The sequence below is a fragment of the Myxine glutinosa genome, chromosome 11, assembly GCF_964187855.1.
Source record: "Myxine glutinosa chromosome 11, kmMyxGlut1.1, whole genome shotgun sequence".
Lineage (NCBI taxonomy): Eukaryota > Metazoa > Chordata > Myxini > Myxiniformes > Myxinidae > Myxine > Myxine glutinosa.
In genome coordinates this window covers 53,512,618-53,584,706 of record NC_136271.1, presented here as the reverse complement: position 1 = coordinate 53,584,706, position 72,089 = coordinate 53,512,618, and the positions used below count along the sequence as shown (strand labels likewise).

At 46.0% G+C, this 72,089-nt stretch overlaps 1 long non-coding RNA gene across 1 annotated transcript; it reads left to right on the top strand.

Moving 5' to 3' along the window:
• Positions 1-37,054: 37,054 nt before the first annotated feature.
• Positions 37,055-55,382, top strand: LOC137436664 (uncharacterized). The gene is made up of 4 exons (XR_010986337.2): positions 37,055-37,301; positions 39,115-39,214; positions 52,590-52,726; positions 54,693-55,382. It is a non-coding gene; the product is annotated as an uncharacterized LOC137436664 (long non-coding RNA).
• The last annotated feature ends 16,707 nt before the right edge of the window (positions 55,383-72,089 follow it).

The window sequence follows — 72,089 nt, the reverse complement described above, 5'->3', positions numbered from 1 at the left end:
TTGCATTGCGGGAGATAGAATGTCTCGACATTTAAAATGGTTGCACAGAAGTACAATACTGTACTGTGTCCTTGGAAGTTTTTAGTGCGATATTTAAATTCTCAACCCTGTTCTGTTGTCAACACACTATTCTGAAAGTTTCCCCAAAACATCCTTTTCTTGTTAGAAACTTTTAGCGATGTTATAAATCGAGGAGGGTGAAGCTGGCAAAATGGCTTACACTCCTGTAGGTATGCACACTCGCCCGGAGCTGCCCAACCTGGGTTTGTATCCTGACCCAGCTATGAACTGTCATCCCGGTGTTTCACAGGCAGATTGATTCATGATCGTGTGTTCCATCCCTCGAATTGACGTTAGACTGGGCGTCTCGCGTCTGCAGCTCTCAGTTGGTGGATGTTAAAGATCCCACGGTGAACTTCGCGAAGAGTAGGTGAGCCATCACCGGCACCCTGAGCAAATAACAAATTCCTGCCCTAACTACTGTACTTCGTCGACTGTGAGGCCTGGCCAGCCGGTTCGTGAAGCACTTGGTTCAAAAACTTTGTGCAGCCAATCCCACAAAAACGCGGGAATAATTGTGGCCGTAAGTGAAGAAGAAGAAGCGATGCTATAAATTGGTGAAAAGACCACTTGTGTAATCAATGCATTGGCAGTACAGTATGTGTGTTTTGAGAAGACAACAAGACACAAACTATGGGCTCAAAGGAGACAGTCAGTATTGCGCAGTTGCCCTGTTGTATCTACGGTAGGTTGAATACTCCACTCGGTGGAGCGCAATCTGTCCATTCGAGGAAAATGTTCACGAGCTACCAATCATGGCGAAACGATCTTGGGAAGAATGTGCTTAGCAAATCATTGATTGCATTGCTTATTGCAACCTTGGGGGGAATTATTGCTCATGCTTGGGGCATCACCACGTTCGCTGCAAAATGAGACGAAAGTTGTCGATAAAAGCCTCGGGGACAGTTGCCTGGACCGTTGCTCGTATTCCGGTGAATAACCATTGGAACTGGATTGTTGGTGTTCGTCGACGGGAGTAGCCATGACTGCAAGCACTGCACTGTGTGAGTCCAGTAGATGGCACTCTTGCCCAGTATAATACAAAAAACGTTAAAATAATGGACAATCGAATTTTTCATCCTTAGACTTTATGAGACATTTGCACTAAAAAATTCTCGACCAACTGATTCATGCTGATACAATATGTTCAATATGTGAATAGTTAATCCACTTGTGGAAGCGAATGATATGTGACGACTATTTCATGCTTTTTCCAAAAAGAAAAAAATTCCTTCAATTTATCTTTGTCCCTTCCTTTCATTTCCCATTTCTGCAACCCTATTTGTTTCTCTTCAAGATTGATGATCATGGAAGAGCAAGTTGATCGAAGGTGTGAACTTGCGGAAGGGCGGCGGGCAACTCGTGGGCCTCAGAGAAGGCATGAATGAATGGGGGGGGGGGGGAAGGAAGGAAGAAATCTGCAACTTTCCGGTAAGAAGTTTGGGTTAGGAAGGGTTAATGGGGAGTAATAAAGATTGTGTGTAATAGTGGGGGATTACATGAGATGGAAATGCATTGCGTAATTAAATTCCTGGAGGGAAGAGTGAGGCAGAACTGCCTCCGCAAGGTGGTTCCATATGTGGGAGAAGCGAAGTCCAAAAGGGTTGAGGTGTGCTGTGAACCTGTATTTTGGAAGTTTAACCAGGAGGGGGTTACTGGAAGAACATTTGCATCCTGGTGTTATTTGGGAGAGAGACGATTGGAAGGCTGCAAGATAACTGCTTTTTTAGGCCATGGCTGCATGGGCTGCCCTTGCGAGATCTCACACGATCCCAACCCCGCTTGAGTCACAAGACGTTATTTTACAAAACATGGAACCAACTCACGCGCACACACACACACACACACACACACACACACACACACACACACACACACACACACACACACACACATCTCGTTTTTTCATTGTTGTTCCTCAATTCTGTCTCTCTCATATTCACAGACACACACACACACACACACACACACATATATATATATGCACATATATACACATATATACATCCACACACACACATGCACACACATATATATATATATATATATATATATATATTATATATATATATATATACACACATATATACACATATACACATATATACGTACATCCACACACACAAACATACACACACACACACACACACACACACACACATATATGCACATACATACACATATACACATATATACATCCACATACACACACACACACACACACACACACACACACACACATCTGGTTTTTTCCTTTTTGTTCCTCACAATTCTGTCTCTCTCTTATTCACAGACACACATACACATGCATCCACACACACACACACACACACACACACACACACACACACACACACACACACACACACACACACACATATATATGCACAAATATGCACATATACACATATATACATGCACACACACACACACACACACACACATATATACACATATACACATATATACACACACACACACACACACACACACACACACACATGCACGGACACATATACACATACACACACATGGAGCAGGAATTCTATTACATTACATCTCCTCTCCTTCAGAATGAAAATCAATTTAAAGATTAAGTTTCAAAATATTAATCAACAGAATGAAAATCAATTTAAAGATACAAACATGAAACAGCTCATAGCATCACATTACATCTCCTATCCTTCAGAATGAAAATCAAATCAAAGATTAAGTTTGGCCGGAAGTTTTACAACACGACCTGAGCGAGTCGCTCGAGCGAGCGTGGCAACAGGCTCGTGGAACTGTTCATCAAACACCACAGTGGGGGAGCAATGGAGAAACATGATGGTGAACATCATCGGTGGCAAGAGAAGGGGAGGATGCAGCGTGGTGATCATCATAGTCCGAGCTTCCAATGTCTGGTTCGCAGAGCTGCAGGAACACACCCAACAGGAGTTGAGACCAGTTGGACATGATCCCACTTCTGACACCATGACATAACTGACAACTATTTATTTATATATTTATGTGCGGTCGGACCCCGCTATTCACGGTTCCTGGGTTTCGTGTATTCACGGGTGATGAATTGCGGCCTGTTTCTCTATTCGTGGAAAAGTGCCCCGCGAAATCGCGTTTTTTTCCTATTCGCGGCCATGTTCTGTGAATTCCCGGTTTTTCAGGGGCATTGAAACAATGCTGCGGCATACATTCGCAGGATTTTCATCGACCTTCACCGATTTATCGTCGACATTCTCTGGATTTGCCCCACCATTCGCTGATTTTGCCTCGCCATTCGTGGTTTTGTCCTCTCCATTCGTGGATTTTCGTGACTCAGGAACCTATCCCCCCTTTTTTCATTGAAACGATGCCCCGCTATTCGCAGTTTCGCTATTCTCGGATTTTCCAGGAGCGTATCCCCCACGAATAGCGGGGTCCCTGCCGAGGATATTTATATATATACTGTATATTGTTACGGTTTCCACGCGACCCTCCTGCCCTTACCAAGTGGAGATTAAGTCCCTTGTTCTTTTTTGGTCATTGCAACCGAGAGACTTGAATCGCCCCTCCCGGGCAGACGCAGGGTAGGGTTCTGGGACAATTCTCGCACGTACCTACGCCGCCGTGGAAGCGGGGATCAAGCCTCGCATGAACCACGCGTAATTTGAGTACGTCCGAGCGGATGGCGTACCATGTGATCCGTGCAGTTATCTGGTATTGGAACCCGATTCGAGCGGTTTTATTCGTACCACGCTTAGTCAATAGATGGAAATGACGGGAACGGTCGAATAGAGGAAAGAACACAGGTTTAATTATTATTATTTACACAAGGATTGGTAGAAGCAGAAGGGACACAGGGCAGAACTTAAATAGTCTTAGCTAAATCCCAGACACGGGCCCATTCACACTCACAGGGGGAAATGAAGAAAGGAAATGTTCAGGCGCTGAACGCGCCAGCTTGGTCGTCCAGGAACAGCTTCGCCCGGCGTGGCCTGCCCCTGTCACAGCACGTCCCTCGATGAAGGCAAGCAGACGGTGGGAGGGATCCTTGCAGCACATCTCTCGAACAAAGGAAGAGCAGGCAGGTGGGAAAATATACGCGTCTCTCGCACGGCTCGGTGGTTCCTCACAGCGCTATTAATCAGCGGCGCGCTTTCACTCACGTAACTCAATAGAGAGTATCTGCCTCGAGCTCAACCGAGCAATTAACTTGTTCAAACGCCTCTTCCTTCAAAACTCGTTTGGCTTCTATCAGCGCACCTCTCCTCAGAACTTGTTCACTTGTCAAGCGCCTCTCCCATAAATCGTGACTCTCAAGCGCCTCTCTCCTCAGAACTAAGGTGGGGGCTTTTCGCAAAGGGTTATATTGCCCCGCCCTTAGTCCGCATCGAATGTTCCAAACCACGCCTTTGCCACAGTCGTAAGCCACTCCCCTCGAGCCCTGATTGGCGGCTCATGCTTACCGTCACTCCTTCCCCGCCTTACTTCGCCCTTGATCGACGTGTCCAGGCCTACCTCGTGGCATTTCGCGCCAAAGCCAAAGTATCGAGGCGGCATAAAGCATTGGAGGGAAACCTAACTCTCATTATTCCACTCAACGCAAAACGAACACAGGAAAAGGACTATGCTTACATTTACGAAGAAATAACTGAACTATCGCGAGGCTACGTGTTGTAGTGTGACTAAACTATGAGGGGGAAAATTAACCTTTATTTGTAAAAACAAAAAACCGCAACAATATATATATATATATATATATATATATATATATATATATATATATATATATATATATAGTTGCGGATATGAGATTGGCCTCCATCCATATCCGCTTGTAAATATTCCCCTATTTCCCCAATACTTCCCAACTATCCCCAATCCCCCATTCCCTAGTCCCATTTTCTGTAAACAACACTCTGTAGCCCCGACCTTCCCCTATTTCCCCCCTTAAATGTCGCATCCAGGTCCACCGCATCTCACGTAGACAACTATAGGACATCTTGCTAGTTATTCTTAGTCTATGTCAGTTAAGGACTCGTTTCCATTAATTCTGACTCTTCGTTGCACCAGAATGTGATTGTATGGCACCGTTAGAAAGTTTAGGACCTCCCAATACCTCCCCGCAGCTCTTCCTCATGGTACAACAACAACAACAACAACAGCGGCGGCGGCGCGGGGAGTGTGCGTCCTCACTCCGGCTTGGTTAGCCGCCATTGAACATGTGCTCCGACGGGGTTACCATGCAGGGGCTCGCTGTCAGCTCCTCGTCAAGGGCGGAGCCCGGTAACCCCCCGCACCCAATAGAAGCGGCGGACCGATTCCATCTGGGGCGGAGCCAACGAGCCGAGGGCGTGTCACTCCCCACTGAGCATGCGCAGGAAGAGGGAGGTGACGTCAGATGCGCCCTCAGCTTGGAGAGAGAAGACGCCACCTCCGAGCGCTGAAATACCTCCCCGCATCTCTGGACCGGACCGCGTTTGATTCTGCCCCTGAGCCAAGGTGCACCTTGTGCTATCGACTGCCTGTCCTTCCCTGCCATCAATCCCTGTGCAAGTCAGTCTTGTCCCGTTTGTCTGTGGTCTGTCGGGGATAAGATAAGACTGTGTCTAAGTGCCCATCTTTTCTGTGCTTTACCTCTTACCGTGTAATCTACCCCTTTTCTGCATCACCAATTATATCCTCCTCCGGAGGTCTTGAGAACTGTACCCCTTGTGTCGTTGCATTTATCCCAGCCGTTGTGTCCTTTCCTTCATTGATTTAGCATAGCGCGATTTGGCCAACGTTCGAGTGGAATTGGGCGGGATCGGGTTCTAATCGGGGAGTAACTGTTCGGACGCGGTAATACCAAACCGCTCGGTAAACTAACATCTAAAACCGCGTCTGTAACAATTGGTTGTCAGGAGTTGGATTCGGACCTGGGACTAAATTCATTTAGCCCAAATTTTGGAACACCAATTGTACTATTAGAGTAACAATTGGTGTCGAGGAGTGAGATCGGACCCGAAGCGCGCTTCACGCGTTCGAAATTATTAACGGCGAAATTTGATTTTGTTTTACAAAAATAAAAACCTGAATTTTGAAAGTCGCGCTATGGCAGATCAAGACGGCTGGGTTCCGGTAGAGGAGAGTGAGGCAGGGTCGATCCAGGACCAAATTGAGGGACATGAGGAGAGCGAAGCAGTGAGGGTGGCAGGGTCGCAAAATGGCGTCCTCGCGCACGAGGGTGCGGGCGCGCAAAATGGCGCCTTGCACATGGCTGCGGCGGCCGCACCCGCTGCACAAGTGGGAGGGATGACCCAAATGCAGGCCCTCATGGAGCAATTTATGGTACAAATGCAGGCGTCCCTCAACCTGCAGAGTGAGCAAATGAGGGCTCAGAGTGAGCAAATGGGGGTAATGGGGAACCGGATGGATGCTCAGGGTGAGCGATTGGAGGGCCAAATGGGGGTAATGGGAAACCAAATGGGGGTAATTAGGGACGAAGCGAGGGGTACCGGTGAGGCGTTAGACAATGGGATAAAAGAGGTAAAGAATGGGTTAATGGGGGTAGAAAACAGAATGGCCGCTCAAGAGAATCAAATGGAAGGGATGCAAAAGGGGTTAGAGGGGTTAGAAAACAGTATGGAAGGCAAATTGAGGGACATGAGGGACCAAGCGGAAAGGGAAGTTAATCAAATGGGGCAGCAGATAGAGGGGGTCAGAATGGGGGTAGAAACTAAATTGGATGCTCACAGGGAGGAAATGGAGCAGATGAGGGTGGCATCTGGGCAGGAGATGCAAGTGATGGGAGAAGAGATCAGAAGAGGGGTGAGTGAGGAGGTCGGAGGAGTGCGCGAGGAGGTGAGGCACTGTAAGGAGCACATGGAGAAGGAGGTGAGAAAGGGGACTGTAAAATTGCAAGGTGGTATAGAGGAGTTGACGCTGGGAGTAGAACAACTGACAGTGGGACAAAAGGAGTTGGGGGACCAGGTAAAGAAGAACACAGCGGTAATAGAGGGTTTAAAATCGACACAGAAGGAGATGAAAAAGGACGTAGGGGTAATTAAAAAAGAGTGTCAGACGGTACATGAGGACCTGACGAGGAAAATGAACAAAGTGGTAGAGGTGATGGAGGTTAAAGAGCGGGAGGTGCGGGAGCACATAGAAAAAAATAAGGTGGAGTTAGAGGAAGAACTTAAGGGGGCGCACGAGGAGATGAAGGAGGTGAAGCAGAAATTAGAAGAAGTGGAAGAAGGGGTGAGCGAAATTAAGAAGCGACGGAGAGAGGATAAGAAAGAGATAAAGGAGGAAGTAAAAGAATTGGTCCAAAGTCTGTGTTCGGATCGTGATGATGTGCTCATTAACCGGATGAGGGATTCGCAGGTGATGGAGGAGAAGCGAAGAGAAAGAGGACCCGGTGTAAGTGGTGACCAATATGGTCGTGCGTATGATGCACCAGGTGATTTAATAAGCTTGGGGGTCGAGATGGACCCGGATGTTCGTGAGAGGCCAAGAGTGAGGTGTATGGCTGGTCCGGAGGGTATGGAACGAGGGTGCGAGCGAGAGGGTCCGGTGATGGAAGAGGTGCGAGGTGTGAGTGAGCAAGGTTGTGGTGGTGTGGAATGGGTAGCGGGTTGCGGAAGTGTGACCCATGCATCGACACCAACAGGGGTAGTTTTTAGAGGGACAGGGGGGGCACGAGAGCCCCTTGGGGGTAATGTACTGTGGGGGCCCGGCCGGTTCGGCCCCGCGCTGACCCCGCAAGGGGCGACGCACGGGGTCCGGCAGGCGGGCAACGACTCACATACGAGGTGGTCCCACAAGGTCCCACTCGCGCCGTATGACGGTGGGTAAGGGTGGCATCCCTGCCACCCTTCCCATGAGTGGGGCAAATGCGCTATAGTTTATGGGGTGTATGGCAGTGAAAACTAGCCCGGGTGGGTTAGGATATTGTGTGTAGGGATCTAGCGAAGATGACATTAGGTAACGTTAAGGTTAGTTAGTGACAAGGATACCTGTAGTGGGGACGCAGGTAGATTAGTGTGGATTATAATGACGAGGGAGCGCAATAGTTTAAAGGGACGACTGGGAAGCACAAGTTTCAGAGGGGAGTAGTTAGCTGAGATGATGCCGTGTGTGTGAGGATTGAACAGGTGTGATTGAACAGGTGTGATTGCACAGGTGTGCAACTGAACAGATGTGTGGAGCAGTGTATGAGGGAGTAGTGGTGATTGCGTGTTGTGATGACCAAATGGTCCAGGAAGAAAGGAGGGTGCAGGTGGCACCAGGTGTGAGGGCACAGGTGTGCAACGACAGGTGAATGGAGGACAGGTGTATGGAATAAATGGTATGGAGTATTGGAATGGATGGTCGTGGAGTGAGTATGGTGGAAATTGTGGAGTGGAGTGGATGGTGCGAAGGTGTGAATGGGGGAAGAGTGGACCCCATTATGGATACCCGGGGCGGGTAGTGTAAGTGTTAGGTAGAGGGTACAGGTAAATTGTGGTTGGATATTGGCATCTGTGGTGCGGGTGAAAGAATGGTCTTTGGATGGGTGCATTAGTGTTGTGGAAATGGCTGGGCGTGTAGCCTGTTAGTGTGTGTAGTTGGTTTGGGCACTCCACCACTGTGAGGATGTCGGCCAGGTGAGGCCGCAGGTGGGCTCTGGGAGCCGGTAGTTGTGGATGGGGCCCGAGGATCTGGAGGACGGACCCGGGTAGCCCAGTGCCAGAGGGCACCAAGGGGTGACAGAGCCAGGAGAGGGCCTTCCCCAGTTAGTTAGGTTAGGGTGAGGAGCAGGTAAGCTCGGGTGGCAACTACAGTGGTGGAGGTGTGCAGGTGGGTAGACCTGCTGGGAGAGCTACACGTCACAGCCCAGAAATTGTGCGAGGGCACCGAGTGTTGAATCGGGGGAGTGAGACCCCAAATTGAGAAGCACCACAGTTTGGTCAATGGGAATTGGTTTTTAGAACCCATAGTGTAAGTTGGCCAATGGATTGGCAGGGAAAGACCCCGGGTAATGTAAAGTTGTTAAAGTCATTTAGGAAATAGTTAGGATTGATGAACCTGTCGCACCATATGCAGCCACTTACCTGAGGTGATGATGACTCCACACCTGTGTTTCCTTTGTCCTGTGTTGCAGGAAATGAGAATTGCTGTTGGATTTGTGAGATGCATCACGACGTGGATGAGACATTGGGGTGATTCCATCTCTCCCTCCCTAGGAGGGACTGATGATGAATTGGTGATGGCAAATTTGATGTTGAGTTGGAAATGGCAAATTTGATTGGTTAGGAGGGAGAGAAGACGAATTTGGTTTATGGGAGGAACGGGGAAGACAGTAGGGACGTTCGTTGATGTGTAAAGTAGATGTTTATGGGTAGTGTTGTGTTTTGTGGATACAGTAAGGGGTAAGGGAGGGGCACTGTAGGTTACCTGGTGGTGGGGGGGTGTACGGTAGGAACGTACCTGTCTCACCTGGTTCCCATGTGCCCCCAGTGTGCATTACCTTATACTGCGTGCACTTTTGCGCCCTTACCACCTTACTCAATTGTCTTCTTTTGTCTCCCACCTCCGAGGATCTGGCTTTGGGGCAGAGAGAGAGGAGAGAGAGGTGCTGGCTCCGCAGTTGTGGGCCTGTACTTTCGCTGCTTGCTGCCTGGATCGATACACCATATGGACCGCAATTTTTGTGGCCGCCCACCATGGACCGCAGTTCTTTAGCGGGCAAGCACCACCCATTGATGGACCTATGGGTCAACGTGGCACCTATGCCATAAAGGTGAACCACTTATAGTTGGCCCCCCTGACGGCCACAACTTAGAAATGGATGCGGTTGGCGCCTTTCTTTATTTTTGAAAGAAGCCAGAAGGCCAAGTGCACTTCAGGAAGGCAAGACCAGCGGCAGAACATCGGCCGGCTGCGACACCACCGGTGACTATGAACACTTTATTGGTGCACCGGATGGTGCTGACTGTGTGTATGGGGTGGTGCTTTTGGTGCTTGGATGGGGTGCTCTGCACATTATTAAAGGCCGTAGGGCCACAGGGCACTCGTGGGTTGGTGCATCGATGCTGGTATGCGTGCTCTCTCTCTATGCATAACATCTGCATGTGTTCCTCAAAGAACAGGTCCTGGATCGTAGTGTAAATATCAGTCTTGTATAAATGATGCTCCCTGCCGGCTGTATGTTTAGTTTGAGGATTCTTTCCGTGATTCGGTTATCCTGTGGGTGTGTTTCTGTGAGGAGAAGGGTGCAACTTCGCAGGGGGACATATTTACTCATTTGTGAACATCTGTAAAACTGTCGCACTCAGGGTTGAGTTAATAGTAGAGGGAACTACATCTGAGTGCCCCACTAAAGTAAGTAAAAATTTATCGGGTCGGGACGCCCCGAGGTAGAGAAGGGTGCAATGTTGCGGATATGAGATTGGCCTCCATCCATATCCGCTTGTAAATATTCCCCTATTTCCCCAATACTTCCCAACTATCCCCAATCCCCCATTCCCTAGTCCCATTTTCTGTAAACAACACTCTGTAGCCCCGACCTTCCCCTATTTCCCCCCTTAAATGTCGCATCCAGGTCCACCGCATCTCACGTAGACAACTATAGGACATCTTGCTACTTATTCTTAGTCTATGTCAGTTAAGGACTCGTTTCCATTAATTCTGACTCTTCGTTGCACCAGAATGTGATTGTATGGCACCGTTAGAAAGTTTAGGACCTCCCAATACCTCCCCGCAGCTCTTCCTCATGGTACAACAACAACAACAACAACAACAACAGCGGCGGCGGCGCGGGGAGTGTGCGTCCTCACTCCGGCTTGGTTAGCCACCATTGAACATGTGCTCCGACGGGGTTACCACGCAGGGGCTCGCTGTCAGCTCCTTGTCAAGGGCGGAGCCCGGTAACCCCCCGCACCCAATAGAAGCGGCGGACCGATTCCATCTGGGGCGGAGCCAACGAGCCGAGGGCGTGTCACTCCCCGCTGAGCATGCGCAGGAAGAGGGAGGTGACGTCAGATGCGCCCTCAGCTTGGAGGGAGAAGACGCCACCTCCGAGCGCTGAAATACCTCCCCGCATCTCTGGACCGGACCGCGTTTGATTCTGCCCCTGAGCCAAGGTGCACCTTGTGCTATCGACTGCCTGTCCTTCCCTGCCATCAATCCCTGTGTAAGTCAGTCTTGTCCCGTTTGTCTGTGGTCTGTCGGGGATAAGATAAGACTGTGTCTAAGTGCCCATCTTTTCTGTGCTTTACCTCTTACCGTGTAATCTACCCCTTTTCTGCATCACCAATTATATCCTCCTCCGGAGGTCTTGAGAACTGTACCCCTTGTGTCGTTGCATTTATCCCAGCCGTTGTGTCCTTTCCTTCATTGATTTAGCATAGCGCGATTTGGCCAACGTTCGAGTGGAATCGGGCAGGGTCGGGTTCTAATCGGGGAGTAACTGTTCGGACGCGGTAATACCAAACCGCTCGGTAAACTAACATCTAAAACCGCGTCTGTAACAATATATATATATATATATATATATATATAATTATATATATATATATATATATATATATATATATATATATCTATATATATATATATATATATATATATATATATATACATACATACAGTATACACAGTGCATTCATAAAGTATTCAGACCCCTTCACGTTTTTCACAATTTGTTATGTTGCAGCCTTATGCTGAAATCGTTTATCTTCATTTTTTCCCTCATCAATCTACACTCAATAGTCAATACCCCATAATGACAAAGAGAAAACAGGATTTTAGAAAGTTTTGCAAATTTATTAAAAAGAAAAAACTGAAATATTACATTTGCATAAGTATTCAGACCCTTTGCTATAACACTGGAAATTTAGCTCAGGTGCCTCCCATTTCTCTTGATCATCTTTGAGATGTTTCTACACCTTGATTGGAGTCCACCTGTGGTAAATTCAAGTGATTGGACATGATTTTGAAAGGCACACACCTGTCTATATAAGGTCTCACAGCTGACAATGCATATCAGAGCAAAAACCAAGCCATGAGGTCGAAGGAAGTGCCTGCAGAGCTCAGAGACAGGATTGTGTTGAGCCACAGATCTGGGGAAGCCTACAAAAAAATCTCTGCTGCACTGAAGGTTCCCAAGAGCACAGTGGGTTCCATAATTCCTAAATGGAAGAAGTTTGGAACAACCAGGACTCTTCCTAGAGCTGGCTGCCCGGCCAAACTGAGCAATTGGGGGAGAAGGGCCTTGGTAAGAGGTGACCAAGAACCCGATAGTCACTCTGGTTGAGCTCCAGAGATCCTGTGTGGAGATGGGAGAAACTTCCAGAAGGACAACCATCACTGCAACACTCCACCGATCTGGGCTTTATGGCAGAGTGGCTTGACGGAAGCCTCTCCTCAGTGAAAGACACATGAAAGCCCGCTTGGAGTTTGCAAAAAAGCACCTAAAAGGACTCTCAGACTGTGAGAAACAAGAATCTGTGGGTTTTTAAAATCCTATTTAAAAGGCTTTTTTCAATTGCCTCTTCAATTCATGCCACTTCTAAAAAAAAAAATTCAATATATTACAGTTCATCCTCCCTACATTCTCCAAACTCACCTTCATTCCACCCCTCCTCTATCGTTTTTAAACGGATCTCTGATTGGAAAATCACAATAAACCCAGTATGTAATAAATGTTCATTTATCATTAATCATCCACTTTCCAAACTCCCTCCTCACACCTCCCCTACTAAACTCCCCCTCACCCCTCCCTTTCAATTCTCCCCCCTCGCTCCTCCCCTCCAAATCTCCCCCTTGCTCCTCCCCTCCAAATCTCCCCCCTTGCCCCTCCCCTTCAAATCTCCCCCCTTGCCCCTCCCCTTCAAAACTCCCCCCTCTCCCCCTCTCCTTCAAAACTCCACCTCACCCCTCCCCTTCAAACCCCCCCCCAACCCTCCTCTTCAAATCTCCCCCCCCCCCCCCCCCGACCATCTTTCTCCAATTATCCCCCCTCCCCTCCTCCTCAAAGCTTCCTCCTCCTCACTTCATCTCCCTTCTATCTCATACCTCCACCTCCTCCAACCTTTGACTTTGCCCTGCCCCCCCCTCAAACCACCCCTCACTGTGCCTCTTCCCATCACCATCAAACCATTTATCCTCCTCATCCTTCCCTTTCTCCTAACCCTTCTGCAATCTCCGACACACTATCAACAGTTCTCCCTACCTCCCACACTCACCCCTCATCTTACCCTACCCCTCCCCTCCCCTGTCTTGCACCTGATGCTCCCCCTCCCTCTTCCTTAACGGTATGGATCTCAAACACTCCGAGCCTTCGCTCAAACCTGATTGATCTCTCCATACAGGTTGCTTCTGACAAAACCACATGTGATCTGCTTAACAGAAACTTTCCTCCTTCAAGATGTCTCTGATTCCTTAATATCTCTTCCTGGTTACTCCCTCCTCCGGTATGATAGACCTGAGCCTTGTCCTGGTGTGGGGTTGCTATCTTTATCAAAAACTCTCTTTCTCACTATACTTGCACTGCCCTCTCCACACCTCACCCTCAGGAGTACCTCTGGCTACGACTTCCGCTCCGCTCCCACCTTTTGTTCATTTGTGTTTTGTACCGTCCTCCAAACAGTGATGACTCCATTTACATTTCGCTGTCTGACAACATGGACCAACTTCTATCCACTCATCCCAACTCTCTCTCTTCCTCATATGTCGCGACTTCAACTGTCATCATGCCAGCTGGCTGGATGTGGGTACCTCTCTCACCAGCCATGGCATCTCAGCAAAGGACTTCTGTGACTCATTGGGAATGACACAATCTGTCAATTTCCCGACCTGGATCTCAGTCAATGGAGTATCTTCTCTTCTAGACTTGAAATGACAAACCTCCCAACAAATGTCTGCTGCTCTTATTCTGCTCCAATCAGTTAATCTGATCATGTGCTTGTTAAAGTGCATCTCTCTCTGGGCATTCTCAGAGAGCCTCCTCAGTGTCGACGAGTCTGGCATTTCACTCAGGCTGACTGGCACAGTCTTGAGGCAGTCATCAATCATCTGGACTGGTCTCCCATCTCCACTGCCTCTGACATCAACTCTTCCTGGGAATTCTTCCAAAGTAAACTGCTCTCTCTCATTCACAGATTTATCCCATCTTGTCTTCAGTTGTCATACCCTTCCTCCCGTCCATGGTACACTGAATCTTGTGGTGAGGCAGTTGCCCTGAAACAACTTGCCTTTGCCTCTTGGAAGGCTAATCCAACTGAAGGCAATCTCAGTTCCTTCCACCAAGCTCTGAACAAGTGTGTGTCTACCCTCAGGAGAGCCAGGAAACAATATCTCTTTACTCTCAAGATTGAACTCTCAAACCCGTCTCCTTCCTCCAAATCCTGGTGGTGTCTGGTCAAGTCTGTTTCTGGTGTTTGTTCCCCCTCCATCCCCTCCCTTACCTCAAATGGCTACACAGTTGACACCACACATGACAAAGCTTATGCCACAACTCTGTGTTTGCCTCAATATCTTGATACATTCTGGCACCCCGCTCTGCTCAACAAACTCTCCTCGTATGGTATCCATGGAAATCTCCACGCATGGCTTGCAGACTTCCTCTCTGGTCGTAGTCAACGTGTGGCCCTGAATGGATGTCTCTCATCTCCCCTTCCTGTTCAGGCTGGAGTTCCCCAATGCAGTGTTCTGAGCCCTGTGCTTTTTCTGGTCTTCATCAATTATCTCTCTGACTCTCTGGAAAATCCTCTCTATCTCTTTGCTGATGACTCCACACTCTGCCACCCCATTCCTCATCCCTCAGATCGGCAGTCTGCAGCCTCCTCACTCTCTGCAGACCTGAACAAAATCACAGACTGGTCAAACAATGTCCTTCAATCCAGACAAATCTCACACTCTTACGATGTCTCTCCGAAAAGACCACTGGACAACCCTCCCATGTACTTTCTGAACAATCCTCTCCAAGAAGTTCTGTCACTCAAGCTTTTGGGTCTCACTATCTGCCATGATCTTTCCTTGGAAAACCACATGCTGGCCTCCAAAATCATTCGCCGATTGGGCACCCTCCGTCGTGTGAAGTCCTTCCTTGGCACACTTGAGCTCCTCACCACATACAAGGCTTTCATCTGCAGCTCAATGGAATACTGCTCTCCCCTCCTCCTGGCTCGTGATCCTGCCTCACACCTAGCTCGGCTTCACGCTGTTGAAACCAACGCTTTCAGAATCATTGGAAGCTCCCTTGATGAAGCTGATTGTGAGGGCTTTTTCACTCACTCACCGCAGGCAGGTAGGTGGTCTTTCTGTCTTATTCCGACTCCTATCTGGCCTAGCTCCCCCAGCTCTATCTTTGCTCTGTCCCACAAATATTCTTACAGGTCGCACAAGATCTGCCAGCAACCCTCTCCCTCTTCTGGTAAAATTGCCAAAATTAAGACTCTCTGCTCACCTTCACTCCTTCATGCCTCTTTACTCCCACCTCTGGAACAAACTCCCTCAGTCTCTTCAATTCCACTCCTCCATCCAGGTCTTTAAAACAGCTGTTCACCACCATCTCTTATCTTCCCCCATCCAAAACCTTGATCTTTTCTACCCCTGTTAATTCACCCCAGATCCACTTTTTTGAAATACCGACTTCTTTCCTGGAAGTTCTAGCAGTGTCCATGTGTTTCATACCTCTCCCACTCCCCGCCCGCCCTATTCCCATGCGCCCCCCCCCCAAGCCCTCTCCCTACCACAGATCTCCCGATGTACCTGTTCTCTGCTGTTGTACTTGTGTGCTACCCTCTCTCTCCCCATCTTGTCTCCCGCTCCCTTTATTGTATGTTTTGTGTCGGTTTTTTTATTTTTTATTTTTTTTGTGATTGATGTTGGATCTTACATGAGCCTCGATCTTGTATACAAAAAAAAAGAAGCAATGCTGCAGGTCCCACACGATCCCGCTCAAGTCACAAGGCATATGGTATTTCCCAAAACATGGAAACAACACACACACACACACACACACACACACACACACACACACAGAGCAGGAATTGCATTACATTACAAGGGCTGAGAGAGCAGAAGGAGCTAAACCAGAGGAGTGGCCCTTTCCATTTATGAGTTTGATCACGAGGGGCATGGGACAGTACACCTCAGGGCATACACCCTATTATCGACCCGTAGAGAGTGCCTCTGCCACGGGCAGTTTCTGAGTGCCTCAATGTGGTGGCTGTCAGCAATATTGGAGCCTCGAGGGAGCTGGCAGTTTGGGTATATTATGGGTATGAGTGGAGAGAATAGTCCCCCTGAGTTCTCCAGTTTAACCCTCCATGGCGTTGCATGAGCTTTCCCCTCCTGCCCTGAGTGACAGAGCAATCAGGCAGGATCTGTTAATTTACACCCTTATCCTTGTTCCAGCACATTCATTTGCTCCTTTGCTTTCGTCCTGTGATCCCTGACAAACTCCTTCATTTGTACGGATCGATGGCTATGGAGTAGTTTTAGAAAGTTTATAAGTGCATGTTTTAAGTGTCTGTTGGACTCCATCGTGATCCTTAGTATTTATCGTGCTGTCGTCTGTATTACTACAACTATTACTGCCTTTGTGATTACCATTAAATTACTATTGTGTGTGAAGCTGCTGTGTTTATATTTGTGGGAAAGCCTGCTAGCTGGCAGACCTGCGAGAGGGCAATGACTCGGATCACGTGACTGTGTTTACGTTTCAAAAACGGCCTAATACAAGATGCTCGGTAATCCCAATGAGCCTGCGGTCATTTTAAATAACCAGCTCATTGCAGTATAAACTAGTTGGTATTCATAGAATACTTACCCTGCGCAGTCAACTTAGTGTGAGCCAACTCTTCTGTTTTTCAACGTTTCTTTTTTTTTGATCCAATATGGCTGCCAGACAACATGAGCGATGACATCATAAATTTATATTCTCTATTATAATTGTTGCATAGATTACGCTCAAAAATTTCAAACTGATCAGACTAAGCGTTGTCCCTGTCAAATTATGACGTCATAATTATGGCACAAATGATGTCATCGTTAACAACACCTATTCCCCATATGGAGTTCTTTACATTGAGCCACGTTTCAATTTTTTCCACAGAGCAGTTTTGGAGATATAAAGGTGCAACGCTTTTCGGTTTTTCCAAGATGGCGCCTGTAACACATGGCCTATGACGTCATGATTATCATTAAAATATTCTAAAGGAGGAGGCGCTCCTGTGGTGAAAATTTCGTGTCCATCAGATTAGCAGTTGCTGAATTTTTTTAAATAATGATCAGATAAGTGTGGTACTTGTCGAATTATGACGTCATAACGAAGGCACCGGTGACATCATCATTAACATATCTTATTTCCCATGGGGAGTTGGTGACAATGAGCCAGGTCTCAATTTTTTCCATGGAGTGGTTTCAGAGATATATAAGTGCGAAGTTTTTCAAAGATGATGCCTGTACCACATGACTTATGATGTCATAATAATCATTAAAATATTCTCCCGGAGGAGGCCCTCCTATGGTGAAAATTTCGTGTCAATCAGAACAATAATTGTAGAGAAAAAAATTCATACTGATTGAATCAAGCGTTGTACTTGTCGAATTATGACGTCATAATTAAGGTGCTGATGACGTCATCATTAACGTATCTTATTCCCCAAGAAGAGTATTTGACAATGAGCCATGTTTCAATTTTTTTCCATGGAGCGGTTTCAGAGATATAGAGGTGCAACTTTTTTTCGATTTTTCCAAGATAGATGGTGCCTGTACCATGTGACTCATGACGTCATAATTATCATTTTAAAAATTCCACAGGAGGAGCCGCTCATATTCTGAAAATTTCATGCCAATCAATGACTAACAGTTGCAGAGGAATTTCTTTTTTTCATTCTGATCAGATCAAGCGTTGTACTTGTCGAATTATGACGTCATAATTAAGGCACCGATGACATCATCATCAACATATCTTATTTCCCATGGGGAGTACATGACAAGGAGCCATGTTTCCATTTGTTCCATTGAGCGGTTTGGGAAATATAGAGGTGTAACGTTTTTCCAAGATGGCGTCCGTACCACGTGACCTATGACGTCATAATTATGAATGACAAAATTATACAGGCAAAGGCGCTCCTATTGTAAAATTTCGTGTCAATTCGGACCAACGGTTGCCGAGAAAATGCATTTTTTAAATGCAGACATGGCACACATACGGCAGACGTACGGCAGACGTACGGCACACGTACAGCACACGTACGGCACACATATTTAGCCGAATGCTTAACCCCGCTTTTCGCTTCGTGAGCGCAGGGTAGCTAGAAAGCATCTGAAAATGCAAATCCCGTCCGTGTCCGTTTGTATTCAGATTTCCTCTTCTTCCATATGCTCAAAATAACGAAAACAGTTTTTTTTAAATACAAATTTAAAATTGCTGATTTTATGCAGCCTTGACTTTTGACCTTTTGGTCTAAAAAAATATCAGCTTCTATCTTTTGATTGGTGAACCAATAATTATGACCCAATATGCAAATTCTTAAAATTTCAGGTCAATTGGATGATAATTGATGATTTTATTCAACCGTGACCTTTAACCTTTTGACCTTTTAACCATATTAGGAATTTGCCTTCTCCATATTGTCATAAACTAGTGGGGTCACCGGTGGGAATCTCACGGGCATGGGGGTGTATCGTTGCGATCGGTGCAGCCGTTTTTGCGGTACCCGGTGCAATAACGTTAGGCGGGAGTCCAAACCTGAAAATGCTGGAGACCAAAGCTGAAATTGGAAAAACAATATAGAATATTTTACTCCTGGGGGTCCCAGGATTACCCACCCAAAATATCGTTGCGATCGGTTCAGCCGTTTTTGCGGTACCTTCGAACAGACGGACAGACAGACATACAGACGGACAGACAGACATACAGACAGACGGATGGGCATTTGGTGAATTATAGTAAGATAAAGCTTTCGTGAAAATTTGATGGCAAACCTCAAATAATAAATTGAAATTTCATGTCAATTGGATGAAAATTGATGATTTTATGTGATGCTGACCTTTGACGTTTTGACAATATTATTAATTTGCCTTCTCCCGATTGTCATAGTAACGCTAAGGTGAAAATTTGATGGCATAAGTTTGGTGAGAATATCCATAACTTTTTTAGATATCCTGCTCACAGATAGACAGACAGTCAGGGATGATATCACATCCTCTGTCCACATTCGGTAGCACAGGTAATGAGGATGACTGATGGGGAAGGTGACACTATTCCCTATTCATAGTTAATTTTGTCAAGCTCAATAAGAAATAAAAGTTAAACCTCCAGTTGCAGTGTCTTTATGATTGCACATGCATTTCCCAACTCAATAAGAACCTATTCAAAAGGGAAGTTTAATGTACCAGATCTGTCTTGTCTAGATAGTTTCACTTATTTCTGTACTGTTCATTGTTTTGTGAATTCTTCCCTCTGTCTTCTCCACAATTATTTGGTCCTATTGTATTGGTTCCACGTTCGTGTTTGTCTACGCCTCTGCTCGGGCCGAGCACTGTGTTTGTCTCTCTTTCTTTCTCTGCTTTGTTTCCTCCCATTAGATTAGACTGATCTTTGTCCTCCATTTTCAACTCAACATCTCAAAAACCTGATTTAATAAATATGGAAAAGCCTCTGTAAATTTCCCCCAACAAAATCATTCATTTTTCATTCAACCTTCTGTCTGGTGCCTTCATTACCTCCACCCCTGAAGGTGGATGGAGGTTATGTTTTCATCCCTGTCTGTCTGTCTGTGACCAGGATATATCAAAAGGTTATGGACTAATTTCAATGGAACTTGTTGGACAGTTTGGGTGTGTGACAAGGACGCAGTGATTGAATGGTGAAGATCAGGATCCAGATCCAGCCTATCAGTGGGATATAAAACATAAACTGTTCCGCCTGGAGGAGATATGCGCTCGACTCTGAGTCAGGAAAACAGTTAATGAAAGACTACAGGAGGAGCAAGCAAGATTTCACCCTGGTAGATCAGACGAAAAGGAACCACTCCTTTAGCATCTTCAGACACCTATGGTTGTCAAGGCAGTTTTACATTTGCTCGGGGGCACCAATCCTGAATGGGTCGCCACTTCGACACGGGGTACTCGAATGGGTCGCCACTTCAACACGGGGTACTCAAATGGGTTGCCACTTCGACATGGGATACTTGAATAGGTCGCCACTTCAACACGGGGTACTCAAATGGGTCGCCACTTCGACATGGAATACTCAAATGGGTTGCCACTTCGACATGGGATACTTGAATAGGTCACCACTTCAACACGGGGTACTCAAATGGGTTGCCACTTCGACATGGGATACTTGAATAGGTCGCCACTTCAACACGGGGTACTCAAATGGGTTGCCACTTCGACATGGGATACTTGAATAGGTCACCACTTCAACACGGGGTACTCAAATGGATCACCACTTCAACACGGGGTACTCAAATGGGTTGCCACTTCGACATGGGATACTTGAATAGGTCACCACTTCAACACGGGGTACTCAAATGGATCACCACTTCAACACGGGGTACTCAAATGGGTCACCACTTCAACACGGGGTACTCAAATGGGTCACCACTTCAACACGGGGTACTCAAATGGGTTGCCACTTCGACATGGGATACTTGAATAGGTCACCACTTCAACACGGGGTACTCAAATGGATCACCACTTCAACACGGGGTACTCAAATGGATCACCACTTCAACACGGGGTACTCAAATGGGTCACCACTTCAACACGGGGTACTCAAATGGGTCACCACTTCAACACGGGGTACTCAAATGGATCACCACTTCAACACGAGGTACTCAAATGGGTTGCCACTTCGACATGGGATACTTGAATAGGTCACCACTTCAACACGGGGTACTCAAATGGGTCGCCACTTCGACATGGGATACTCAAATGGGTCGCCACTTTGACAAGGGGTACTTGAATGGCTCATTCTTCCCAGTAGGCTGGTACTCATTTTGCCGACCTTAGAAGTATGACAGGCTGAGTCATCCCACCTGGTGTTATTTAAAGGCAAGACAGCAGCTCAAAGTCAGGATCCTAATATCTTAAGCCAGCGAGCCACTTAGACCAATAAGCAAACACCAGGCTTTGGCAGATGTCAAATATCATGCATTGGCCAAATATTTACTCTCTGAAGTTCATCATAGAGCAAAGTACGGAATGGCAAACTCTGGTTGTTAATTTCCTAGTCCTTCGAAAAACATTTTAAGAAACATACATAAAACACTTCAACAGATTGTGACTCACCATAGATTATATAGTATATAGTATAGAAGATACTGCAGACGTATTTTATTTTATTTTTAAACAGGATCTATGGCTCGTAGTGGGGCTGTTACACACATCTCACATACACATGGAAATAAAGAAAAATACATGAGACAACACAGGCCACTTAGATTAGACAAACACTGCCACTGAGCTTGGGGGAAGTGACGTCACCTCCCAGGGCATTCTGGGTACCAGCAGGCCATCGCTTTTCTCAACGCACACAGTGGGCATTTCCTAAGGAATAAATTCATCCTCCCCATGGATGCCAACCGATGGGGATTGCACATACCATTTTTAAAGTCTTTTCTATGTCTCGGCCGGGGTTTGAACTGCTCAAACAACATGACTACATAAATTACATAAATTACTAACATAAATTGTTTACATGAAATGTAAATATCAATTTACATTATATTATCGCTTTGCATAAAAAAGGTTCCAAAAACAGATCCTTGCAACCACAGACCAATCAGCCTGCTTCAAATCATCAGCAAGGTCATGGAATCAGTCATTGCTTCTGACATTAAATCCATCCTCTTCCCCAATGGCTGATCTCAGATCATCAATTTGGATTCAGACCAGGTCATTCTACTCTGGACATGCTACTTCTGCTGTCTCAACATGGATGGAGGCCCTCAACGCCAAAACAGGAAATCAGAGCCGTCTCCCTTGACATATCTCGTGCCTTCAATACGGTTTGGCAGCCAGCTCTGCTCACCAAACTCTCCTCGTATGGTATCCATGGAAACATCCACGCATGGCTTGCAGACTTTCTCCATGGTCTCAGTCAACGTGTGGCCCTGAATGGAATTCTCTCATCTCCCCCTTCCTGTGCAGGCTGGAGTCCCCAAGGCAGTGTCCTGGGCCTTGTGCTTTTTTTGGTCTTCATCAATGATCTTTCTGACTCTCTGGAAAATCCTCTGTCTCTTTGCTGATGACTACACTCTCTGCCGCTCCATATCTCAGCCCTCAGATCGACAGGCAGCAGCCTCTTCACTCTCTGCAGACCTGGACAAAATCACAAACTGGTCAAACAAGTGGAACATGTCTTTCAATCCTGACAAATCTCACATTCTTACTATGTCTCTCCGAAAAGACCGACTGGAAAACCCTCCCATCTACTTTCTGAACAATCCTCTTGAAAACGTTCTGTCACTCAAGCTTTTGGGCCTCACTTGCAGCCATGATCTTTCCTGGGAAAACCACATTTCCAAGCTGGCCTCCAAAGTCAGTTGCTGGCTGAGCATCCTCAGTCGTGCGAAGTCCTTCCTTGGCACCTCTGAGCTCCTCACCACATACAAAGCTTTAATCCGCAGTAACACCGCTCTCCCCTCTCGGCTGGTGCTCCTGCCTCACACCTAGCTCGGCTAACGCTGCAGAAACCAAAGCTTTCAGAATCATTGGAATCTCCCGCGATGAAGCTGATTCTGAGGGCCTTTCACTCTCTCACCACAGGCAGGTTGGTGGTCTTTCTCTCTTCTACCGACTCCTCTCTGGCCTAGCTCCCCCAGCTCTGTCTGTGCTGTGCCCCCCATATATTCCTGCAGGATGCACAAAAACTGCCAGCAATCCTCTTCTGGTGAAACTGCCAAAAACAAGACTCTCTGCTCACCTTCACTCTTTTATTCCTATTTTTTCCCGCCTCTGGAAAAAAAAAACTCCCACACTCTCTTCAATCCCACTCCTCACTCCAGGTCTTTAAAACAGCTGTTCACCACTATCTGTTATCTTCCCCCATCCAAAACCTTAATCTTTTCCATCCCCTGTTAATACACACCAAATCCACCTCTTTCAATGTCCGACTTCATTCCTGAAATTATTAGTAGTGTCAATTTGTTTTATACCGTGTACCCTACCCCTCCCCCTCCCCCCTTATCCCCCCTCCTCCCCAACCCTCTCCCTTTCACAGATCTCCCCATGTCCCTGCTCTCAAATGTTGTGCTTGTGTGCTTTCCTCTCTCTCCCCATCTTGTCTCCCCCTCCCTTTATTGTTTTATGTGTCCGTTTATGTTTTTGTGTTTTATGTGCTAATGTGTGTTGAATGTGTTATTTCTTACACAAGCCTCGATCTTGTATACAAAAAAAACAACAAAAAAAACAATTGCACTATAGAGATATCACCACACCACAGAATTACACCACAGAGTCCGAGCTTTCCATAACGAATCGGTAACATCATCAGATCTCTTTACCAGAATTCCAAGTGCTCCATAAAGTTGGCCAAGATGCAACAGACATTTTTGGTGTCACTACTGGCAGGGATGCGTCTCATCTCCTGTGCTCCTCCTCGGGGTGGCAATTTATTTTTATGCGGCATATGGAGTTCATCACATTGGGAATTCGGTGGACCAACAGGAAAGTGTGAGTTCTTGAATTTACTGACATTTGCCTCAGATTATAATGTCAGGGAGGTGCAAGATAAAACAGTCGACTTGGCAGAAACACCGAGTAAGATATGACTGAATTAACAAGTCAAAGATTGAGATATTGAGGAACAATAACTGAAATGAGAAACTGAACAATGTGATAAGTTTTACATACTTAGGCAGCAGCATACAGACAGATGGAGACTGTTTTTTAGATATTAAAATGAGAATGGGCAAAAGCAAATTGTGCCTTTCAAAAGTTGAGAATTGCATGGAAATCTCAGATCTTCAGGGTGCAGACAAAACTGAGATTATTCAACGAGAATGTTATCTCAGCGTTGCTGTATCTGTGTGGAGTGGAGACCTGGAAGAGGAACAATCAGATTGAACAAAAACTGGTAAGCTTCCAGTGTAGATGCCTGCAGCGACTACTAACACACATCAAGTGGCTCAATCGCATTTCAAACGAAAACGGCACGAGGTAGGCAGGTGAACAGTTTTAATTTTGTATCCCACTGATAGGCCTGATCTGTATCCGAACATTAACCAAAATTGAATTAATTGGCTTGTTATTGTCACCAAACCCATCCAAAAGTATCATCCAAATCAATCCACATCCTTTCGAAATATCATCCAAAATAGAGTTTTTGGCTATATCTCTCAGTGATGAAGAATCACTTTAAAAAATTTTTTAAATTGTAGTATCTGGATCCAGATCCTCATGACAGCATATTAAATTGGTCCTTGTCACTCACCCAACCTGTCTACCGAGTTTCGTCCGAATCCGTCCACAACTCTTTGATATATTGTGCCAGATATCGGTTTTTAGCCCAAATCACTCAATGTTGAAGAATCACTTTAAAAAATTCTCTGATCCGGATCCAGATTTTAATCTTCACCAAAATTGAATCAATTCTCCCTTGTCACACACCCAACATATCCACCACTTTCCGTCCGAATCTGTCCACAACTTTTTGAGTTATCCTGTTCACAGACCAACAGACAGACCAACAGACAAAATATGACCTCCATCCACCTTCAGTGTCGGATGCAATAAAATAGACCTGGAAAAAGCAAATTCCCAACTACTGACCATCATCATGATAGGGAGGAGACGTACCTATTAGGGCGATGTACTCAGAATGTCTGACAAGAGACTTTAAAAACCAACCTGGAAATGGACCCCAAGGGGGAAAAGGAAGAAAGGCAGACTCAAGGGTACTTTAAAAAGACCCATCTCACCCGAGGCACCATACTTCGCACTTAGGATGGAAGACCTGAAAAGACTGGCCCAGAATAGAGGTGAATGGCATTGTCTTCTCTGCGTATTTTGCACCGAATGTCTGTGCGGGTTCCTTCGTATGGATTTACATCGTTGATTCATGTGAAAAACTCAAAATGCATTAACTGTACTCTTCCACTCCAAGGACCTTTTAAGATTTTTTTTTAGTGGAAGCACCACTGTGCCACTGATGCAGTGCCCCCTGTTTCCAATAAGCTGATACTCATGTTGCCGACCTCAGAAGGAGTCAACACCTGATGTTAATTCAGCGGCCAGGCAGGGGCTCAAACTCAGGACCCTAAGATCTTAAGCCAGCCACGTTAACCGTTAAGCCAACACCTGGTTTATTTTAACCCTCAAATCCTAGCTGCAATGTAACGCTGCATGCAGTGCAGAGTCCAGTGACATAAACCTGTCGATATGAAAAGACTTTTCCATAATATCCATCGTTTGAGTTTATAGTCATGACCTTTCATCGCAATGATGTTCACACTTTCACCCAGAAGTTAATGGAGTATTGAAAACAAAGGGTGGGCTGTAGATTAGCGAGGTGTAGTCAGCAGGGGGAATAGTCCGGCAAGATGGTGTAGAGCTAGTACAACATGCCTTTTGAGCTGTCCAGTCTGTGTATGATTCCAGACTTGACTCGATAAACCGTCGGATGGCTTTTCAGGCCAGGTGTTGCAGCACAAAGGCTGCCATCCCTCCGATGGGTGTAAAACTGGCATCCCATCTGCTAGCATTAGCCACACCAGCATTTTCCGCAAGGGTCCTCACCAATAGGGGGCACCTGCAATGCATCCATTATAAAATTTTGAAAACTATATGGGTTTGTCTGAGTGCGACCTGGAAGGCTGGCAGGATATCCTCGAGGTACGTCCAGTCGCCTCTAATCTCTCTCACTTGGGTTTCAATCTCGACCCGACTATGAACTGTCATAGTGGTGTTCCACATGCAGTGTGAGTGCCATTTCTCAGATGGACATTGAACTGGCTGTCCTGGCTGCAGGCATTCGTTGGTGGACATGTTGTCCTTTGTGAAGAGTTGGCGAGTTATCACCAGTACACTGAACAAATTACAAATTTCTGTCCTGACTGACTGTGGGGAAGTAACAGCAAACCGCCAATTACAATTACCAACATTGGTTCGACCATCCCTTGAATGTTAACCCTTATGTTAGTGTTTAAGACACTGTAACAAGGGGGAACATAAGCTACGCTATACATCTCAAAATCCAGTAGTCCAGTAAAACAAAGAATAACTAAACCAGCCGGCACAAGCAAACCACTTAGCACAAGCGAACCACCCGACGCAAGCAAACCACCCCACAAAACAAAACACCCTTCACAAGCAAATCACTTAGCACAAGCAAACCACCCGGCACAAGCAAATCACTTGGCACGAGCAAACTACCCCACAAAACAAACCAAACAGCACAGGCAAATCACCCGGCACAAGAAAATCACCGTGGAAAGCAAACCACCCAGCACAAACACACCACCTTGCAAAGCAAACCACCGGGCACAAGCAAACCACCTGGCACAAGTAAACCAACTGGCACAAGCAAACCAACTGGCACAAGCAAGCCACCTGGCACAAGCAAACCACCTGGCACAGGCAAACCACCTAGCACAAGCAAACCACTTATGTTACGGATTCTTCAATTCAGTTGTGGTGGTTTTCATCCACTGTAAACATTTTTGAATCCATGTACTATTACTGTTTTCAAAAGGTTTATTGTTTATGAACTATTTTCCAAAGGTGAAAAGGTTAGAGTTAAAAGAAACCGGAAACCAGATCAGGAACCGGTCGACGAGGAGGAAGAAGAGGGAAAGAAGGCGGAGCGAGTGGAGTCAGACAAGAAGCATAGTTGCTTGGCGGTCTGGAGCGAACGTTGGCGAACGACAGTCACTAGCGAACTTTCGGGTTTCCCGGGAAAGGGATTCCTGCGACAGAGTTGTATTGCTGTGACAGATGAACCTGCGTGTCAGGTTTTGCGGTCGATTCCGAAGAGAATCGTTGGACTGCCGTTACGTCTCGAGTACGGCCGTCGGCCATTTTGACTCGTGCGCTTTGCATGTCGAGCAAGGTTTCTTTGCTTCGCTTCAGCCTTTGTGCGTCGCGCAAGGTTTTTCTTTGCTTGACTTCAGCCATTTTCACCGCATTCAGACGTATCTGGTGTGTGTGTGTGCAACGCGGATTTTGAAGGTAAATCTGAGGTTCGCCGACTGTGAGCCTTGGAACGTCCATGCCTGAGGGTGTGATTTCCCAGTCGCCTGGAGGGCGCCTTTGGATTTCCCAGTCGCCTGGAGGGCACCTTTGCACAGCTTTGGCAGCAGGACTGTAACTGCCAACCCAACGGGATTCTGGTCTCGATTGGACATTGATCTGACGATCGCTGGAGTGAACAACTTTGGCCTGAAGCCGGTAATAGACATTGGGAATCTTCTGCTTTTCGCTCACTTGGAGCACATTGAGTTATATTGTACGAACCTGATGGTACCATCAAAGGAATGATCTACTATTTGTTGTACAATTGATCGCTATTGTTTTTTTACTGTTATTCTTGTGTGATCTTAATACAATATTTGATTGTTGGTAACAATTGGTGTGGCTTCACCATTGATCTTTGACATACAGAATAACACATTTTTCTGCCGTGACTCCTCTCGGGGCTCGGAGGTACACCGTGACCAGGGGGTTGGGGAGGAGCATGTAACACTTAGCACAAGCAAACCACCTAGCACAAGCAAACCACCCCATAAAGCAAACCACCTAGCACAAACAAACCACCCCACAAAGCAAACCACCTAGCACAGGCAAACCACCCCACAAAGCAAACCACCTAGCACAAACAAACCACCCCACAAAGCAAACCACCAAGCACAGGCAAACCACCCCACAAAGCAAACCACCTAGCACAAACAAACCACCCCACAAAGCAAACCACCTAGCACAGGCAAACCACCCCACAAAGCAAACCACCGAGCACAGGCAAACCACCCCACAAAGCAAACCACCTAGCACAAACAAACCACCCCACAAAGCAAACCACCTAGCACAAACAAACCACCCCACAAAGCAAACCACCTAGCACAAACAAACCACCCCACAAAGCAAACCACCGAGCACAGGCAAACCACCCCACAAAGCAAACCACCTAGCACAAACAAACCACCCCACAAAGCAAACCACCTAGCACAGGCAAACCACCTAGCACAAGAAAACCACCTGGCACAAGCAAACCAACTGACACAAGCAAACCACCCTGCAAAGCAAACCACCCAGCACAAGCAAACCACCCCACAAAGCAAACCAATTGGCACAAGCAAACCACCCCGCAAAGTAAACCAACTGGCACAAGCAAACCACCCTGCAAAGCAAACCACCGGGCACAAGCAAACCACCCCGCATAACCCTTGCCCAGAAACCCATTCAGCATAACTGAAACGACACTCTATAACGAGTATGGTACATTGATGATGATTATGATGTGTGTACAAGTTTGTATATACAGAGTGGTCCAGAAACCCTGGGCACATTTTTAAGAACGATACCTGCAACAAACAACGAAGTTTATTATTGTTATTTGGTGCAAAACAAAACATATTACCGTCATAACAGCGTGATATGGGCAGCAGACAACCCACGATCTACTGTTGAGCACAACGTCCAGTATCAAGCTAGTGTGTCCGTCTGGGCAGGCATTTATTCTGGAGGCATTGTTGGACCAATATTTTTCGAAGAAAATGTGAATGCTGCAAATTACCTTCTAATGTTGGAGCAGCATGTATTTCCAGTCAATGATGGCCAAATGTGGTTCATACATGATGGTGCGCCTGCTCATTATGCTGCCAGTGTATGCCAGGCCCTTGATTTGAACTTTACAGACAAATGGATTGGCCATCGTGGTCCGGTTGAATGGCCGCCGTGGTCTTGTGATTTAACAACACCCTGTGATTTCTTCCTTTGGGGTTTCCTCAAACACAATGTGTATGCGAGGAATCCTACGGCCCTTAGAGACTTGAAACAATTCATCCGTCATGAGACTGCTGTTTTTACGGCTGAAACATGCAGAACTGCGTGTCAGAGTGTGTCAGAGAGCACTTTGAACATTTGAACTGATCTGTTTCATGTATATTAGACTGATTAGACTGTTTAACGAGTAATCATGTTTTGTTTTGCACCAAAGAACAATAATAAAATTTGTTGTTTGTTGCAGGTATCGTTCTTCAAATGTGCCCAGGGTTTCTGCATATGCATACACCTATATTTGCACATGTGTATGCTTGATGTTTGCACATTAGTGGATAATGATTCTGCAACATCTATGCTGTTGATGGGATGCTCATTATGCCATCTCACAAACAGCCAGAGAAGGGCATGCTCACATCATAAGCAAATGGTAGCCATTTGAAAACCTGCTCCATTCCCAACATCTGCCTCATCATTGAAAATATCTAAATTGTTTTTGTGTTATTGCATCTCTCCCCAACAACATGCTGACTAGCTGCTAATATAAACGGAAATGTATACATACTCATGGACATTGAAGATTCCATGGTGCACTCCAACAAGAGGAGGGCTTTAGGCTAATGCAAACCGTGATCCAATTCTAAATTCCTGCATGTGGGTCTGGGTGAAATTGAACCCCTCGATTGGAAACAATTTGGATATACCTGATGGCACTGCTGGAGGTGTGCAACAAGCACCTTTAAAAAAATTTTTTGTATACAAGATCGAGGCTCGTGAAAGAGCTAACATTAATCACACAAAATAAGGGGAGCGGTAGACAAGATGGGGAGAGAGGGGGCAGGAGCAGGACACAAACACAACATTTGAGAGCAGGGACATCGAGATAAATTTTGGAGGGGGAGGGCTTGGGGGGAGGTGGGAGAGGAATAAAACATATGGACACTGCAAGAACTTCCAGGAAAGAAGTTGGAATTTCAAAAAAGTGTATCTGGGATGAATTAGCGGGGGTAGAAAAGATCAAGGTTTTGGATGGGGGACGATATGAGATGGTGGTGAACAGATGTTATAAAGACCTGGAGGGAAGAGTGGGATTGAAGGGAGTGGGGGAGTTTGTTCCAGAGGCGGGAGAAAAGGTGAATGAAAGAGTGAAGGTGAGCAGAAAGCCTAGATTTTGGCAGTTTAACCATAAGAGGGTTGCTGGGAGATCTTATGCGACCTGTAGGAATATTATGGGGACAGAGCACAGAGAGAGCTGGGGGAGCAAGGCCGGAGAGGAGTCGGTAGAAGACAGAAAGACCACCAACCAGCCTGCGGTGAGTGAGTGAAAGGCCCTCGGATTTAGCTTCATCGCAGGAGATTCCAATGATTCTGAAAGCTTTGGTTTCAACAGCATGAAGCCGAGCTAGATGTCAGGCAGGAGCACCGGCCCAGAGGGGGGAACAGTATTCCATTGAGCTGCGGATGAAAGCCTTGTATGTGGTGAGGAGCTCAGGTGTGCCAAGGAAGGACTTCGCATGACGGAGGATGCCTAGTCGGCGACTGGCTTTGGAGGCCAGCTTGGAAATGTGCTTTTCCCAAGAAAGATCATGGCAGATAGTGAGACCCAAAAGCTTTAGCGACAAAACTTCTTGGAGAGGATTGTTGAGAAAGTAGATGGGAGGGCTTTCCAGTCGGTCTTTTCGGAGAGACATAGTAAGAGAGTGAGATTTGTCAGGATTGAAAGACATGTTCCACTTGTTTGACCAGTCTGTGATTTTGTCCAGGTCTGCAGAGAGTGAGGAGGCTGCAGACTGCCGATCTGAGGGATGAGGATGGAGCGGCAGAGAGTGGAGTCATCAGCAAAGATATAGAGAGGATTTTCCAGAGAGTCGGAGAGATCATCGATGAAGACCAGAAATAGCACAGGGCCCAGAACACTACCTTGGGGAACTCCTGCCAGAACAGGAGGGGAGATGAGAGAAATCCATTCAGGGCCACACGTTTCCTACGACCAGAGAGGGAGTCCGCAAGCCATGAGTGGAGATTTCCATGGATACCATAGGAGGAGAGTTTGGTGAGCAGAGCTGGGTGCCAGACCGTATCGAAGGCACGTGATATGTCAAGGGAGACAGCTCTGATTTCCTGTTTGGCATTGAGGACCTCCATCCATTGTTGAGTCAGCAGAAGCAACATGTCCAGAGTAGAATGACCTGGTCACCTGAACATTCAGATGTTACAAACACAAAAAAATTACCAGGTCTGATCCAATCATCTGGAGTATCTATCAAGGAGCTTCCAGCATTGTCCTCTCTTATGTGATGTATTGAACTAGTCGAATGTGTACAAGGTTCATCACACCTGATATGCATTACCTGATGAGGCTGTTCCTGACCATAACCAGGAACAGTAGTCACATTTTGCATACAGCATTGACCGGAGAGTTGTCGGCCAGGAATTTGCCGCAGCACATCAAATGCGCAAATACCTTTTTGGGTCCTTTGTATAAGATTTATCACAAATCGGATACCTGTCTGTCTATGCAACACAACTGTGTCTGAATCAAACAGTATTTGGATTTTTTTTTTTTTTACAGAATGCATGTTATTGTGGGTTGGATGTTGAGCAGACATTGATACCACCTGATTGTAAAGGACATCCAGTGATATTTTTCACCATTTGCACAAAAGTATCGGATCCAAATGATGGTAGTTGTGGATGGCTCTTGGTGGCAGCCTTGCATATCCAAATATGCTCGATTGGGTTACTTGTGGAAACTGTGGTGGTAAGTCCTGATGGTTCATCCAAGAGAGCGGGTGCTCAAATGACTGATGTCCATGTTGTGTTGCTTGACCATTCCTGCACCACACAGGCCTGATGGAGGATGGTATTGCTACCTTAAAATACATTTTGATTATTTGTGTGCACAAAAGTATAATAGTGAGTAGAGGACCTCGTCAATGTCACCTGACCATGAATCCATCCACAGTAGTTTGCACAGTTGCCACTCTGCATTTGCAGTCTGCTAATTGAAAGGGTTTCTTCGATACACCAGCCCTTTCATCTCTCCATAATTGGATGGAATTTGATTCATCAGATGACTTGCATTTTCATCATCGGTTCAGAGTCCATACTCCAGACAACGTGCGTGTTGCTTGTCCGTGTAACTTGTCCGTTATTACGTGTAAGTTGGACATTTATTTCTGTGGTTTTCCATTTGCGCGCGTAGTTTTGCTGGCATGTCAATGCTTCCTCTGGTTTCTCGATTGCAGTTCAAGCTAAGATGCTGCTCATGATGGATGTATTTATTGGCTTGACCATTCTCTTGAGGACTTATTTCTCATTGTACTTCTTAATGTCACTACTTTTAAGGGCACTGTGATGAGTTAATCCTTCGCCTGACCTGTACAGGGGCTATGGTAACAATACCTTCACAGTTTCTCCAAAGGCCGACGATTGTGTGCAGGTGCTCTCGCTGAATGTCAAATTATTGCGTCCTGATTCACTGACCAAGTGTGCTTTAACAGACCATAATAGTGCCAGATGATGGGTCCACATATAACTGACAAGGGTTACAGGTAGCACCAACGTCCACTACTCAGCTGTGAGTTAGATTTTACAGTAAGGTGGCAAAAAAAATTACACCTAGAACGGCATTTAGTAGAGAGCATACCTCCGCCTGGTGAACAGTTTACTTTTGTATCCCACTGATAGGCCGGATCTGGATTCGGACCTGAACCAAAATCTAATTGCTTGTTCTTGTCACCTACCCAACCCATCCACCAAGTTTATTCATAACTCGTCCATCACTTTTTTAAATATCATGTTATATATTGCTTTTCACCTGATCTCTCAATGGTGAAGAATCACTTAAGAATTAAATAATTATTGTAGCCGAATCCACATTCAGATCTTCACAAAAATCGAAACGATTAGTCCTTTTCACACACCCAACCTGTCCAGCAAGTTTCGTACAAATCCGTCCACAACCTTTTGAGATATCCTGCTATATGTCGTTTTTGGCCCTGACGAAGATATGCACAGATGAAATGTCCGTACACACCAGCAACGAGTATTAAAGATTTATTATCAGGAGAAGAGTCAGTTGGTACAACAAGAGATTACAACAATATCCGGCACCAAAATACATCAAGTTTCACAGCCAAGAAACACAGCATGACATCCAATGATCTCTTCTGCTGTCTTAGTTAACTTTGGTTATTTTATAGTATTTTGAGAATAATGAAAGCAGGGTTGGGCTGTCTCCGAAGCCCCAAGAGTTAGGGAAGATGGAAAACAGAGGCTGAGGAAGCTGAGACATTCAGGCGTCAATTCACATCTGTTTAACAGGCCATAAGAGATAAGCACCTTGGAAAAGGAGTCCTGACATTCCACTATATCTGGGACCACAGCTTCGGTCTTAAGAAATATTGTATTTAATCTTTGCACAGATTAATCAATGTAAACTTTATTCCTGTAAGTCTTTCTAAGCATAGTGAACACACAAGTTCTAGAATCCATAATGTAGATTACTGAAAGGTTTATCACTAAGTATATGTTTTTCACTTTATTAGCATTCAATATTCCAAAGATTATTATAATACTGCTGTGCATCGCGTTTTGTATTATACAGCAACACCCATGTTCCCTAGCTATCCTGAAATTGAGCAGAGTAAGAACGGGATGCAAGTGATAACTCACCGACTCCATAGAAGAGGGACGTTTCAATAGAATCACAAGTCCATGCGGACTTCCACAGACCTATCTCCCAATGGTGAAGAATCACTTTAAAAATTACACTAGCCGGATCTGTATCCGGATCTTCACCAAAATTGAATCGATTCGTCCTTGTCACACTCCCAACCTGTCGACAACGTTTCGTTCAAATCAGTCCATAACTTTTTGAAATATCCTGCTATATGTTGGTTTTAGCCCTATCTCCCAATGGTGAAGAATCACTTTAAAAATTAAATATTTATCATATCCGAATCCATATTCCGATCTTCACCAAAATCGAAACTCTTTGTCTTTGTCACACACACAGACTCTCCACCAAGTTTAATCCAAATCCGTCCACAACATTTTGAGATATCCTGATGTGTATCGTTTTTGGCGCTATCTCCCAATGGTGAATAATCACTTTTAAAATTCTACTAGCCGGATACGGATCTGGATCTTCACCAAAATCTAATAATTTCGTCATTATCACATACACTACATCTCTGCTAAATTTCGTCCGAATCCGTCCATAACTTTTTGAGATATCTTGTTCACAAACGGACAAACAGACAGACAGACAGGGGTGAAAACATAACCTGGAGAATAATACTCAGAATTTGTCATGCAGGGGCGTGATCCTGAACTCCAAACCGTCATCCACTTTTGATCCATTTATTACCCTACGCTCGCGAAGCGAAAATCTAGGTTAAGCAATCGTATACGGACGTACGTGTCTGCATTTCAGTAAAGTAAAGTGTGTGCCGTGTTTGCATTTAAAAAATTCATTTTCTCAGCAACCGTTGGTCCAATTGACATGAAATTTTCACCATAGGAGGGCCTCCTCCTGTAGAATATTTTAGTGAATATTATGTCGTCATAGGTCACGTGGTACAGGCGCCATCCTGGAAAAACGTTACACCTCTATATCTCCCAAACCGCTCAATGGGAAAAATTTAAACATGGCTCATTGTCAAGTACTCACCATGGGGAATAAGATATTGTTGATGATGATGTCATCGGTGCCTTAATTATGATGTCATAATTCGACAAGTACAACACTTGATCTGATCAGTATGAAAAAAAAATTCCTCTGCAACTGTTAGTCCGATTGGTACGAAATTTTCAGAATATGAACGGCTCCTCCTGTGGAATTTTTACACTGATAATTATGACGGCATAGGTCATGTGGTACAGGCGCCATCTTGGAAAAATCGAAAAAAGGTTGCACCTCTATATCTCCGAAACCGCTCCATGGAAAAAAACGGAAACATGGCTCATTGTCAAGTACTTCGCTTGGCGAACAAGATATTTTAATGATGATGTCATCGGTACTTTAATTATGACGTCATAATTCGACAAGTACAATGCTTGATTCAATCAGTATGAATATTTTTACTCTGCAATTCTTGGTCCGATTGACACTAAATTTTCACCATAGGAGGGCCGCCTCCTGTAGAATATTTCAATGATTATTATGACGTCATAGGTCACGTGGTACAGGCGCCATCTTGGAAAAACTCCACACCTCTATCTCTGAAACCACTCCATGGAAAAAATTGAGACCTGGCTCATTGTCACCTACTCACCATGGGGAATAAGATATGTTAATGATGTCATCGGTGCCTTCGTTATGACGTCGTAATTCGACAAATACAACAATTATCCATCCGATAATATAATCATGATGTCATAGGTCATGTGTTACAGGCGCCTTCTTGGAAAAACCGAAAAATGTTGCACCTCTATATCTCCAAAACCTGGTGTTGGCTTAGCGGTTAGGGTGCCGGCTTGGGAACCTAGGATCCTGGGTTCGAATCCCTGTCGATCGCTGAATTAACGCCAGGGGGGTTGACTCAGCCTGTCATCCTTCCGAGGTCGGCAAATTGAGTACCAGCTTGCTGGGATGAATGATCCAGGTGTGTACCCCGGTTTAGAATAGGTACACCGTATTCCTGCGCATCGTAAGAGCGTGACCAAGGGTTGGCGTCAGGAAGGGCATCCGGCCATAAAAACATTGCCTCAAACAGGGAACCATGATTGTCATGGGGCCCGCAAGGCTAACCCCCGCTCTAGCGGGGAAAATGGCCTTAAAACGATCATTCATTCATTCATTCATTCTATATCTCCAAAAACGCTCTATGGGAAAAATTGAAACGTTGCTCATTGTAAATAACTCCATATGGGGAATAGGTGTTGGTAATGATGACGTCATTGGTGCCATAATTATGACGTCATAATTTGATCGGGACAACGCTTAGTCTGATCAGTTTGAAATTTATTGAGCATGATCGATGCAACAATTACAGTATTTAGAGAATATAAATTTATGATGTAATCGCTGACGTGGTCTGGCAGCCATATTGGATCAAAAAAAAAGAAACGTTCAGAAACAGAAGAGTTGGCTCACACCAAGTTGACTGTGCAGGGTAAGTGTTCTATGAATACCATCTAGTTTATTACATGCACATGGGTAGAAAGGGAATAGAGCTTTGAATTGCATCAGATGTGGCAATAAATGTGAATTGTTGCTCCTAGCTTGTCGGCTTGATGACAGAAGATGCCATTTGCATTTTTGCCGTCTCCATCCCTACCCCGTTTAAAATCCTCCATGGGCAGGGGCAACTTGCAAGTAAATATAATTGCAAAGGGATGTTTAATATCCACCAACTAATTCCGGCAGCCGTGACGCCCAGATCCATCTGAGGGACGGCACGCACACTCATTAATCACCCTACCTGAGAAACACTGGGATGCAGTCAGTTTATTGAGATTTGAGCCCAGGCTCGACAGCTTCAGCTAGTTGAAGATGTTCTAGTTGAAGATGATTAACATGGTCGCTTATAACCAAAACCCGACAAAAAGCCTTACGAAAATAGCGATATGCCATCTTGGTCAGCACATTGTCACATCGCTGGCGTCTTAAGCCGTTATTTTGTTTCGGCCTATTCAAATGTGCCTTACCGTACCTTGGAAACACTATCTACTCTCATGGAATAATTAAAGCATATAATCAAAATCTGGATTCGGATATGAGGATCGGAGCCTGTTCACTAAATATGTATCAAAATCTGCAGTGAAATCGAACAAAATTTAACACATAAGTGATTCTTATAACAAAGTATATATATATATATATATATATATATATATATATATATATATATATATATATATATATATATATATATATATATATATACATGTATACATATACATATATATATATATATATCTTTTACTCAGCTTTCAGCAAGGCTGTCCTTCCTCCTTCTCCACATTGCCAAAGCATCATACTTAATTTTTTATACTATTCCAACAATTATATTGAGTGAAGAGAATATTAAGGAATGTGCCCAAAGTGTAAATTTATTGAGTAAAGTGAAAAGAATTAACCAGGGAAATTGAGTATAATTAAAATAATTAGCAGCAGGATTGATGCCAAGGCTTCCGCAGTCGCACCTGTGTACTCCTTGGGCAAATCTCCGAGTAAAGAAGGCAAGATAAATTAAATGAAAGCTATAATTAAAAGAATGTGTCCCCCCACACCCCCCCCCCCTCCTGCTATGTCTATAGTCTATTTAATTTATTTCCTTCCTTTAAAAAGTAGAAAGTACACTGATGGACGAACAAGAACAAAGGCATCTTTAAAGGTAAATCTTTGGTGCTTTGGGGTTGGCGTGTTGATGAACTTTAAATGCGTGCTTATGCTTTACTGCAACGCTACTTCGAACAAGACAAGGTGCCTCGGTCCACTCACAAGCGCTCATATGGAAGATTGTGTGTGTGTGTGTGTGTGTGTGTGTGTGTGTGTGTGTGTGTGTGTGTGTGTGTGCGTGTGTGTCAATGGCGGATTATAGTGAGCCATTTGCTCCCAGCCCCAGATCCTGACCGGTCCAATTTTTTTTAAATTGAGTGAATAAAGTGTTTTTATGCAGTTTCTCCTTTTACAAACGAAAATAGCCGTCAGAACATGGTTCAAATTTGGTAATCTGTTCTATTCTTTCTAAAATGGAGTAATATGAGGGAACGGTCAAGGAAAACTGAGGAGTACATTGTGCGAGTGAGTGATGTGTGAATGGTGTGATGTTCCCTTTGCGTTAATATTACATAGAAGGCTGTGAGTTGTTCCGAGTGAGTGAACAGTGTGAAAAAGGCCACGAGATGTTCCATGTGAGTGAACGGTGTAAGGAGGGCCGTGAGGTCGGCCCAAAATGTTGAGATCGGACTGAAAATATCGTTTACCCCTGGCCCTGGCAAGGCTTTGTGTGTGTGCGTGTGTGTGTGTGTGTGTGTGTGTGTGTGTGTGTGTGTGTGTGTGTGTGTGTGTGTGTGTGTGTGTGTGTGTGTGTCTCTCATCAAGCATAGCATATACTTCTCTTTGCTAACCTCCCCCTTCCTTTCTCTCTTTTTTTCCCCCTTCCCTCCCTCTCCCCCCCCCCCCTCCTTTTTTTCTATCTCCCCCCCCACCCCTCTCTGTCTCTATCCCCTCCCCCTGCCCCCCCTACCCTCTCTCCCCTTCCACTCCTTCCCCCCTCCTGCGTTCCTTCCATCCCCCCTCTCACCTCCCTTCCCCTCTCCCCACTCCTCCTCTCCCCTCTCCCCACTCCTCCTCTCCCCACTCCTCCTCTCCCCTCTACTCCCCCACCCTCTCCCTCTCTACTCCCCCACCCTCTCCATCTTCTCCCAATCTCTCTCCCTTCCCTTCCCTCCTCCTCGCCTCCCGCTCCCCCTCGCCTCCCCCTCTTCCCCTTCACCTCACCTCCCCCCTTCCCTCCCAACCTCTCTCAATGCACCCACTCTCTTCATATTCTCGGCACAAAGGAACTCTGCGTTGTCCGGCAACTCCGGGCACTTTTGCTAGAGGGAATATAATGTATGTGGGTGGGGTTGACATTTTTTGAAATTGACCCAATTTTTAAGGTCATGACCTAGTTATAGATATTTTAACATTGTTCGCCAAACCCAACTCAGCTTTGTCTGTTCGAAACAGAATTGCCCTCTCTCGATAGCGTAGAGCAAGGCACATTTAGGCTTGATTTACATCGTTCCCCTACAGGTTAATGGTCAAGGTGAAATGGCGGACTGAAAAAAAAACATCGATATATTTTTGTCATCGTTCAATTTTGCCAATGTGGGTTCTGAAAGACCACTTTGCCTTCTTGCATCACAATAGTGTACCTACATTGAAATTGTGCACCTGATATTTGATTCGTGTCCTTGACCTACATTTTCGGATTGTGACCTAATTAACAAAAAACACCTTTTTGATCATAAATGGAATAATTTTCCTCTGATTTTCATGATGTTAAGTTGTGTGGATAGGGTGTAGATGGGGACACGTTTTCTTAATTTACACTCTATCCTTAAATGTTGAAGGTCAAGGTCAAAATATGGCCGGCATTGTTTCGCAGGCTAAGGTAAGTCGTGGATCGCAGATATCTGTTTTTTTTTTGCTACATACAGCTTTTGAGGCTAATGGAAGAGCAGAACAACAGAGGGCCGAGGGTGAACGAGTGTACGAGAACGTACCGATGCGATGCACCGCAGTACGAGAAGAGGCGCTGTGGGTGAATTGTCATTCCTGTCATGTTCTTCTTGTATGATGTGTTTCTGTACTCACACTCTTAAAAGCATGTTTATGTATTCAGCACTAAGCGAAAGGGAATGAGGCCCAATGGCACAAGAACAGTTAGATTGACAATGCGAGGCCAGGAAAACGACAGAATATGGCAAATGAATAGCCAGAGCCATAAATAATTGCCTTTTTTGCCATAATATAGCAGGTCATGTATTTGCAACCAGAGTATATTCATGTGCCACACCTAACCCCTCACCAATAGCCTATTAGGTTAATGGAGATTGGTCAGAGTAAAAGGTAAAAGCTGTGCTGGTGAAATCTGGTTACTGTTTAATTCTGTGCTAGGATCCAAATTACTCCTTAGGGAATGTAGGCCTTATTCTACAGAATATCAATGCTGGAGTACAATTCCCATGGCGAATGGAGATTAACCTGCATGGACACCAGTACAGTTAGACTATTCATAATCACAAAAGTAGGGTAATGCCAAAATCTAAATGTATCATTCAGTTTTGGTATGTACTGTATGTATATATATATAATAGTATATAACTGTATGTATATGTATATATATATATATATATATATATATATATATATATATATATAATTATATATAGGAAGGGTTAATCCCCTTGTCCGTTAAGCTGGCCGTCCCCCAATCCTGGAAGCTATAACGCTCCTTTCCGGGCGAGATTGGCCAGGGTGATTGGTCAATGGAGTCCCAAATACCTGAGTGCCAATCCAACCGCAAAGCAGGGAGATAACTCCCGCTCGGACCGCGGACAAGATGGAAATTGCCGAGCGGTTTAGCAATCCGAAGCCCGAGCCATGAACAAAAGACTAAACCCGATCCTGAGCGGTTTCCCAAATCGTGCCACAGGTACTCAATGGAGAGAAAGGACGAAGACGATCGAATGGAGAGGAAACCAAAGTAAAGGAAGAACAAATATGATTTATTAATTATGTACAAAAACCCAAAGAGGAAATGAAAGGGAAGGAATATACAAGAAGAAGAAGAAGAAGCAGGACACAGGGCAACCTTACCTATACAGTCTTACTTAACCCCAGGACGAACAAACAGACGTACATGGGAGGGTAGTGGTAGGAGGAGAAGGGTCCAAGCAGATGGTAGGGCGTTGAGGTCCGGCTCCAGTCCAGGCTGGAGAATGGGACGCAGCTTGCGTGTCGCTGGCGCACGATCGGACCTTACATATGGTGGGGGGGGGGGGGGGTAGTCCTTCGCAAGTCCGTATGCGCAGTTCTCTGCCCGTGACCTCCTTACTCAGCTTCTCAGGTGTTCAGCGCCGCTTAATGATTCCTCGTGCATCTGGTACAAACGAGCTCAACAACCGGCAACAATAGGGGTCTAGAGGGCCTCAGCCTATTTCAGCAATGCGAGCACCCCCACGTCTCTCTTTTCTCTCTCTTAGCACCTCCTCCTCTCAGCACTTCTCTGTGTCAAGGTGCCACGCTTGCGCTTATATAGTGCGCTTTGAAATCAAGCCGCATACTCTCGCACTCCACCCACCGGTGAGCTCACCTCAGCCCGGGTTGGTTAGCGAGGGCTCACCGGCTCTGCCCCTAACAGGGCCATGCCTCATTCTGGGCGCTCCACCCCCTTCCTCTCCAAGCTTGACCGCATGCGTAATGGCGGCGCTAAGGCAGCGAACGCTGCTGGCAAGGCGCGTACCACAATTTGGAGAGAGTCAAGCCGCAAAATGAATGGAATTGAAAAGGACCTATCTTATTTAATTAATGCAATGCACATGCAACTATTGGGTACACAGCCTTATCTGAAACACATATTAAGGAGATAACTAAAGTCCTATGGTGACCTACGTGTTGCATATGGCTTAACTATGGGTGCGACCTTTGACCTTTTAACAAATAGAATATTTACAAGAATTATTTACAAGTGAGGGTTATAAAACCGCAACACTGCACCCTCCTTTCCTCCAGGCCTGTTCCGGGCCGAAAAAACTTTAATTTAATGTGACACTTAGGTGTGTTAACCCTCTACTTTTAACCTCACCCTTAGTGTGACAGTTTTACACACTAAATATGTCCCGCCTGCTGCTTTGCATTCTACCTAACAGACACATTCCCACAGACTAACCGAATTGCGGAATGGTCTTCAAAACTACACATAAAGCCGGTGGGGAGCATGTTATTTACAAAGACACTACTATTTTGATTATTTACAAAACTGCAACCCTGTACCTGTCTTTTAGTACAGACAGGTGTCTTTTGGTACAACCTGTCTTTTGGGAGACAAAAGCAGGACTTTTGAAAAGAGGAAAATCATTGCCATGCACTGCACTGATACACCATAACATATGCACCCAAATCACAAAATGCACGAAAAGCACCACAAAGCACCAAAGAGCACCAAAAAAAGCACCATTATGAAAAATGCACAAAACAAGCATTTTTAAAATAATAAAATGGTGTCTTCTTCTTCTCTGCTCTGCTGGGCCGCTGGTTCTGGTTGACTTGATGGATCTTATTCATCTTGATGTTATTATTTAATAAAAGGGCACACACCGCGTCCGCTTTTTATTATTTGTATGGCCAGCAGGGCCAACTCCAGTGGTCCACCTGCATGGCATGGATGCCACTTTAGCACAGTGGTCCGCAACCAGATACTGCTGGCCACAGTGGCCGGTCCCAGCAGAGACACCAGGCCACAGTACGTGTGGTCCATAAGGTGGTGATAGGCCACAGAATGTGTGGTCCATGAGTGGTGACAGTGTGGTCCATATGATGCATCAGTGCAGGCCGGAGGCAGCGAAGGTGCGGGCACACAACTGCGGTCACCTGCGCTCTCCCCCCGGGCCCAAAAGAAACAAGTGGGAGATCTCGCGAGATCTTGGAGATGGCGGCAGGGATTTTCGAAGCTCCACACGGTCTCCACGTTTTTCGAAGTTAAGTCTGTTCACAATTGTATTTTGTCGAAACTGTATTTATCTTTCGGTGTGTGAAGTTATTGTGTGCAACTTTGGTTGTTTCTCGGTGTTTATCTTGCATAAATTGATCGTCTGTTTGCCGTGTCGCGAGCAAGGCCTTGTACAGTGTGCACTGTACAACCTTGAGGCTTTGTTTTTCTCTCAGTGGTCCGTCGTTTGTGATCCAATAACTTTCGTTCTCTGTATTCCCAGTCTTTTCACCCATAGCCTACTTCCTTGTGTAAATCTCAACTAAAAAAAAAACTAAAAAAAAACAAAAAAAAAAAAAACATTTCCTTCTCTGTTCTCATTCGTTTATTCATTCGTATTCGTTCGTTCGTTCTTCGACCACGTGTTTCTCCCCCATTTCCCCAGATAGTTTTCACTCATTAACCTTCAATGTTTACACTTTCCCCTCAAGTTATGTATTCCGTCATATTTTATAACACCTTTTTCTTCTTCTTCTTTAAAAGGCTGCTTTCGACTTGCTCACCAAATCAATTCATCCCAAAAAAAATATCCATCTCCTATAGTGCCTTTTTTCTACATTCCCTAAACTCTCCTGCACTCCATCCTCCATCCAGCGTCCTTAAACGTATTTTTAACTCGAAGGTCACAAGAAACTCATTTTGCAATAAATGTTCGTTTCCCATAAATCGTACACTTTCAAAAATCCAATCTCACCCCTCCCCTCCAAATCTTCCCCATAACCCCTCCCCTCCAAATCTTCCCCATCACCCCTCCCCTCCAAATCTTCCCCATCACCCATCCCTTTCAAATCTCCCCCCTTGCCCCCTCCCTCCTAAACTACCCCCTCACCCCTCCCCGCCAAGACGCCCCCTCGCCCCTCCCCTCCTAGACTCCTGCCTCACCCCTCCCCTCCAAATCTTCCCCATCACCCATCCCTTTCAAATCCCTCCCCTTGTCCCTTCCCTCCCAAACTCCCCCCTCACCCCTCCCCTTCAAATCTCCCCACCCTCATTGCTTCTCAATTTCCCCCCGCTCACTCCCCCTCCTCAAAGCGTCCTCCCCGCTTCTTCCCCCTTCAAACTCTCACCTCCATCTCCCCCAACCTTCTGCCTCGCTCTTCCCCCTCCTCAAATAACACCTCATTGTGGCTCACCCAATCACCATCAAACCTTTTGTCCGCCCCATCCTTCCCTTTCTCCAAGCTATTCTGAAATCTCTGACACACCTTCAACAGCTCTCCCTACCTCTTCCACCTCTTCCACATCTTACCCTACCCCTCCTCCCCCCTGTTCTGTATCTGATGCTCCCCCTTCCTCTTCATTAACGGTATGGACCTCAAACATCCGGGGCCTTCGTTCAAACTTAACTGATCTCTCCATACAGGTTGCTTCTGTCAAACCAGACGTGATCTGCTTAACAGAAACTTTCCTCCTTTATGATGTCTCTGATTCCATAGTATCTCTCCCGGGCTACTCCCTCCTCCGGTATGATAGACCTGAGCCTCGTCCTGGAGGCGGGGTTGCTATCTTTATCAAAAACTCTCTTCCTCACTCGCCCTGCACTGCACTCTCTCCACCTCACCCCCAGGAATACCTCTGGCTACGGCTTCCCCTTCGCTCCCACCTCTTGTTCATATGTGTGTTGTACCGTCCACCAAACAGTGATGACTCCATCGACATCTTGCTGTCTGATGATATGGACCAACTTCTATCTACTCATCCCAACTCTCTCTTCCTCATATGTGGTGATTTCAACTGTCATCATGCCAGTTGGCTGGGTGTGGGTACCTCTCTCACCAGCCATGGCTCCTCAGCAAAGGACTTCTGCGACTCACTGGGACTGACACAATCTGTCAATTTCCCGACCCGGATCTCAGTCAACGGAACATCTTCTCTTCTGGACTTGGTTATGACTAACTTCCCTGAAAATGTCTGCTGCTCTTCTTCTGCTCCGATCGGATCATCTGATCATGTCCTTGTTAAAGTGGACATCTCTCTGACCATCCTCAGGGAGCCTGCTCAGCGTCGACGAGTCTGGCATTTCACTCAGGCCAACTGGCACGGTCTTCAAGCAGCCATCAATCATCTGGACTGGTCTCCCATCTCTACCACCTCTGACATCAACTCATCCTGGGAATTCTTCCAAAGTAAATTGCTCTCTCTCATGCACAGATTTATCCCATCTCGTCTTCAGTTGTCATACCCTTCCTCCCGTCCATGGTACACGGAATCTTGTGGTGAGGCTGTTGCCCAGAAACAACTTGCCTTCGTCTCCTGGAAAGCAAATCCAACGGAAGGAAATCTCATTTCCTTTCACAAAGCCCGAAACAAGTGTGTGTCCACCCTCAGGAGAGCCAGGAAACAATATCTCTCCGTTCTCAAGACCGAACTCTCTTATCTGTCTCCCTCTTCCAAATCCTGGTGGCGTCTGGTCAAATCCGTTTCTGGTGTTTGTTCCCCCTCCATCCCCTCCCTTACCTCAAACGGCTACACAGCTGACTCCGCACGTGAAAAAGCTGAATGCCTCAACTCTGTGTTTGCCTCTAAATCTTGTGTCCCAAACCCATCCCTCTCTGTACCCACCATACCCAGTCGTACCCTGCTGCTCCTGGACTCCGTGTCCTTTCCTCCTGACAAGGTGGAAAAGTTTCTGTCAACCCTCGACTCTGATTCTGCAACTGGACCCGACGGCATCAGCCCACGGGTCCTAAAATCCTGCTCTGCTGCTCTATCTCACCCTCTCTCTGTTCTCTTCACCCTCTCTTTTGCTCAAGGTCAACTGCCATCTGCTTGGAAATCAGCCAACATCACCGCTTTGCACAAAAAAGGTGCAAAAACAGATCCTAGCAACTACAGACCAATCAGCCTTCTCCCAATTATCAGCAAAGTCATGGAATCCATCATTGCTTCTGATATGAAATCTTTCCTCTTCTCCAATGGCTTGATCTCTGATCATCAATTTGGTTTCAGACCAGGTCACTCTACTCTGGACATGCTGCTTCTGCTGTCTCAACAATGGATGGAGGTCCTCAATGCCAAACAGGAAATTAGAGCTGTCTCCCTCGACATATCACGTGCCTTCGACACGGTCTGGCACCCCGCTCTGCTCACCAAACTCTCCTCCTTTGGTATCCATGGAAATCTCCACGCATGGCTGGCGGACTTCCTCTCTAGTCGTCGTCAACGTGTGGCCCTGAATGGGTTTCTCTCATCTCCTCTTCCTGTTCAGGCTGGAGTTCCCCAAGGCAGTGTTCTGGGCCCCGTGCTTTTCCTGGTCTTCATCAATGATCTCTCTGACTCTCTCGAAAATCCTCTCTATCTCTTTGCTGATGACTCCACTCTCTGCCGCTCCATTCCTCTTCCCTCAGATCGGCAGTCTGCTGCCTCCTCACTCTCTGAAGACCTGGACAAAATCACAGACTGGTCAAACAAGTGGAACATGTCTTTCAATCCTGACAAATCTCACACTCTTACTATGTCTCTCCGAAAAGATCGACTGGACAACCCTCCCATCTACTTTCTCAACAATCCTCTCCAAGAAGTTCTGTCGCTCAAGATTTTGGGTCTCACTATCTGCCATGATCTTTCTTGGGAAAACCACATTTCCAAGCTGGCCTCCAAAGCCAGTCGCCGACTGGGCATCCTCCGTCGTGCGAAGTCCTTCCTCGGCACACCTGAGCTCCTCACCACATACAAGGCTTTCATCCGCAGCTCAATGGAATACTGTTCTCCCCTATGGGCCGGTGCTCCTGCCTCACACCTAGCTCGGCTTCACGCTGTTGAAACCAAAGCTTTCAGAATTATTGGAATCTCCCGCGATGAAGCTATCTCTGAGGGCCTTTCACTCACTCACCGCAGGCAGGTAGGTGGTCTTTCTGTCTTCTACCGACTCCTCTCCGGCCTTGCACCCCCAGCTCTCTCTGTGCTCTGTCCCCCAAATATTCCTACAGGTCGCACAAGATCTGCCAGCAACCCTCTGATGGTTAAACTGCCGAAATCTCGGCTCTCCGCTCACCTTCACTCTTTCATTCCTCTTTTCTCCCGCCTCTGGAACAAACTCCCTCACTCCCTCCAATCCCACTCCTCCCTCCAGGTCTTTAAAACAGCTGTTCACCACCATCTCTTATCTTCCCCCATCCAAAACCTTGATCTTTTCTACCCCCGCTAATTCACCCCAGATCCACCTTGTTTGAAATTCCAACTTCTTTCCTGGAAGTCCTGGCAGTGTCCATATGTTTTATACCTCTCCCACTGCCCCCTTCCCACGCCCCCCCCCCCCCCAAAGCCCTCGCCCTCTCTCAGATCTCGATGTCTCCATGTCTCTCGGTCCCTGCTCTCAAATGTTGTGTTTGTGTCCTTCCCCCTCTCTCCCCATCTTGTCTACCGCTCCCTATGTTATATGTTTTATGTGTCGGTTTGTCTTTCTGTGTGATTAATGTTCGCTCTTTCACGAGCCTCGATCTTGTATACAAAAAAAAAATAAAAAAAAATAAATAAATAAATAAATAAAAATCCATGAGTGGGGGAAGGAGGACAAGCAAAGCAGCGGGGCAAGGCCGCAAGAGTACACGTTAAAACAAGGCAATGCAACATAGAGAGCGCGGGAGAGTGAGCTGAGAAAGCTCGTCCCTACCGTTCGTCACCCCCCATGTCACCTACACTACCCCTTGCCCCTCTCCGTATTTACACCATTTACAAATTCGTCTCTTCTGTCTCGTCCCCCATATCTCCCTCTAGTTCCAAATTCATCATCAATCCCTCCTAAGGAGGAAGAGATGGAATCACAAACACAATGTCACCCCCACGTCATGATGCGTCTTACCATTCCCAAACATCTGCAAAAACATGGTGTGGAGTACTGTCACCTTGGGTGAGTGGATGCGGATGGTGCGAAGAGATTTTCTCCTAACTACCTTCTAAATGACATTAACACACTTTACACTACCCGGGGTCTTTCCCTGTCAAACCATTGGCCACTTTACTCAATGCGGTTCTAAAAACCAATTCCCATTGGACATACTGTGGCGCTCACCAAATTTGGGGTCTCACTCCCCCGATTACTTCCCCCTGTGCCCTCACACAATTTCAGGGCTGGGTCGTGTGGCTCACCAGCAGGTCCGCACACCTGCACACCTCCGCCACTGTACGTCGCCACCCGAGCTTACCTGCTCCTCACCCTAACCTACCTGGGGAAGGCCCTCTGGCTCCCTTACCCCACTACCGCCCTCTCTGGCATCAGGCTACCTGGGTCCTCTCCCTAGGATCCTCGGGCCCCACCGAACTCTAAATGGCTCCCAGAGCCTACTTGCGGCCTCACCTGGCCGACAGACTAACAGTGGTGGAGTGCCCATTTAACCATTCTCACTAACAGGCCACATGCCCAGCCATTCCACTTTACTCATGCACCAATCACAGCAGTATTCTGCTACTCTCGCACCACAGATTTTAATATCCAACCACAATTTACCTACTCCCTTTTTTCCTACTTTTAAACTACCCTCCCCGGGTATTCGGGAAGGGGTCCATCCTTTCCCCATCCACTCCTTCGCACCATATACTCCACTCCACATATTCCACACTACTCACTCCACACCATCCAATCCATACTATTTATTCCATACCATCTATTCCACACAACCATTCTCCATACACCTGTACTTCTCCACTTGCACACCTTGCAAGTCAATCCACTCAACGCAATGCCATTCATCATGCTCACCACAAATACTCTCGTTCAATTCCTCATTTCATCACTCTCACTACAAACACATAGCATCATCTAATCTAACTACTGCCCTTCTATTACTCGTGCTTCCCAGTCATCCCTTACACAATGCACATCCCACGTCATTATTATCCGTCTAATCTACCTACGTCCCCACTACAGGTATAATGTCGCTACTTAAATCTACAGTTACCTATGGTCATTTCCTAGATCCCTAATCATTATCCTAACCCTCCCGGGCTAGATTGTACAGCCAAAACCCCATAAACTATAGCTCATGTGCCCAAAGTACGATGTGAGGGATGGTAGATCGACCATCCTTCTACACCATATACCATTTGCCATCAATTCCCCTATCACTACCAAATGTCCATTAAACTTGAGCCTCTTGGTGCGAATACATTTTTACTGCTCGGTTTCAAAAAACCGAGCAATGCATACGGGTGGTTGGTCTCCTACAGGTTGGGTCCGTCCGGCAATCGGATTCAGGGGAGGAGGTTTCGTCGGGTCAAGACTCCAGGCACCAATCTCGGCGCAAGGCCTTGCGCTCCCAAGCGCGATGGCCCAGCCTTGCCCGGCCGGAGCGCCGCCACCGCAAGGGGGCGCTGCTCCGACCCCTCCTACCTCCCCTTGAACCGGGTCGGTCGCCTTGCCTGGCAAAGCGCGGAATCGACCGTACAGGGCGGAGCCCGGCCCGAATCGTGCACGGCGCTTCGTGCAGGAGCGACACGGCTACGATCCCGGCCGGCCCCCGCAGCACACAAAGCGCACCACGCCCCGAAAGCTCGCGTCGGCTAAACGTTGGCCTAACCGCTGTCCCGGTTAACGTCGATGCTCGGATTGCGTTCTCACACCACGCGTTCTGTTCTACACTCGTACATCCTGACGCTCCAACGCCTCTCGTACAACCCATACATTCCCTGCACTCTATCACCGCACTCTCTGTTACACACCACTCCTCGGTTGCACACCTCTCCCCCGTTACGTACTCCGTAACACTCACGGGTGTGCACTCTCTTGCACACCCGCTCAGCGCACACCTACCCGTGGGTGTGCAATCCCCCGTCGCACACCCAATCACACGCTCCACAACCAACTCAGGTGTGCATTCTCGCACACTCGCCGCAACAAACTCACTCTCCGTGTCACAATCACTCCCACTATCACACTCTGTTTTGCATTCATTCTCACTTTCGCTCTCTGTATCACACTCGTGCTCCGGCACCATTCGCACACGCGCGCCATTTCCACTCACACAGCGCACCACGGACCTCCCACAAACGCCCGTGGTACGCTGGGATCCCAAGCTTGCGAAAATTCTTCCAAACCAAACACTTTCCTGCAAAATCTCTTTGCACCATATACAGCCCGGCTCACCTTTGGGATCCTCCTGTCCACACGCACCTGCAAATCTTTATAAGGATTAGCAAGTATGGCATCAGGATGCGAATACAGACTTTGGGCATATTCCATTCCTTCCTCCCGCGAGTGCTTTTCTAAGTCTGCGGTCTCTCCAATTTCCACTATTTGTTCGATTATTTCTTTTTCCTTGTTAAGCCCAACGACCGCTGGCGCTAATAAAAGCAAATTTTCTACTTCGGCGGTCGCCGGCTTCTCTATACCCCGGGTCGCGATTTCTACACCCATCCACATGTCTGCGCTTTGCTCCACCTCGCTCAACCCGCGCTCCTCGAGTCGCCCTTCCTCGTCGCGTACAAATGCGACCACCTCGCTCAACCTGCGGTTAACCTCCCTCTCACATTCCCTTGTTTCATATCTGGCTTGCCCCCTCGCCAGTCCCTCATTTACTCCACGGGCTTGGCCATTTATGTCATCCAATTGGTCCCCTACTTTGCCCTCTAATCCTACCAATTTGACTTCTAAGCCCCCAATTTGGCTTCCCAATTGCTCCCCCATTCTATTTTCCATTCCCTCACTATTAGCCCTCATTTCTGCCATTTCTTTCCTTAATCCCCCAATTTGGCTTTCCAATTGCTCCCCCATTCTATTTTCCATTCCCTCACTATTAGCCCTCATTTCTCCCATTTCCTGACTCAATCCCCCAATTTGGCTTCCCAATTTGTTCATTTCCCTCCTGGATTGTCCCCTTCACGCCTTGCTTCGTCCCTTTGCAGGTTGATGGACGCCTGTATTTGCGCCATAAATTGCGCCATGAGGGCTTGCATGTCGCCCACCCCCATTAGCGCAGCGGGCGCGGCCCCTACCGCCATGTGCGAGGCGCCGCCATTTTGTGTGCCTGCAACCCCCTCTACCGCACCTTCATTGCCTTCCTCCTCCATTTCTTCCCTGGGGTCCTGGGTCGACCCTAACTCCTCCTCTATCTCCTCATTTTCCCCCACCGGCATTCGATCGCCTTGGGTATCCATGGCACGACTCAATTTGGATCTTTTAATAAAATTTTGGCCGCTCAAAATTTTGACCAAATTTTTTCAGATGTTAACAAATTTGGTTCGGGTCCAATCCCACTCCCAGACACCAATTGTCGCGGATTCGGGGGTCGGCGCTCCCCTTACCAAGGGGGGGTTAATCACCTTGTCTTTAAAGCTGGCCGTCCCCCAATCCTGGAAGCTATAACGCTCCTTTCCGGTCGAGATTGGCCAGGGTGATTGGTCAATGGAGTCCCAAATACCTGAGTGCCAATCCGACCGCAAAGCAAGGAGATAACTCCCGCTCGGACTGCGGACAAGATGGAAATTGCCGAGCGGTTTAGCAATCCGAAGCCCGAGCCATTAACAAAAGACTAAACCCGATCCTGAGCGGTTTCCCAAATCGTGCCACAGGTACTCAATGGAGAGAAAGGACGAAGACGATCGAATGGAGAGGAAACCAAAGTAAAGAAAGAACAAAATTAATATGATTTATTAATTATGTGCAAAAACCCAAAGAGGAAACGAAAGGGAAGGAATATACAAGAATAAGAAGAAGAAGCAGACATAGGGCAACCTTACCTATACAGTCTTACTTAACCCAGGACGAACAAACAGACTTACACGGGAGGGTAGTAGTAGGAGGAGAAGGGTCCAAGCAGATGGTAGGGCGTTGAGGTCCGGCTCCGGTCCAGGCTGGAGAATGGGAGGCAGCTTGCGTGTCGCTGGCACAGGTTCGGACCTTACATAAGGCGGGGGGGGGGGGGGGGTAGTCCTTCGCAAGTCCGTATGCGCAGTTCTCTGCTCGTGACCTCCTTACTCAGCTTCTCAGGTGTTCAGCGCCGCTTAATGATTCCTCGCGCATCTGGTACAAACGAGCTCAACAACTGGCAACAATAGGGGTCTAGAGGGCCTCAGCCTATTGCAGCAATGCGAGCACCCCTAACGTCTCTCTCTTCTCTCTCTTAGCACCTCCTCCTCTCAGCACTTCTCTGTGTCAAGGCTCTGCGCTTGCACTTATATAGTGCACTTTGAAATCAAGCCGCGTACTCTCGCACTCCGCCCACCGGTGAGCTCACCTCAGCCCGGGTTGGTTAGCGAGGGCTCACCGGCTCCGCCCCTAACAGGGCCACGCCTCGTTCTGGGCGCTCCGCCCCCTTCTTCTCCAAGCTTGACCGCGTGTGTAATGGCGGCGCTAAGGCAGCGAACGCTGCTGGCAAGGCGCGTACCATAATTTGGAGAGAGTCAAGCCGCAAAATGAATGGAATTGAAAAGGACCTATCTTATTTAATTAATGCAACGCAGATGCAACTATTGGGAACACAGCCTTATCTGAAACACATATTAAGGAGATAACTAAAGTCCTATGGTGAGCTACGTGTTGCATATGGCTTAACTATGGGTGCGACCTTTGACCTTTTAACAAATAGAATATTTACAAGAATTATTTACAAGTGAGGGATATAAAACCGCAACAATATATACTGTATGTATGTATATACAGTATATATATATATATATATATATATATATATATATATATATATATATATATATATATATATATATATATATATATATATATATATATATATATATATATATATATATATATATATATATATATCTATATACATACATACATACATACATATATATATATATACTATATATATATATATATATATATATATATATATATATATATATATATATATATATATATATATATATATATATATATAGATAGATATATATATAGATATAGATATATATAGATATAGATATATATATATATAGATATATATAGATATATATATATATATCTATATATATATATATATATATATATATATATATATATATATATATATATATATGTGTACATATTTATATATATTTATACATATATTTATTTATACAGATATTTAAAAAAAATTCATGTATGCTGCTTCCTGGTCCATAGAAGTCCTTTCATGAAGTGCCAATAAGATGCACTGTATCTTGGAACACATCATCCCAGTTGTGATGTGGACATCAGACATACCTTCATCCCTCACAATAATAGGCCGTTGTTCTGGTTCCCTCACATGTTCCAAGTTTGTGTCAATTGTACCTTCGAGTCATCTGTCATTGTCTCCTCCACGACCCCATTAAAAGTGTTCTGTGTTGGTTTCACCACGTTACCTCATCAGGGCCTCTCTGGTCTATATTTTCTCTGGCTGGCCTTTGAGGTTCTAATGCTGACTCTTGATGAGACACTTACCTAAAATGTGGAGAGATTGCTGAAAACGACATTTCCTGTCACCATCTCATTTTTTGCAATCACAGGATCCCCCTCCGAATTGGAATGACACCCAAGGCCAGGCACACAAATCCTGCACAGTGCCGAATGAAGACGACTCTGTGGTCGAAACGTCGCCACTAACCCATCAGCTGGCTGGAAGCGGTGCTACTACCGGCTGGCAGTACGTAGTTGGTGGTTCCTTCAGTTTTGCAATACCTCATTGTAATCCATCTGCTATGTACTTTATATGAATTGTATATGCCTTTTATACGACCCATGTAGGGAATGTTTATACTTGGATCTTCTGAGGGTTGGAAACAGACGGGCAACTGGAGTCTCGCTTTCTGTTGATGTCAACGATCGGACAAGTTTGAATATGCGTAGTGTCTGCCAGGTTCATGTTGTCTTGGAGTTCTGCCACACATGTGCCATCGAGCAGCCCAAACAACCCAGGAAAGTGTAAATCTGTCTTGAGCAAACCGACGATTCGGCAAAGTGCAAAAGGGAAGTTTAAATCTTAATTCAATTAAAAACGGGGTGCGGGAAAGGTCACGTGCCATTATTTGTCAGCACCTCTTATGTGCCAGAGGCTCATGAGGTGCAACGCTTCCTTTCATTGATGAATGAAAAATCCATTGCACTTGCTTGATCCGACCTGCAAACAGGATTTAATAGAAAACAGCTGTGGATGTGGCAGGGAATGAACCGAAGATGGTTCTTTATTCTGTACCCAGACGGCCGTGTGGTATCGGGGCCGGAACTGGCATTTGGTCGGCTGTGGGCACCCGGTGGGAACAGTGTCGGGCTGGCTCATGGTCTTTGGTTTACTGTCTGGGTAACTACGTGGGGGCACTACCATCTGCATGCTCTGCGGCATTTCCATCTGCTTGCGGCCTTATCCGATATCCATTTCACCGTGAAGTTCCCTTTTTGGCAAATTGCACACATCCATCTGGATGATCAGCAGACCCGGTCAACGAGCGGAATATCGAAGTATCAGATTATGCTCTACCCTCCCACATTCGATCAAAAGCTTCATCTTTGGCGCAGAACAAACAGAAATTGTCTCTTGGGCCTGCAGAATCCTCGAAAAGCAAGGTATGACAAATGTATGGATCTAATGCACACGACCAGCTTCATCAAAATGCTGACACCTTCACAACTCCTTAGTATCTACAATCGATAAATAACTGCTCATTTCTTTTGTTAACAATCTTCAGGACAAATCCTGTGCTCTATCAAAGCCCTTTGGTCCGAGCTTCCTCTGCTTCGTGGAGACCTACTTCTCAAGTGCCCGCCATTGTGTAAAGCTCCCGGTTTGTTGAGCATGTGGGTTTATGACGACACTTTACTTGCTTCAAGTCAGGGTTCCTATGTAGATCAAGAGGGGCTTCTTCATTGTGGGCATTCAATCTCACCTTGTGCCAAGTTTCCTTCCGACCGGAATACAGATCGCGTCCAGGCGTTGCCGTGCGCTGGAAGCATCGCACTATCGCTCTTCATTAATTACTTACGGAGTCCAACATGCCAAGTAACGCTTCTTGTGCACCGACAGCAATAAATTAAGTGGTTATTTTGCCAGCTGTATGACGTTCATTTGGTCTTGGAGTTCGAGCGACCACTTCTTACAACTTTCGACCAAGGGGGAGGGAGGGGGGAAGGGGAGAGGGGAAGGGGGGGAGGCAGGAGAGGAAGGGGGTTCATATATATGCTGTTGGGTGAATGTGGCATTCATCACGTTTCTGAGTTAAGTGTGATGCAGTTCAGGAAGAAGAAGAAGCCGTACTACAAACTTCGTACACTTCCAGAATTGTTTGATTTATTTGTATTCAAATGTCTGGTGATTGTTTTGTATTTATTTATGTGAATGTATACTTGTATATAACTGTCATTAATTTTAAAAGGCTTTGGCACTATCGAGGGATTTTTTTTTTTAAACGATCTTTATTTTTTCTATTTTTTATTTGGCCTAAACCGCTCCCAAGCACTCACTGATGAACCTCTGAAAGTTTGACGAAGATCCGTTCAGCCATCTCTGAGAAAAATGGCGACACACAGACAGACACGCATACAGACATCTCTCTTATATAGTAGATATACATGCAGCTCTATGTGGTAATCTAATCTAATCTAAGTTTTGTCCACAGCACTGCTACCATTTCATGCATTAACTGGGTGTGACACCACCTCCTATTTTGCAAATCACACCAAACAAACATCATGGAAAGTCTTCAAAGAGCACCATAAACTGCTGAAGAACTTGGGCATTGGTGAACTCACAGAGGAGACAATCAAATCTGCAGAAGCGTTCGTCTGCAGAATATATAATGTGCACAGAACAACCTCTGTTGATTCAGCACGACATATGTTGTTCTCCAAGACTGGTAAACCAGAAGCAATGTCACCGACAAGTGATGCTCTTCATTTCCATTTGATGCGATACACTATCAAGCTATGGTATGGAGAAATGCTCATTGTGCCATACCTGACCTTCCTGCACCTGTGGAAATGGGATGGAAACGTGGTGATTCAGGACTAGAGCCTATTCTGATGTCACTGAGTCCTATCCCAGAAAGTTGCCTCGAGTTGATTTGTTGTGCATGCCACAAGCATTGCAAGACTCGACGCTGCAAATGTCGCTATTCAGAGTTGAGGTGCACATCAATGTGTACCTGTCAGCAACAGAGTGACAATCAGACCTCTTGTATGAATTTGATGTAGTTTGGCAAAACAACATGTGTGACATTCCTGAATGTTTGTGCTTCATGGCCATGTATACTTAATTTTAGAATAAATGGTTGTATGAAACATTGTCTTATTAAAACCATTTCCCATTTTATAGTGTCCAATTTCAATATCAGTTTGAATGTCTCTTTCAATATGTCGCCAACCATAAAATAGACTAGACGGATTTATGAACAAAGACCATGTATAAGCTTCTTGGTGCATTTTGGGGTAAAAGTTGTAAAGTTAAAGTAAAAGAGCTGCATGTATATACATGATATATAAATGCTTGTTCAAAGAAATTGTCCAAAAATGGCAATTTGGCGGCCATTTTGTTTATGCTAATTAGAAGGTCAAAAACTCAAAATTCGGCTTGGGAACTGGGTTAATCGAATTCAACATACCGTAATTATGTTAAAAAGTGAGGTTCCAAACTTTTACACAAAAATGCACCGAGAAGCTTATACAGTCACGTGAAAAAGTAAGTACACCCCATGTAAAGTTTTGACTTTTTGAACATATTTCAACATACATCTATTTGATCTTCATTTCAACAATACTGATAGATAAAGGTGATATAATATAACAAATATCATGAAACATTTACATTTTGTAGTCCATTGTATAATTTAAATAAACATAAATGCAAATTTTGCATGTGGAAAAAGTAAGTACACCCTTGGCCCCTTTGTGGTATTGGTATTGTGGTATTGCCCCCTTTGGCAGAAACAAGCTCAAGTAGGCGTTTCTTATAACTGTCTTCCAGTCTCTGACATCGACTGGGTGAAATGTTTGCCCACTCCTCCATGCAGAATTCTTTCAGCTGTGCAATGTTTGAGGGGTTTCTTGCATGCACAGCTCGTTTCAAATCCCCCAACAACATCTCAATGGGATTTAGATCCGGGCTTTGACTTGGCCATTCCAGAACCCTCCATTTCTTTCTTTTCAGCCATTTATTGGTGGATTTACGAGTATGTTTAGGGTCATTGTCATGTTGCAAGGTCCAGCTTCGGTTGAGCTTCAACTTTCCGACAGATGGCCTCACATTATCCTCAAGCACCCTCTGGTACAATGAAGAATTCATAGTGGATTCTATGATGGTGAGCTGCCCAAGCCCTGATGCAGCAAAACTGCCCCAAACCATAATATTTCTACCACCATGCTTTACAGTTGGTATCAGGTTCTTATGGTCAAATGCTGTCTTTGGTTTTCGCCAAACATGTCTTCTGGTACTCTGGCCAAATAGCTCCACCTTTGAGTCATCTGTCCAGAGCACATTGTTCCAGAAATGCTGGTCTTTGCCTAGGTGTTCATTCACAAACTTTAGTCTTGCCCTGGTGTTCTTTCTAGACAGCAAAGGTTTCCTCCTGGCACACCCCCCATGTAGATCAAATTTGTGCAGCCTCTTTCTAATGGTGGACTCGTGCATTTTGACATCAACAGTGGCAAGAGCTACCTGTAGGTCCCGTGATGACATTCTGGGGTTCTTAGAGACGACTTTCAGCATCTTGCGGGTCTGCTCTCGGGCTGAACTTGCTGGGGCGGCCTGGCCTGAACAAGTTGGCAGTTGTTTGGAATCTTCTCCACTTGTACATGATCTTCCGGACAGTCGAATGATTGATTTCAAATTGTTTGGAGATCTTTTTAAATCCCTTCCCAGACTCGTAGGTATCTATAACCTTCTTTCTGAAGGCCTCAGAGCGCTCTTTTGATCTCGGCATGGTGACGCCGCACACTTCAACAACAAAGAGCAAACCAAACTAAATGTCTGAGGTTTAAATAAGACAGGTTCCTCCAAGATCCTCTCTGACGATGTTCTAATCATTTGCACCTGAGCTGGTGCACCTGATTCTAATTTTAGGTATTTGAAGTAGTGATAAATGTAGGGGTGTACTTACTTTTTCCACATGCGAAATTTGCATTTATGTTTATTTAAATTATACAATGGACTACAAAATGTAAATGTTTCATGATATTTGTTATATTATATCACCTTTATCTATCAATATTGTTGAAATGAAGATCAAATAGCTGTATGTTGAAATATGTTGAAAAAGTCAAAACTTTACATGGGGCGTACTTACTTTTTCACGTGACTGTACATGGCCTTTTTGCATAAATCCGTCTAGTATATGGAGTCCATTTGTATGAAAGATGCCTGATGGGATTCCTGAGGTGATAAATGCTGAATATATATGTTGTGTTGTTTACCTGAAATGTCGCAACACACCTCCTCGGGATTTTAAACAGTAAGCGATGGAGTCCCCCATTTGGTGCTCATTTATTCACCGCGCAATTCCGCATGGTAATGCTCTGTTTCAATGCACAAGTTATGCCGAGAGTTCATACATCAATTTGGGTGTTTGCCCTCCGCTGCGCCTGCACCATATGTTTGCACTGTGCCCGCGGAGTGCCATTTACATCTTGACGGACATCTTGATGGGCCCAGGAAAATATCAGGCCAACAATCCTGCGAGACAAGCATTCAAAAGTCCATGGCTATTCCTTGCGGAGAGATCTCCTCGGATTGATGATATTTGAATTCACACTGCTTTTGTCGTATTCGTTTTTGGCGAATGCACATTGGGTCGGGATGCAAGAAAGAGTTTGACTTGCTGGTTGCATCATCGCCGAAGTGCAACTGTGCCACTGATGCGGTGCCCTTGCACATTGGGGCAGGAATTATTCCTTTGTTCAGGGTGCCGGGGGTTTAACTCGCCAATTATTCGTGAAATACACCATGGGATCTATGGTCCACCAACTAATGGTAGCAGGCAGGATATCCCGGTTGAATGCCCATCAGAGAGACTGTGCACACTTTGATGCAACGCTTGGATTGGTCTACGAAGCACCAATCCGACAGTTTATAGTTGCTTTGAAAATCAAACTCAAACTTGACAGCTCAAGGCCAAGAGTTCTGCTCGGCATCTTTCCTGACACCTTGTGAGTGGTTAATATATTCATGATGTGAATAATTCCATTCTGCCTGCAACTGTCCTGCATACCTTCAGTCTTGGAGCGTTGAGGCTCGTGGCGGGGCAGTTGCTTTTAAGTGGCTGACTTCCTCGACTTGGAAGGGAAACCTTAGCTTGCTTTGTAACATCTGCAATAAATGTCTCTCTCCCCCTCAGGTCAGTCACAATACAATACCAATATTATCTCAAATGAGAACTGCCTGAGCTCTATCGCTCTTCCAAGACTTGGTAGTGGCTGATGGAGTCTGTCTCTGCTGCATGCTCTTCCTCCTTCCCCTTACTCTCCACAAAACGCCTCCACAGAAGGTTCTGCAAATGATGTGGCAGAGTGTTTTAGAGTCGGTTTTTGTTTTTTGATCTTGAATCTCTCCAACTCATCCTTGAAATCCCCAACCCAATTTGGTCTTCATTCCGCCTCACCTCATGCCCACTTCCATAAACTCTTTCCCCCTTAATGACTCCCCACTGCCATTTTGACACTGAGTTTTCCCCTGAGAAGGTGAAAATGTTTCTGGATGAATTTGACATCTTCTCTGCTGCACGTCCAGATGGCATAATTTCCCATATTCTTAAGAAATGCTTTGACATCTGCTTTGTCCTTTTTCAAGACCACCTATTTAAAGAGAAGATGGCAGATTTCACCCCTGTCCGCAAGAATAGTGGTAAGACAAATCCACTCAATGACAAACCAGGCAGCCTTTTCCCATGATGACACAAACAAGAAAGAGCAATCAGAGATTGTAGACCCCTCACCAGGATTTTAAAGGCGTTTAGTGGTTTTTAAGGCTTTCTGTGTTGACAAATATGGTGGCCGAACCACGTGACCGATGACCTCATTATTATTATTATTTCTCCACCGATTTATCCTTAGATGACGCTCAAGAAATTTCATCTTGATCGGATGAAGTTTTGTACTTATCGAATTATGACGACATAATGGAGGCTCCATTATGACATCATCATTAACATATTTTATTCCCCATGGAGAGTTCTTTACATTGAGCCATGTCTCAAAATTTTTCTGGGCAGCGCTTTTGGAGATATAGAGGTGCAAAGTTTTCGGTTTTTCCAAGATGGCGCCCATACCACGTGACCTATGACGTCATAATTATCATTAAAACTTATACACGTGGAGTTGCACTTATGGTGAAAATGTCCTGTCAATCGGACCAACGGTTGCAGAGAAAATCATATTTATTCTGTGCGGACAAACAAACAGACAGACAGACAAATGGACTCAAATGCAATACCCTCTCCTCTGGCGAAGGTAATAAATGGAATCTATCATCACTGTTTTCCCAGGTGTGTGGTTGATTCATAAATGTGTGTGCAATCCTTCTAATGGATGTTAAACTGGTATCCCATCTGACGGCATTCGTTGGTGGACGTTAAAGATCTCAAGGTGTCCTTCGTGAAAGGTAGGCGAGCTACCGCTGGCACCATGTTAAAATTCCTGCCTTCACTTCCTAAGTGGAATGGCGACACGAACAGGATTGTCGCCTAGTAACTGCTTCGGCAGCACCAACACTCTGCATAGGACGTGGTACATGATGACGATGATCATCTTCGACATTACTTTCCTCCAACAGTCTAATACTCTAATCAATGATTACTAGTTTGGCTTACTCCATGGCGACTCCTCTCTTGGCATGCTACTTTTCTTCTCCCAACAATCTATAGAGGTCCTAAATCAGAAACAGGTCTGGGCTCTGTCTCTGGGCATATCTGATGAACTTTAGATGCGTGCTTATGCTTTACCGCAGCGCGACATCAAACAGGACGTGGTTCCTCGATCCACTCACACGCGCTCGTATGGGAGATTGTGTGTGAGTGTCAGTATGAGTGTGAGTGTGGGTGACAGTGTGTGTTTCAGTGTGTGTGAGTGTGGGTGTCAGTGTGTGTTTCAGTGTGAGTGTCAGTGTCAGAATGGGTGTCAGTGTGTGTTTCAGTGTGTGTGTCAGTGTGGGTGTCAATGTGTGTGTTTCAGTGTGTGTGTCAGTGTGTGTGTCAGTATGAGTGTGAGTGTCAGTGTGTGTGTCAGTGTGAGTGTCAGTATCAGTGTGAGTGTCAGTGTGTGTGTGAGTGTGAGTGCCAGTGTGTGTGTCAGTGTGAGTGGGAGTGTCAGTGTGAGTATCAGTATCAGTGTGAATGTGAGTGTCAGTGTGTGTGTCAGTGTGAGTGTCAGTGTATGTGTCAGTGTGAGTGTCAGTATCAGTGTGAGTGTCAGTGTGTGTGTCAGTGTGAGTGTCTGTGTGTGTGTGTGTGTGGGTGTCAGTGAGTGTGGGTGTCAGTGAGTGTGGGTGTCAGTGTGTGGGTGTGTGTTTGGGTGTGTGTGTGTCAGTGTGAGTATCAGTGTGATTGTCAGTGTGAGTGTCAGTATGATTGTCAGTGTGGGTGTCAGTGTCAGTATGAGTGTCAGTGTGAGTGAGTGTCAGTGTGAGTGAGTGTCAGTGTGAGTGTCAGTGTGTGTGTCAGTGTGAGTGTGTGCGTGTGTGTGTGTGTGGGGGTGTGTCAGTGTGAGTGTCAGTGGGTGTCAGTGTGAGTGTCAGTGTGTGTGTGTGAGTGTGAGTGTGTGTGTGTGAGTGTCAGTGTCAGTGTGATTGTCAGTGTGAGTGTCAGTATGAGTGTCAGTGTGGGTGTCAGTGTCAGTGTGAGTGTGAGTGTCAGTATGAGTGTCAGTGTGAGTGAGTGTCAGTGTGAGTGTCAGTGTGAGTGTCAGTGTGAGTGTCAGTGTGAGTGTCAGTAAATGGCGGATTTTAGCGAGATTTTCTCCCGGCCTGCCCCAATTGCTCCCCCCCTGTCTTTGACGCAGGTTGCCACCCATCCCTGCCTGTCAAAGTCTCACCTGTGGAATTGCAAGCTGCCATCCAGCCTGATTGGTCGATATCCTCCCTGCATGCTAAGCGCATGAACCTCTTCATGGGTCATTATCAACTGCTCTTCTTGTTGAGGTTAGCACCCCCAAGACACATTGTTTAGCCTAATTATCCCCCGTCGCACCGCGGAGCGAAAGGGAGAGTATGGTTTTCCCCTCCGTCCATGTTTGCGTGCGTGCGTCCGTGCGGCCGTGCGTGCGAACATGCGTGCGTGCATCCGTGCGTGCGTGCATAAGCAAAGGACCGAATTCTAATTTGGTGTGTGGGTGCAACTCACGTCAAAATCCAAGATGGCCGCCGCCATGTATGTCTGACGCCATGTATGTCTGAACCTTGTGAGCGGAATATCTTGAAAAATACGCGAAGTACCAACTTCTAATCTGGTGTGTGGGTGTATCTAGGCATAAGGAAGAACGCTATTGAAAATTGGGTCGCCAAGTCAAAATCCAAGATGGCCACCGCCATGTATGTCTGAACCTTGTGAGCGGAATATCTTGAAAAATAAACGAACTACTAACTTCTAATCCGGTGTGTGGGTGTATCTCCGCATAAGGAAGAAAGATATTGAAAATTGGGTCGCCACGTCAAAATCCAAGATGGCCGCCACCATATATATGTATGAGCCTTGTGAGCGAAATATCTTGAAAAATAAGCGAACTACTAACTTCTAATCTGGTGTGTGGGAGTATCTACGCATAAGGGAGAACGCTATTGAAAATTGGGTCGCCACGTCAAAATCCAAGATGGCCGCCACCATATATATGTCTGAACCTTGTGAGCGGAATATCTTGAAAAATAAGCGAACTACTAACTTCTAATCTGGTGTGTGGGAGTATCTACGCATAAGGGAGAACGCTATTGAAAATTGGGTCGCCACGTCAAAATCCAAGATGGCCGCCTTGCGTCTTCCACTTTGTCAACTCGCATCACTTCAACGACGGGGGACCTCGGCGTAACGCTTGTTCTCTTCTTGGTTTTCAAATATAAAGATCTCTATTTGCTTGGGAAATTGTTTTCACCATTTTGCAGACACGTGCACATCTTGTCAAACAGTTCCCCATCCCAATGACAGAATGGCATTAGTTTCATCCCTTACATCAGACTTTCTGAAGATCAAAAACTGGTCCGTAAAATTGAACATGACTTCATCCAGGCGAGTTGCACATCATCAGTTTTTCTCCACAAGGACCATCAAGCAAATCCACGTTCTTTTTGATCAACCTTCGGAATACGTCGGGGTCTTGAACTCTTCAGCACAAACCATGATGTCTTCAGGGAGACCGCATCTCCAAGTCCTTCACGAACAGGCTGTCCATGCCTGATGTTCGACTGAAGATGTCACATGAATGTGGAATTTATTGGTTCTCCGTTTGCCATTTGCACATTGTTTGGGCTCCCATCTGTACCTACCATAGGTACCTCGCTAGTTCCTTATACACTGGCACACCTGCGTGATGCTGGCAGCTGTGGAGGATTAGGTTCTAAAAAATTATCAGCATCCATGAAGAAACTCGCACAAGATCTACTGCCGTTTCACTGTCGGATAGTTGGTGGTCTTTTGATATTCTCCCGTCTGACATCTCATATTGATCGCTCGGCCGTCTCCATATCCCAGCCCTACCAGGTTGAACTCCTTCATCTAGCAATCCCTCCTCTTGTCAACCTTTCAAAATCCAGACTTTTTCCTTACCTGCATTCCTTTGTTTCTCTCTTCCCACTTGTGGAATCTGCATCCTCTTTCTTTCCAATCATATTCCTCCCTTCGCTGCATCATTGTTGCAGCTCACATCCATTCCACATTGTATCCCACTTCGATTCATCATTTTTCTTTTTTTAAATCCCGCTAAATTTTGTGTTTGTCAAATCCTCTCCATCCTTTGTCATTTCGATTCCCCATGAGCCTCGACTTTGTTTGAAAAAATATCACTTCCAATATTGCTTGGCAGTGGCAGGAATGGTGTTGGGAAGATGGAATGTCGTTTTTCTTAGTGGAAATCCAAATCCCTGTCATCATCTGTCCTTCCCCAGCAATACAGCTTTTTCCTTGTTCTCACATCTCTCCTTGGAATGAAGGGCCTGATGGATATGCCATCCACAATATCAGAAGTCACAAACCGGAATACATCATGGACAATATACAGTAGTTACAAACTATAATACGAAATGATCAATGTCCAGTAGTCACAAAGCAGAATACGAAATGGACAATATCCAGGAGTCACAAACCAACATATTAAATGGACAATATCCAGGAGTCACAAAGCAGAATACTAAAGGGCCAATATCCAGTGGTCACAAACGAGAATACGAAAAGGGCAATATACAATAGTTGCAAACTGTAATACGAAATGAACAATATCCTGGAGTCACAAACCACAATACTAAATGAACAATAACCAGGAGTCACAAACCAGAATACAAAATGGTCAATATCCAGGAATCACAAACCAGAATACGAAATGGACAATATCAGTAGTCACAAAGTACAATACGAAATGGACAATATCTAGGAGTCACAACCCAGAATATGAAATGGACAATATCAGTTGTCACAAACTACTATACCAAATGGACAATATCCAGCAGTCACAAACCAGAAGATGAAATGGACAATATCCAGGAGTCACAAACCAGAATACGAAATGGACAATATCCACGAGTCACAAACCAGAATACGAAATGGACAATATCAGTAGTGACAAACTACAATATGAATTGGACAATATCCAGGAGTCACAAACCGGAATTAAGAAATGGCCAATATCCACGAGTCACAAAACTGGAAAACGAAACGGCCAATATCCAGGAGTCAGAAACCAGCATATGAAATGGCCAATATCCAGTAGTCACAAACAAGCAGATGAAATGGCCAATATCCAGTAGTCACAAACAAGCAGATGAAATGGACAATATCCAGGAGTCACAAACAAGCAGATGAAATGGACAATATCCAGGAGTCACAAACCGGAATACGAAATGGGCAATATCCACGAGTCACAAAACTGGAAAACGAAATGGACAATATCCAGGAGTCACAAACAAGCAGATGAAATGGACAATATCCAGGAGTCACAAACAAGCAGATGAAATGGACAATATCCAGGAGTCACAAACCGGAATACGAAAAGGGCAATATACAATCGTTGCAAACTGTAATACGAAATGAACAATATCCTGGAGTCACAAACCACAATACGAAATGGACAATATCCACGAGTCACAAACTAGAATATGAAATGGCCAATATCCAGGAGTCACAAACCACAATACGAAATGGACAATATCCAGAAGTCACAAACCGGCATATGAAATGGACAATATCCAGGAGTCACAAACCATCATATGAAATGGACAATAACCACCAGTCACAAACCAGAATACGAAATGGACAATATCAGTAGTCACAAACTACGATATGAATTGGACAATATCCAGGAGTCACAAACAAGCATTTGAAATGGACAATAACCAGGAGTCACAAGCCAGAATACGAAATGGACAATATCCAGCAGTCACAAACCAGAAATACGAAATGGCCAATATCCAGTACTCACAAACCAGAATACGAAATGGACAATATCCAGGAGTCACAAACCAGAATATGAATAGACTATATCAGAAGTCACAAACTACAATACGAAATGGACAATATCCAGGAGTCACAAACCAGAATTCGAAATTGACAATTTTTATTTTTTATCTTTTTTGTATACAGAGTCGAGGCTTGTGAAAGAGCTAACATTTATCAAACAAACAAATCAAACAAACAAGCAAACAAAGTATACAAAAAGGGGAGCGGTCGACAAGATGGGGAGAGAAGGGGAGGAAGCACACAAACACAACATATGAGAGCAGGGACATCGGGAGATGTGTGGGAGGGAGAGGGCCTGGGGGGAGGCAGGATAGGTATAAAACGCAAGGACACCAAGGACTTCCAGGAAAGAAGACAAAAGTCACCTCAAAAAAGTGGATTTGGGGTGAAATTAGCGGGGGTAGAAAAAATCAAGGTTTTGGATTGGGGCAGATAAGAGATGGTGGTGAACAGCCGTTTTAAAGACCTGGAGGGAGGAGTGGGATTGAAGAGAGTGAGGGAGTTTGTTCCAGAGGCGGGAGAAAAGAGGAATGAAGGAGTGAAGGTGAGCAGAGAGTTTTGATTTTGGCAGTTTAACCATAAGAGGGTTGCAGGCAGATCTTGTGCGACCTGCAGGAATATTTGGGCGACAGAGCCCAGAGAGAGCTGGGGGAGCAAGGCCGGAGAGGAGTCGGTAGAAGACGGAAAGACCACAAACCTGCCTGCGGTGAGTAAGTGAAAGGCCCTCGCAGATAGCGTCATCGCGGGAGATTCCAATGATTCTGAACGCTTTGGTTTCAACAGCGTGAAGACGAGCTAGGTGTGAGGCAGGAGCACCAGCCCAGAGGGGAGAGCAGTATTCCATTGAGCTGCGGATGAAAGCCTTGTATGTGGTGAGGAGCTCAGGTGTGCCAAGGAAGGACTTCACACGACGGAGGATGCCCAGTCGGCGACTGGCTTTGGAGGCCAGCTTGGAAATGTGGTTTTCCCAGGAAAGATCATGGCAGATAGTGAGACCCTAAAGCTTGAGTGATAGAACTTCTTGGAGAGGATTATTCAGAAAGTGGATGGGAGGGTTGTCCAGTCGGTCTTTTCGGAGAGACATCGTAAGAGTGTGAGATTTGTCAGGATTGAAAGACATGTTCCACTTGTTTGCCCAGTCTGTGATTTTGTCCAGGTCTGCAGAGAGTGAGGAGGCTGCAGACTGCCGATCTGAGGGATGAGGAATGGAGCGGCAGAGAGTGGAGTCATCAGCAAAGAGATAGAGAGGATTTTCAAGAGAGTCAGAGAGATCATTGATGAAGACCAGAAAAAGCACAGGGCCCAGAACACTGCCTTGGGGAACTCCAGCCTGAACAGGAAGAGGAGATGAGAGAAACCCATTCAGGTCCACACGTTGACTACGACGAGAGAGGAAGTCCGCCAGACATGCGTGGAGATTTCCATGGATACCAAAGGAGGAGAGTTTGGTGAGCAGAGCTGGGTGACAGACCGTATCGAAGGCACGTGATATGTCAAGGGAGACAGCTCTAATATCCTGTTTGGCATTGAGGACCTCCATCCCTTGTTGAGACAGCAGAAGCAGCATGTCCAGAGTAGAGTGATCTGGTCTGAAACCAAATTGATGATCAGAGATCAAGCCATTGGAGAAGAGGAAAGATTTCATATCCAAAGCAATGATGGATTCCATGACTTTGCTGATAATTGGGAGAAGGCTGATTGGTCTGTAGTTGCTAGGATCTGTTTTTGCACCTTTTTTGTGCAAAGCGGTGATGTTGGCTGATTTCCAAGCAGATGGCAGTTGACATTGAGCAAAAGAGATGGTGAAGAGAACAGAGAGAGGGAGTGAAAGAGCAGAAGAACAGGATTTTAGGACCCGTGGGCTGATGCCGTCAGGTCCAGTTGCAGAATCAGAGTCGAGGGTTGACAGAAACTTTTCCACCTTGTCAGGAGGAAAGGACACGGAGTCCAGGAGCAGCTGGGTAAGACTGGGTACAGAGAAGGATGGGTTTGGGACACAAGATTTGGAGGCAATCTCCAGGCATCACAAACTACAAAACGAAATGGACAATATCCAGGGGTCTTAAACCAGAAATACGAAATGGCCAATATCCAGTAGTCACAAACCAGAATACGAAATGGACAATATCCAGGCGTCACAAACCAGAATATGAATAGACGATATCAGAAGTCACAAACTACAATTCGAAATGGACAATATCCAGGAGTCACAAACCAGAATTCGAAATGGACTATATCCAGGCGTCACAAACTACAATACGAAATGGACAATATCCAGGGGTCACAAACCAGAATACGAAATGGACAATATCCAGGCGTCACAAACCTGAATACGAAATGGATAATATCCAGGAGTCACAAACCAGAATATGAAATGGGCAATATCAGGAGTCACAAACTACAATACGACATGGGCAATATCCAAGAGTCACAAACCAGAATACGAAATGGACAATATCCAGGAGTCAAAAACCATTATTTGAAATGGACAATATGCAATGGTCACAAACCAGCATTTGAAATGGACAATATCCAGTAGTCACAAACTAGTCACAAACTACAGTCACAAACAGCATATGAAATGACATAATGATGGTGGTCCCAAGACTTTGAGACCCCCATCGTTATGTAATTTGCTTACAGAGATGCCGATCTTGGTCCCAAATTCCTCAGCTGCGGCACGAAAACGATCCAGGCCCTCCATACCAGTGGAGACGAGCCGGTCACCGAGTTATCATGAGCGGTGCCATGCGGAACTCCATGAACCAAACATGAGCATCAAATGATTCTGTGGGTCCACTCCATGAACCAAAATGAGCATCCAACGATTCTGTGGGTCCACTCCATAAACAAAACATGAGCATCAAATGATTCTGTGGGTCCATTCCATGAACCAAACATGAGCATCAAATGATTATCTGGGTTCACTCCATGAACCAAACATGAGCATCAAATGATTCTGTGGGTCCACTCCATGAACCAAAATGAGCATACAACGATTCTGTAGGTCCACTCCATAAACAAAACATGAGCATCAAATGATTATGTGGGTCCACTCCATGAAACAAACCATGAGCATCGAATGATGCTGTGGGTCCACTCCATGAACCAAACCATGAGCATCAAATGATTCCGTGGGTTCACTCCATGAACCAAACATGAGCATCAAATGATTATGTGGGTCCACTCCATGAACCAAACATGAGCATCAAATGGTTATGTGGGTCCACTCCATGAACCAAACATGAGCATCAAATGATTATGTGGGTCCACTCCATGAACCAAACATGAGCCTCAAATTATTCTGTGGGTCCACTCCATGAACCAAACCATCAGCATCAAATGATTATGTGGGTCCACTCCATGAAACAAACATGAGCATCAAATGATTCTGTGGGTCCACTCCATGAACCAAACCATGAGCATCAAATGATTCTGTGGGTCCACTGCATGAACCAAACCATGAGCATCAAATGATTATGTGGGTCCACTCCATGAACCAAACCATGAGCATCAAATGATTATGTGGGTCCACTGCATGAACCAAACCATGAGCATCAAATGATTCTGTGGGTCAACTCCATGAACCAAACATGAGCATCAAATGATTCCGTGGGTCCATTTCATGAACCAAACATGAGAATGAGCCTCTATTGCACCTGCACTTATTGACTTCCAGGTAAAGTAAAGGTGTGCCATTAGCAATCAATGGCTTGATGCTAGCACATTATGGCAATTCAATATGCAATCATTAGCTGCCTGACAAGTTCATTAAAATGAAACCACCGTTGGTTGGGTTCTTCTCCATCGGAGGGATGTAAAAGGGGGGCGACACATTGGGGGAGCAGCACATTTACTTTGAAGTATTTAGGGTTGTTCGAGACGGATCGGGACAATCGTTGAAATGTAAATTGTACTGTTTCAACAAAGTTAATTGATCACCATGTTTTACAATGCAGTCGCCGCAATGCTCATGTCACGTGTGTCACATAATCGATGGAAGAGACGTGTTTATTATCAAATTCTCACGAGGGAACGAATAGGGGATACTGATCTACATAAACGGATTCACCATTGGAAGGGGAGCAGGGGATTTATTATTTATTTGGGGGGGGGGGGGGGTTGTGGGTGATTTGGTGAAATAGAGAATTTATTATTTCTTTTAGGGGGTTGTGGGTAGTATGGTGAAAGAGACAATTTTTTATTTATTTGGGGGGAGGTGGGGTTTCAGTGATATGGAGAAATAGACGAATAATTATTATTTATTTTTTAAGGGGGGGGGGGGTTGTGGGTATTATGGTGAAAGAGACAATTTTAATTTTTTCGGGGGTTTGTGGGTAGTATGGTGCAATAGACAATTTATTTTATTTGGTGGGGGGAGGGGTTTCGGTAATATGGAGAAATAGACCAAAAAATTTTTTTGTGGGGAGGGGTTTGTGGGTAGTATGGTGCAATAGACAATTTATTTTATTTGGTGGGGGGAGGGTGTTTCGGTAATATGGAGAAATAGACCAAAAAAAAATTTTGTGGGGAGGGGTTTGTGCGTCGTATGGTGCAATAGACAATTTATTATTTATTTTCAGGGAGGAGGTGGGGTTTCAGTGATATGGAAAAATAGACGAATTATTATTTATTTATTTGTGGGGATGGGGAGGTGTTGTGTGTGGTATGGTTAAATAGACGATTTATTTTTTATTTTACATGGGGGGGGGGGGGAGTTGTGGGTGGTATGGTGAAATAGAGAATTTATTATTTATTTTAGGGGGGTTGTGGGTGGAATAGTGAAATAGACAATTATTTAATTATTTGGGGGGAGGAGGTGGGGTTTCAGTGATATGGAGAAATAGACGAATTGTTTTTGGGGGGGGGGGTGTTGTGGGTAGTATGGTGAAAGGGACAATTTTGTATTTGTTTTCGGGGGTTTGTGGGTATTATGGTGTAATAGACAATTTATTTTATTTGGTGGGGGGAGGGGTTCCGTTAATATGGAGAAATAGACCAAAACATTTTTTTGTGTGGAGGAGTTTGTGGGTCGTATGGTGAAATAGAGAAATTATTATTTATTTTAGAGGGTTGTGGGTCGTATGGTGCAATAGACAATTTATTATTTCTTTTCAGGGAGGAGGTGGGGTTTCAGTGATATGGAGAAATAGACGAATTATTATTTATTTATTTTTTGGGGGGGGGAGGTGTTGTGTGTGGTATGGTTAAATAGACGATTTATTTTTTATTTTACATGGGGGGGGGGGGGAGTTGTGGGTGGTATGGTGAAATAGAGAATTTATTATTTATTTTAGGGGGGTTGTGGGTGGAATAGTGAAATAGACAATTATTTATTTATTTGGGGGGAGGAGGTGGGGTTTCTCAGTGATATGAAGAAATAGACGAATAATTTTTGGGGGGGCGGGGGGGTTGTGGGTAGTATGGTGAAAGGGCCAATTTTTTATTTTTTTCGGGGGTTTGTGGGTAGTATGGTGTAATAGACAATCTTGTAGCGGCTGCCGCTGGGTGTTCACAATCGCCTTGCACCTATCAAGGACGCGGAGCGATCACCATGCCGGGCTCGTCCAGGACGCCCGGGCAGGCCCGCGCTCAACTTGCCAGGCCTCGGTCGGGACGCCCGGGCATGCCCGGGCATGCCCGGGCAGGCTCGCCCTCAACTTGCCAGGCCGCAGCCAGGACGCTGGGCCACGCCCCCTGGCGCCGGGCCTGGGCAAACCCCCTGGGTTAATAGATATATATTGCTGACCGATAAACGGGTTTTCAGAGTGCCTGAGTGTTTGATTTCAATAAAGCAACTCAGATGAATTCCAGCTTTTTGTCGCGTCCATTCTTCCGATCGACGTGGGAGCCCCAGCTCCTTCATTGGTGACCTATCGACATGGACACGGCAGTCGCCCTTAAACTGCCTACCTTCTGGGAGGCTCACGCGGCGGTTTGGTTCGCACAGGCGGAGTCCCTGTTCGCCCTGCGAGGCATCACGGCCGACGACACCCGCTTCCACCATGTGGTAGCTGCGCTCGGGTCGGCTACCGCGGCCCGCGCCCTGAGCCTCCTCGAAAGCCCGCCAGCCACTGACAAATACGGCGCGATTAAGAAGCTTCTCCTCGATGCTTTCGCCCTCCCATCGGCGGAACGCGCACGGCGCCTGCTCGAACTGCCTGAGCTCGGCGACACGCGCCCTTCCGAGCGAATGGACTACATGCTTTCACTGCTCGGCGAGCACTCTCCGGCATTCCTGTTCCGGGAGCTGTTCCTCCGTCAGCTGCCTAACCCGGTACGCCTCGCCCTGGCAAGCACGACGATCACAGATCCCCGGGCCCTTGCCAGAGAAGCCGACAAGATCTCCGCTGCAGGACGGCGCATCGCAGCGGCGACATGGGACCCACCGCCGTCCGACGCAACAACCGTGGCGCCCGAGCACCGGCACGGTCGACGGCCGAACTGCCGACGCAATTGGCGGCCGCTCTACCGTGCCGACCACCTCCAGCACGACGACCGAGGCCTCCACCCGACCAAGCGTGGTGTTACTATCATGCCAGGTTCGGACAAAAGGCCCGGACATGCCGACCCCCGTGCACCTTCGGCAGGCCGGGAAACGGCCGGGCCGGCGTTCATTACCAGCCATGAGCGCCGGCCACACGGGCAACTTACTGTTCATCACGGATAAAGCGTCCGGACGGCGCTTCCTGTGCGACACCGGCGCCCAACTGAGCATCATACCCGCCTCTGACCAGGACAGGCAATCCGCGGTTTGCGGCCCCTCCTTGGTTGCGGCCAACGGAACGACTATCCGCACCTTCGGCCCGCGCAACGTCACCCTCTGCTTCGGCGGCCAACGCTTTGCTTGGATGTTTGTAACCGCCAAATTGCCCATGGCTCTGCTAGGCGCCGACTTCCTCTGCGCACACGGACTGCTGGTGGACGTCCAACGGCGTCGTTTAATCAACGCTGAAACCTTCAGCTCCCTGGTATGCACATTGAGCAGCTCCGCGCCGACCGAGCTGGCATGCACCGTCCCGGCGGCGAACAAGTTTGCTCGCCTGCTCACGGAGTTCCCGGCCCTCACGCGGCCGACGTTTTCGGCCGTCGCAGTACGGCATGGGATCGAGCACCACATACCAACCACGGGCCCGCCGGTCTACGCCAGGGCCCGCCACCTCGACCCAGCCAAGCTCGCCGTAGCGAAGGCCGAATTCGACGCGTTGGAGCGCCTCGGCATCGTGCGGCGCTCCGATAGCGCGTGGGCCTCGCCACTGCACATCGTGCCAAAGCCGGGGGGTGGATGGCGCCCGTGTGGCGACTACCGCCGTCTCAATGACGCTACCACCCCCGACAGGTACCCGATCCCGCATATCCAAGACTTCTCCGCCCGTC